Raw genomic sequence first — 67599 nt, 5'->3', positions numbered from 1 at the left:
GGTAGCTAGCACCACCTGGGAAGCCGTCTCCATGTATCCCAGGTTTTAGGTCATAACACATAGTGCCTGGAACTAGAGAATAATTCAGTGAACTCTGATCTATTCCAAAGGGCAAAGCACATTAAGACACTTAAAATTGGGTGCCCCAAAAAATAAACATCACATGCTCTCCGGGAAAAACAAAAGCGATTAAATAGGAGTTCTTCAGGTTAGTCTCAAATGAATGTCTATACCCACGTTGCCTGGCAACAGCCAGGGTCCACCCTTGGGAGCCAGCAGCTCTGCCTGGTAGAGATAACTTTATTCTTCTTTAGACACAGGTTCAGCCCAACCCAAGGTCAAGGAAGACATCTACCTGCCCGAAGTCAGAAAGAGAGAAGGAGCATCAAGCTTGGTGCTTTAGTTTCAGTGAGTCTCAACCTTTTCAGAACAACAAGATTATATTATTAAAACATGGTAGAGGGTGGTGCAGTGGATGAGAATGCAGGGGACATAAGTTCAGTCCCTGGTTCAGGAATATTCCATATCCCATGGAGCAACTAAATCCATATGCTATAACTACTGAGGCTCAGAGCTGCAACTACTGAAACAGACATACCTTTGGCCTGTGGTCTGCAACAAGAGAAACCACCGCAATGAGAAGCCAGCACGCCACAACTAGAGAAAGCCCACACAAACCAACAAAGACCCAGTGCAGCCTAAATAAATAAATAAGTAAATAATTTTTAAAACATGGTAGACAGAATAATGGTTCCCCAAATATACTCAGGTCCTACTCCACAACCCTGTGAATATATTATCTTACATGACAAAAGGGACTTTGCAAGTGTGATTAAATTAAACCTCTTGAGAGAGGGAGGTTATCCCTGGATTGTCCAGTTGGCCCAGTGAAGTCATAAGAATCCTTATAAGAGGGAGTTGGGGGATGGTCAATGTCAGGTGGAAATGTAACAATGGAAGCAAGAAGATCAGAGTCAGAGAGACGTTTGAAGATGCTATATGGTTGGCTTTGAAGTAGGAGGAAGGAGCTATGAGCAAAGAAATGTAGGTGCCCTCTATAAACTGGAAAAGGCAGGGGTATAGCTGCTCCTCCAAGAGCCCCCCAGAGGAGCATGGCCCTGATGACGCTTTGATTTAAACCCAGTGAACCCTCCGGTTCTGGCTTCTGATAACTGAATTCTAATATGATAAGTTTATGTTATTTTAAATCACTAAGTAATTTGTTACTTGAACTTCCAGATGTTCAAGCTGGTTTTAGAAAAGGCAGAGAAACAAGAGATCAATTTGCCAACATCTGCTGGATCATGGAAAAAGCAAGAGAGTTCCAGAAATACATCTATTTCTGCTTTATTGACTATGCCAAAGCCTTTGACTGTGTGGATCACAATAAACTATGGAAAATTCTGAAAGAGATGGGAATACCAGACCATCTGACCTGCCTCTTGAGAAACCTATATGCAGGTCAGGAAGCAACAGTTAGAACTGGACATGGAACAACAGACTGCTTCCAAATAGGAAAAGGAGTACGTCAAGCCTGTATACTGTCACCCTGCTTATTTAACTTATATGCAGAGTACATCATGAGAAACGCTGGGCTGGAAGAAGCACAAGCTGGAATCAAGATTGCTGGGAGAAATATCAATAACCTCAGATATGCAGATGGCACCACCCTTATGGCAGAAAGTGAGAGGAACCAAAAAGCCTCTTGATGAAAGTGAAAGAGGAGAGTGAAAAAGTTGGCTTAAAGCTCAACATTCAGAAAACGAAGATCATGGCATCTGGTCCCATCACTTCATGGGAAATAGATGAGGAAACAGTGGAAACAGTGTCAGACTTTATTTTCTTGGGCTCCAAAATCACTGCAGATAGTGACTGCAGTCATGAAATTAAAAGACGCTTACTCCTTGGAAGAAAAGTTATGACCAACCTAGATAGCATATTGAAAAGCAGAGACATTACTTTGCCAACAAAGGTCTTTCTAGTCACGGCTATGATGTTTCCAGTGGTCATGTATGGATGTGAGAGTTGGACTGTGAAGAAAGTGTGCCGAAGAACTGATGCTTTTGAATTGTGGTTTGGAGAAGACTCTTGAGAGTCCATTGGACTGCAAGGAGATCCAACCAATCCATTCTGAAGGAGATCAGCCCTGGGATTTCTTGGAAGGAATGATGCTAAAGCTGAAACTCCAGTACTTTGGCCAACTCATGCGAAGAGTTGACTCATTGGAAAAGACTCTGATGCTGGGAGGGATTGGGGGCAGGAGGAGAAGGGGACGACAGAGGATGAGATGGCTGGATGGCATCGCTGACTCGATGGACGTGGGTTTGGGTGGACTCCAGGAGTTGGTGATGGACAGGGAGGCCTGGCGGGCTGCGATTCATGGGGTTGCAAAGAGTCGGACACAACTGAGTGACTGAACTGAACTGAATTTGTTAAAAAGCAGCAATAGGAAACTAACACATACAGTATTATACTTTGTTTTACATTGGAGTAAATATTATATAAAATCCTTTTGATGTATGAAATTAAATTTATAGAGAATATAATGTGTTAGTTCTTGAACATAAAAAACATAGATTACTAACTCCTCTGGGGCTTCCCTGGTGGCTCAGATGATAAAGAATCTGCCTGCAGTGCAGGAGACCCAGGTTCAATCCCTGGGTCAGGAAAATCCCCTAGAGAAGGGTATGGCAACCCACTCCAGTATTGTTGCCTGGAGAATTCCATGGACAGAGAAGCCTGGCAGGCTACAGTCCATGGGGTCAAAAGAGTCAGAAATGACTGAATGGCTGTGATCCAAAAGTCTACAAGCAATAAATGCTGGAGAGGGTGTGGAGAAAAGGGAACCCTCTTACACTCTTGGTGGGAATGCAAACTAGTACAGCCACTATGGAGAACAGTGTGGAGATTCCTTAAAAAATTGCAAATAGAACTGCCTTATGACCCAGCAATCCCACTGCTGGGCATACACACTGAGGAAACCAGAATTGAAAGAGACACATGTACCCCAATGTTCATCGCAGCACTGTTTATAATAGCCAGGACATGGAAACAACCTAGATGTCCATCAGCAGATGAATGGATAAGAAAGCTGTGGTATATATACACAATGGAGTATTACTCAGCCATTAAAAAGAATACATTTGAATCAGTTCTAATGAGATGAATGAAACAGGAGCCGATTATACAGAGTGAAGTAAGCTAGAAAGAAAAACACCAATACAGTATACTGACACATATATATGGAATTTAGAAAGATGGTAATGATGACTCTGTATGCAAGACAGCAAAAGAGACACAGATGTATAGAGCGGACTTTTGGACTCTGAGGGAGAGGGAGAGGGTGGGAGGATTTGGGAGAATGGCATTGAAACATGTATACTATCATGTAAGAAACGAATCGCCAGTCTATGTTCGATACAAGATACAGGATGCTTGGGGCTGGTGCACGGGGATGATCCAGAGAGATGATATGGGGTGGGAGGTGGGAGGGGGATTCAGGATTGGGAGCTGGTATACACCTGTGGCGGATTCATGTCAATGTATGGCAAAACCAATACAGTATTGTAAAGTAAAATAAAGTAAAAATAAAATTTAAAAAAAAAAAGAAATGACTGAGCAACTAACAGTTTCACTTCACAAAGTCTGAATATTTGTCCCCTCCACCTCCAAATTCATAAATAGAAATCCCCACCCTCAAAGGTGATGGTATTAATCTATGGGGGCTTGGGTAGATCCTTAAATCATGAAGGTGAAATCCTCAGGAATGAGATTCATGCCTTATATATAGAAGAGGCTCCAGAGATTGCCTCGGCCCTTCTCTTCTGCCATGTGAGGATACAAGGAGAATTCTGTGACTTCAAAAGGAGCCTTCATCCGAACATGCTGGCACCCTGATCTAGGACTCCAAGCTTCCATAACTGTAAGAAATAAATTTCTGGTGTTTATAAACTACCCAGGCTTTGGTATTTTGTTATTGCAACTCAAATGGACTAAGACTCTGATCTAACCTAGTAAGGGAAAAGGGAAAATGACAGTTAAATTATAATAAAATAACATATATTCATTGTAAACTCTAGGAGATATTGAAGGACAGGGAACTCTGGCATGCTGCAGTCCATGGGGTCTCAAAGAGTTGGACATAACTTGGCAACTGAACAATAACATTAAAAAAAAAAACCTAGCTTATATAATGTTACTACTATTTAAAAAATAAAAGGACCCAGCTTTTTAAAAAAATTTACAGAAACCGATCTATGATTACATAAGACAGTGTTCTAGACTTAGATAATTATAAATACGATTTTACATAAGTGAAATGAATATCCAGATATTTGAAGTACAAGGCTGTTGCTTACTTCCCGGGACACCCGGCATCTCTGGCCAGCACCGTGAGACAGGGGATGTTGACTCTAGTTATCAGGCTGGTGATGGAGAAGGGAGCACAGGGCCCTGTGGCGTCAAACACCAACACAAATCTTATGCAAAGGCTTTTTGCCCATCTGCCGACTTCCAGTTCATTTTTTTCCCACTGGGATCCCAACCTTTCTTGCTGGCCCTAGCCCTACTTCTGCCCACAGTATGCCAGTGCTTGCATGTGTGTGCTTAGTTGTGTGACTCTTTGCTACCCCATGGACTGTAGTCCGCCAGGCTCCTCTGCCCATGGGATTTAACAGGCAAGAATACTGGATCGAGCTGCCATTTCTTCCTCCAGAGGATTTTCCCAACCCAGGAATCAAACCCATGTCTCCTGCCTTGGCAAGTGGATTTTTTACCACTGCACCACCTGGGAAGCCCACATTATGTCAGTTGCACTCCACAATCATCATAACAACCAAAACACCCCCCCACATACACATTTCTAAGATGGCCCCTAACTAGTGGAACTGCCTCCATTGAAAAGTGCTGGTCTTCACCATCAGAAAAAGCACATCTAGGGTTTTTAGTGGATTTCTTATTGCTCTACTGGAGATGTTTAGCCAGAAGAGATTCAAGAAGGACATGAGAGCTTTCTTCAGTGTCATTCATCAAAGCATGGAAGAAGCAGTAGATTCATTCCACATTTCTTAAGAGAGCAAACGAGGGTCCAGAGTGGGCATAACCATTTGGTGATGTGGTATCGAGGTTAAGATCCTAAACTTGAGCTTCACAGACCCTCACAATCCTATCTCTCTTGAGCACTTTTCTGCTCTAAGAAGATGGAAACTTTCCCATTGTTAATGATTTTAATAGCCATCCAGTCTCTTTCTTTGATGTATCTATTAACAGATAAAGAAGGGTGGTAAGAAAGAAAGAAAAATGAGACTGTGCAAGTCAGAGGACCCCTGGTCCCACAAGTACCGGCTGAGTTAGGAGACTGCAGACAAGGGGATGATGAGAATGAGTACAGTGGTTCTGTAACTGAAAGTGGGCTCCAGCTGCTCGCCACTCAAAAACCATTAAAGAGGCCAGGCTGGTGGAAAGAAAAGTTTGCGTTATTTTGGTTGCTGGCAACCAGGGGTCAGGAAGGCGGATGCTTGTCCAAAGGTCAACTACTCCCCAGCCCATGACAATTAGGGCACAAGAGCTTGTATAGACAGAGAGAGGGGCTGCATGCAGAACCAACAGAAACACCAGTCAGCTCTGACGGTCATCTTGAACTTGGTCATCGGTGATCTGACCAGCGTCATCTTGATTAAGTACAGTTACTCTTCAGTTCCAGGGTGGGTTTATTCCCATTTCCTTGAGGCCAGTTCTTGGAATTGTGGCAGCTGATGTCATGGCTACAGTCTGATCATTATATAGTTAAATTCTCCCCCTGGTCGGGGGTTTGGTATCTGTAAGAGAGCTCACAGGATATGGCTCAGATTTTTTATCTATGGCTCTGGAGAAGGAACTAAAGGTCCTTAGCTGTGCTTAATGACTACATTATTGTTATTTGGTCTCCTTTGACTGGTTTTCTTTGTTTCTGCATTTTCTTACTTCTCTGACTAGATTTATTCTTTTTTAAGAAAAATTATTATTTTATTTATTTATTTTTGGCTGCATTGATCCTCCTTGCTGCACTCAGGCTTTTTTCTTTGGTTGAGGAGAGCTGGGCTACTCTCTAATAGCGGTGCACAGACTTATCTTTGCAGCGGCTTCTCGCTGCATGGACTCCAAGGCGAGAGGGCTTCTATGGCATGTGGAATCTTCCCAGACCAGAAACGGTCCCTTGCGTTGGTGGGTGGATTCTTAACCAATAGACCTTCAGGGAAGCCCCTGGATGTATTATTTGGCTGAAGTTTTTCCACAGACAAAAGGTCAGCAGAGAACATGGGTGGGATGATGGAGGGGAAGAAGGTGGTAAGGACCGTAGGGTCCTGCTCCATTTCGGTTCCATTTACCTCGATTTTAGCTGAACTCCCCTCCCCACTCAGGCCATACACACATACCAAGGACATTACTATGGCTATTGAGTACCCAGTACCCTAAAGAAGTAAGGGCAACCATTGCTGGGTCCCCAGTCTTGCACCTCAATGGTAGAAGAAGCTAACATGAAGTGGCCAAGACTGGGGCCTATTTTGGAAAGAATTCAAACACAAGCCTAAACATGGGCTTCAAGTAACCACTACTATAAGCTCCACTGGTTAACTTTTTTTTTTTTAATTTATGTATTTTTGGTGGGGGGGCTTCCCTGGTGGCTCAGATGGTAAATAATCCGCTTGCAATGTGGGAGACCCAGGTTCAATCCACGGGTTGGGAACATCTCCTGGAGAAGAGAATGGCTTCCCACTCCAATATTCTTGAGACTTTCTCTCTTTTTATTTTTTTCCTAATTTATGTATGTATGTATTTATTTATGGTATAGAGTCTCAGATTCTTATTTTATTCAATAAGTTGTAAGACATTGTTATTGTTTTTTCTTTTTCATTTTTTATTTACCCCTGTATTTTACTTTATTTTTTTCAGCTTTATTGAGATATAATGACATACACCATTGTATAAGTTTAAGGTGTGCAATATGATAATTTGCCACTGGTTAACTTTCATCTCGGATAGAATCTGTTCCCAGATTCCACATAGCAGCCCCCAAATCTCTTTTTTAGCCCCAAAATCTTTAACCATATTCTGTTTTCATATTATTATCCTGAATTTTTGATCAAATAATCTCAGAGGCCTTGAGAGAGTGATTGCATTCCCTTCAGTTGGATAAGCTGCAATTCAAGGAATATGTAGAAATAAGTGTGCAAGTGGAGATGTCAGTGAAACCCAGAGTAACGATTTTGAACCACTGAGACAGTTTGTGTGCCAGTGTTAATATCATCGTGGTAGCTGATTGACCACACTCAATCCTTCCTTTTGGTGAGATTCACACACCTGCAGGGACCACCACCTAGTGGCAAATCAAGAGAGCTGCAAGATTTTAAATCTTTTTTGAAGACCTTTTTTTTTTCCAGGCAAGGCAAAGGGCAGAACAAGAATAAACAACAGGTTCCCTTGCTTGCTTGCTCCCCTAGGGAGGGGACAAGCTTGTTCCTTATTTGGGGTGAGGGTAAGGATGTGTCCAAAGGTTGGCTGGAGGGGTGGCTTAGGTGATTTGCCCAGAAGTTGGGCTAGAGGGATGGCTTAGGTGTTGTGGGCAGAGGGCATGCTCTGTACCCTGCTTTTGTTCCTGACACCCAGTTTTTGCTCCTGGCTCTTCAAAAGTGGCAGTTGGGTTTTTTGGTCTCTCTATATCTTTTGTCCAGAGTTCACCCTAACTGCGCATGCAGGCAGTTAATTTTAGTCCTATATAGTTTCTCTGTATTTTGCTGTTCGGAGGAAAGGTGTGTCCAGGCACAAGCATTTTAGCAAAGGTTCTCTGGTCTCCCAACCTGTCTCATTCCCCACTGTGAAATTCTGTGCTCAGTCGCTCAGTCATATCTGACTCCTTGCGACCCCATGGACTGTACCCTACCAGGCTCCTCTGTCCATGGGATTTTTCAGGCAAGGGTACTGGAGTGGGTTGCATTTCCTACTCCAGGGGAGAAACTCTACACCCTTATTATTTTAGTAAAAGTACAGCACTTTATCATTGGATTTGACCTTCCTTTGTACCCAGAGCTAAGATTCATTAGGCCAGGGGTCGAAAGTGTTCCTTTAGGCCTGTGAATTAAGAACAGTTTGTACATTCTTTAATGATTGGCACTGGGGTAGAGTGGGGGAAATCAAAAGAAGAATATTTTGTGACACTTGAAAATTATTTGAAACTCAAATTTCAGTAATGATAAATCATATTAAAGAAACAGCCATACTCATATGTTTACATATTTTCTATGGCTTCTTCCACACTATAGCCCCAGAGTTGAATATCTGCAACAAAGACCACATGGCCCACAAAGTCATAAATATTTACTGTCTGGCCTTTTACAGAAAATGTTTGCCAATCCTGCTTTAGACTAATAGTAGCTAACGCCTAGCAGTGTTAAATAAGCCAGGGGTTGCTCACTGTTTTCAAGTGCATTCACTGGCTGATTCATTATCATTTCATAATCACAGGATCAGAGAGGTTTGTGGACACACCTAGCCCTCACCTTCCAGAATGAGAGGAGCAGGTTCCCTCCTGAATAGTCCATTATATCCTGTGTAATCGGGGTTCCCAGGTGGCACAGCGGTAAAAAATACAGGAGACCCAGGAGACATCGGTTGGATCCCTGGGCTGGGAGGATCCCCTGGGGAAGGAAATGGCAACCCACTCCAGTGTTCTTGCCTGGGGAAGCCTATGGACAGAGGAGCCTGGCGGGCTACAGTCCATGGGGTTCCAATAGAGGGCTACAGTCCATGGGGTTCCACTCGGACATGACCGAGTGACTATACAACAACAACAACAATGCTATAAAATTACATCACTGACAAAACTTCACACTCTCTCTGGTCCCTGCATTCTTACTAAAGTAGCACTCCTGCTTCCATCTTTCTTCCTTCAGCTTCTAAAATTCTCACCTCAAATTGCTTTCCTCTCAAGAGTTCCTAAAGGCACTCATTCCACATGCATTCATCAGCACTTTTACCAGGCACTATACTCAGTGCCCCCATACAAAGATGATTAAAATGTAGGCCCTTAGGATATATAAAATAGATAACTAATGAGAACCCACTGTGTTTCACAGGGAATTCTACTCAGTGCTTTCTGGTGATCTAAATGGGAAGGAAATACAAAATACAGTGGATATATGTATGCATGCTAAATCACTTCAGTCATGTCCGACTCTTTGTGATCCCATGGACTGTAGCCCACCAGAATCCTCTGTCCATGGAATTCTCCAGGCAAGAATACTGATGTGGGTTGCTGTGCCCTCCTGCAGGGGATCTTCCCCACCCAGGGATCCAACCCGAGTCTCATATCTAACCTGCATTAGCAAGCAGTTCTTTACCACTAGTGCCACCTGAGAAGCCTAGATGGAGAAGCTCTATAGAGTCAACAAAAACAAGACCAGGAGCTGACTGTGGCTCAGATCATGAACTCCTTATTGCCAAATTCAGACTTAAATTGAAGAAAGTAGGGAAAACCGCTAAACCATTCAGGTATGACCTAAATCAAATCCCTTATGATTATACAGTGGAAGTGAGAAATAGATTTATGGGCCTAGATCTGATAGATAGCGTGCCTGATGAACTATGGAATGAGGTTCGTGACACTGTACAGGAGATAGGGATCAAGACCATCCCCATGGAAAAGAAATGCAAAAAAGCAAAATGGCTGTCTGGGGAGGCCTTACAAATAGCTGCGAAAAGAAGAGAAGCGAAAAGCAAAGGAGAAAAGGAAGGATATAAGCATCTGAATGCAGAGTTCCAAAGAATAGCAAGAAGAGATAAGAAAGCCTTCTTGAGCGATCAGTGCAAAGAAATAAAGGAAAAGAACAGATTGGGAAAAACTAGAGCTCTCTTCAAGAAAATTAGAGATACCAAGGGAACATTTCATGCAAAGATGGGCTCGATAAAGGACCCTGTTAGGTATGGACCTAACAGAAGCAGAAGATATTAAGAAGAGGTGACAAGAATACACAGAAGAACTGTACAAAAAAGATCTTCACGACCCAGATAATCACGATGGTGTGATCACTCATCTAGAGCCAGACATCCTGGAATGTGAAGTCAAGTGGGTCTTAGAAACCATCACTATGAATAAAGCTAGTGGAGGTGATGGCATTCCAGTTGAGCTGTTTCAAATCCTGAAAGATGATGCTGTGAAAGTGCTGCACTCAATATGCCAGCAAATTTGGAAAACTCAGCAGTGGCCACAGGACTGGAAAAGGTCAGTTTTCATTCCAATCCCAAAGAAAGGCAATGCCAAACAATGCTCAAACTACCGCACAATTGCACTCATCTCACATGCTAGTAAAGTAATGCTCAAAATTCTCCAAGCCAGGCTTCAGCAATATGTGAACCATGAACTTCCTAATGTTCAAGCTGATTTTAGAAAAGGCAGAGGAACCAGAGATCAATTTGCCAACATCCGCTGGATCATGGAAAAAGCAAGAGAGTTCCAGAAAAACATCTATTTCTGCTTTATTGACTATGCCAAAGCCTTTGACTGTGTGGATCTCAATCAACTGTGGAAAATTCTGAAAGAGATGGGAATCCCAGACCACCTGACCTGCCTCTTGAGAAATCTGGATGCAGGTCAGGAAGCAACGGTTAGAACTGGACATGGAACAACAGACTGGTTCCAAATAGGAAAAGGAGGCTGTATATTGTCATCCTGCTTATTTAACTTATATGCAGAGTACATCATGAGAAACGCTGGACTGGAAGAAACACAAGCTGGAATCAAGATTGCCGGGAGAAATATCAATAACCTCAGAAATGCAGATGACACCACCCTTATGGCAGAAAGTGAAGAAGAACTAAAAAGCCTCTTGATGAGAGTGAAAGAGGAGAGTGAACAAGTTGGCTTAAAGCTCAACATTCAGAAAATGAAGATCATGGCATCCGGTCCCATCACTTCATGGGAAATAGATGGGGAAACAGTGGAAACAGTGTCAGTCTTTATTTTGGGGGGCTCCAAAATCACTGTAGTTGGTGACTGCAGCCATGAAATTAAAAGATGCTTACTCCTTGGAAGAAAAGTTATGACCAAACTAGATAGCATATTGAAAAGCAGAGACATTACTTTGCCGACTAAGTTCCATCTAGTCAAGGCTATGGTGTTTCCAGTAGTCATGTATGGATGTGAGAGTTGGACTGTGAAGAAAGCTGAGTGCTGAAGAATTGATGTTTTTGAACTGTGGTGTTGGAGAAGACTCTTGAGAGTCTGTTTCACTACAAAGAGATCCAACCAGTCCATTCTGAAGGAGATCAGCTCTGGGATTTCTTGGAAGGAATGATGCTAAAGCTGAAACTCCAGTACTTTGGCCACTTCTTGTGAAGAGTTGACTCACTGGAAAAGACTTTGATGCTGGGAGGGATAGGGGGCAGGAGGAGAAGGGGACGACAGAGGATGAGATGGCTGGATGGCATCACTGACTCGATGGACGTGAATCTGAGTGAACTCTGCGTGTTGGTGATGAACAGGGAGGCCTGGTGTGCTGCGATTCATGGGGTCGCAAAGAGTCAGACACGACTGAGCATCTGAACTGAACTGAACTGATAGCTGTTTCACTTTGCTGTACAGTGGAAACTAATGCAACATTGTAAAGCAACTCTACTCCAACGAAAACTTTTTGAAATACAGGCCTGGTATCTAAGACATTGACCATTTAGGGAGCATTCTAGGAAATGGCAGCTTCCCTGGTTGCTCAGTGATAAAGAATCTGCCTGAAATGCAGGAACCAAAGGAGACAAGGGTTCAATCCCTGGGTTGGGAAGATCCACGGGAGCAGGGCATGGCAACCCACTCCAGTATTCTTGCCTGGAGAATCCCATGGACAGAAGAGCCTGGAGGGCTACAGTCCATGGAGTTGCAAGGAGTCAGACACTGAAATGACTTAGCACACACGTATGCATATAGAGATGTACAAGGCAAAGGGGAAAGGGTAGTAATGGCAGCCTAGGAAATTAGGGAAGGCTTCAGAGAAATAGCAGACAAAGAGAAGTGTGGGGGTGGGGGGAACCATTTCAGGCCCAAGAACGGAGCAGTATGAGCAGAGATATGGAGGTAAAGAAACAACATGATATTGTATAGACAATCAGTTGGTATTCTGGGAGCTAAAGAAGCGCACATATTACACTTCACTTTATCCTCTGTCACCAGACTATGTCTCCCTTTATGTCCCAGTGTTTCATATACAGCAAAAATAAGTGTTTGAATGCTTGAAACTGTGCTTTATTTGCATTACTTCATATTGCTTTCACAATATCCTTTGAGGTGGGTATTACTGAGACTTCCTAGTTAGAAAGTAGATCCTTCTCCTAAGTATAACCCCCAAGAGAAACTCTCACATGTGTGCATAAGGAGACTGAACAAGAAAGATAAAGCAGCATCGTCTACAAAATTAGAAATGGGAAATAAGCCCAAAGTCTTAAGACAGGAGAATGGACAGCTCATGTGTATTCATACAATGGATGTTATAGAGCTATGAAAGGGAATCAGTTATAACCTCACAACTCAACAGAGGTTAATATCAAAAAATAGTATAGTAGGCAAAATAACGTTTATGTAAAGTTTTAAATTATGCAAAGTACTATGTCATGTTACTTAGAGATACATATCTATGTAGTAAAAATATAAAGAACCAGGCTGCCTCTCCCCTTGCTGGCATTCAAATAAAAGAAAACTTTCCTTTCCACCAACCTGGCCTCTTTATTGACTTTTGAGCATGAGAATAAGAAATGCTGAATTCAGGATAGTGCTTATTTCTGAGGAAAAAAGGAATTCATTCGGAAGTAGGGAGAGGGTGTTCAGGAAGAAGTGGGCAGATGCAATAAACTGAGTTATGCATGGTGTTTATGGGAATCAGTAAAGGTTTAATGTTGCTGAATCATAAAGCGAAAGCAGGGTGGGGAGGTGAGAACAGTGGGAAGATAATGAGATCATCGAGGTGCACAGAAGCCCAGTAGTACAGCATTCATTTGACTGAATGAAGAGCCAGTAATGACTTCCAGGTAGTACCCTTTGGCAGGACCGAGAGTAGGCTGGAGGGTGAAATTGAAATGTAGCAGTACTTTATGGTCCTTCCCATCCCCCACCCCACTATGTCCTCAGCCTGCCTTTTGTCTGTGGAATAACTCTTTTTCTTCAGCCACTCAGTCCTATCCAACTCTTTTTGACTCCATGGACTGCAGCACACCAGGCTTCCCTGTCCTTCACTATGTCCTGGAGTTTGCTCAAACTCATGTCCATTGAGTCAGTGATGCCACCCAACCATCTCGTCCTGTCGTCCCCTTCTCCTCCTGGCTTCAATCTTCCCCAGCAGGGTCTTTTCCAATGAGCTGGCTCTTCGCATTAGGTGGCCAAAGTACTAGTTTCAGCTTCAGCATCAGTCCTTCCAAAGAATATTCAGAATTAATTTCCTTTAGGATTGACTGGTTTGATCTTCTTGCAATCCAAGGGACTCTCAAGAGTCTTCTTCAGCACCAAAGTTTAAAAGCATCAATTCTTCTTTGAAAGAAAGCACTCAGCTTTCTTTATGATCCAGCTCTCACATCCATACATGACTACTGGGAAAACCATAGCTTTAACTACACGGACCTTTGTGGGCAAAATAATGGAACAACTTTAGCCGAAGAATAAATTTAATCAGAGAGGTGAAAAAATGCATAAACAAAGGAAAACAGTCAAAGGAGACCAAATGATAATAATGCAGTCATTAAGCAAAGTCACGGGCCTTTAGTTCCTCCCCAAGAGTATAGATAATATTCTGAGCTGTATCCTGTGAGCTGTCTTATAGATACTTCTCCCCACAGATGAAGTTAACCACATGATGACCAGACTGTAGGCCATGACATAAGCTGCCCCAGTTCCGAGAACTGGCCTCAAGGAAATGGGAATAAACCCACCCTGAAGATTAACTGTACCTAAAACAATCAGGGGCTTCCCTGGTAGCTCAGCTGGTAAAGAATCTGCCTACAATGCAGGAAACCCTGGTTCAATTCCTGGATCAGAAAGATCCCCTGCAGAAGAAGTAGGTTACCCACTCTAATATTCACGGGCTTCCCTGGTGGCTCAGATGGTAAAGAATCCACCTGCAAAGCGGGAGACCTGGGTTCGATCCTTGGGTTGGGAAGATCCCCTGGAGAAGGGCATGGCAACACACTCCAGTATTTTTGCCTAGAGAATCCCCATGGACAGAGGAGCCTGGCTACAGTCCATGGGATCGCAAAGAGTCAGACATGACTGAGCAAACAAACCACAGCACACAAAACAATCAAGATGACACTGGTCAGACCACTGATGACCAATTTCAAGGTGACTGTCAGAGCTGACTGTGCTGTTTCTGCATGGAGCCACTCCCTCTGTCTATAAAAGCTCTTGTCCACTGATTGTCAAGGATAGGAGTTAGTCTTTCCACAGATTCCACCCTATCTCCCCCTTGCTGGCATCTGAAATAAAGAAAACTTTCCTTCCCACTGAACTGGACTTTTTATTGACTTTTGAGCACCGAGCAGCCCAGAATCCACTTTTGGTAACAAAATCAGGAATGATGATAAGTAAGGCAGATATTGCCCTGGCTCTAACAAAAGATAATGAGAACTTGAAATTAGGCAATGCTAGTTTGACAGGAAAGGAGAACATACAGAAGAGAAACTTTTGCACAGTGCACCAGGGGGCGTGCCCATCAACTGGGAGATGGGTGGAATATTGTACAGCAACGAAAGGAGGAAATTACACGTATATGCAACAGCTTGGATGTACCTTAAAACAGCAAGTGAAACAAGTCCCAGAATACTGCTAAAGACGTAAATCTTATGAAATTCAAAAATAATTGAAACTTTTTTCCGCAGTCACACATATATTCCTTTCAAATGAGTATATCTTTATCACATGATCACATGAATATATATTATATTCATATGAAAGGAAATGACCACAAACAGGGTATTAATTTCCTTGGGAGACAGGGAATTAGAGGATGAAATGAACCGGTGTGTATGTATACTTGCATACACTGAGGGTGTCAGGAGAGAGAAAGAAGTCATTTACGGAGCAATGATGACAGCATATCAAGACCAAGGATTTTTCACCCTGTATTAAAGGCTCTAACAAAGAAAACCAGCACGGGAGGAAGGCATGTATTTTTCTGATTTTTTAAAAATTTTATTTATTTGGCCATTTCTGGTCTTAGTTGCAGCACTCAGGGTCTGTGTTGTGTCATGCAGGATCTTTCCTTGTTGCACATGGACTCTCTGCAACAAGGGCAGGCTTAGTTGCTCCTCAGCATGTGGGATCTTAGATTGAACCCAAGTCCCCTGCTTTGCAAAGTGGGTTCTTAACTACAGAACCAGGAAAATTCTAGGGTTTTTTGTTTTTTTTTCTATTAATTGGATGATAATTACAATATTGTGATGGTTTTTGCCATACAGCAACATGAATCGGCCACAAGTATACGTGCCCCTCCACATCCTAAATCTTCCTCCCACCTCCTTCCTCACCCTATCCCTCTGGGCTGTCCCAGAGCACCAGCTTTGGGTGCCCTGACTCATGTATTGAACTTGCACTGGTACAAGAGCATATGGTAATGCACATGATTACCATATGGTAAATGCACATGTTTTAGGGCTATTCTCTCAAAACCTCGCCTTCTCCTACTGAGTCCAAAAGTCTGTTCTTTACATCTGTGTCTCCTTTGCTGCCCTGAATGTAGGATCGTCGGGTACCGGCTTCCTAATTGGTTTCAGACTCTCCCAAAGTGAGCTGCCCCAGGAGTTTTTCCTCTCTTCCAATGGTGGGTGCGTGCTAAGTCGCTTCAGTCCTGTCCGACTCTTTGTGACTCCATGGACTGTAGCCCACCAGGCTCCTCGGTCCATGGGATTCTCCAGGCAAGAATACTAGAGTGGGTTGCCATTGCCTCCTCCAGATCTTCCTGACCCAGGGATCGAACTCAGGTCTCCCATATTGCAGGCAGACTCTCTACCGACTGAGCCACCAGGGAAATCACCAAAGAACAGAAAAGACCAAGTAACAGCAAGGAACACCAAGGTACACCAAGCAACAGCAGAAGAAAGGCTAATGCAAGCCACGGTAGAAGAGAACTCGCGAAGTGGCGCACTGAGCGGGTAGGGCAACCGGGAGGGCGGGGCTTCCTAGAGGCGGGAGACTGCGCAAGCGCGGTAGTGCGCCTCGCCGCCATGGTCCCCGGTTCCGTCCAGTCAGCCGCTGGTGGTGGCGGCGACTTCCCCTCAGGAAGTCCGGTCTCCGCCTCCTCCTCCTCCTCTTACCCCGCCTGTTCGGCAGCGGCGGAGGCGGCGGTGCGGCAGCGGTTGTCCCTGCCTCTCCGCCACCTCCACCTCGGCCTATCCCCGGGCTGGCGGCGCTGGCGGGGAGGGGGACAGTAGTTGTAGACGCTGCCCCTGCCTCAGAGAAGGTGAGTTCCCGCCCCGGCGGCGGGGGCGGCCCGGGCCTTCAGCCCCTCCATCCTGCGACCCGGTAAAGGCCCGGCGCGCCCGGAGAATGCGAAATGGCGGACCGGACAGGACCTGAGGCTCTCCGCTCCCCTCCCCACCCGTCACCCCTGGGAAACGGGCGCCGGGCTCCCACGTGGATCGCGGAGGGAGAAGGGACGTCTCCGCTGCCGGGGGCGCTGAGGTTGGAGCGGGCGAGAGGCGACCCGGCCGAGGCAGTAGACAGTGTCAGGGCGAGGGAAGGGGAGGATGTGATGGGGACAGAGGCAAGGAGAGAAAAGGCCCCAGACGCGGAAGGGCGTAGACCTGCGCTGGGTGAAATTCAACATCCCGGAAAGTAGCGACCTCACTCACAACGTAGGAAGAAGTGGAGTCGGAGTTTGGGGAGAATAGGAAGTAAACACGCGAGCCCAAGGTTCCTGGGGCCCTTGAGGAAGAGAAGAGGGGGTGAAGTTTTTGAGGGATCACTTTGCAGAGTTTCTCCGGGTTTTTTGAGGATAACACCCTTTAAAACAAGCCTCCAAGATGTACAAGCTCATCTTGTTAGTGGTGTGGGTTTTCATAGGTACCACCTGCCAGTGTCAAAGCAGGACTTCAGTTAGGGCGGCGAAAACAACTTTTATTCAGTAACTACTGATAGTAGGAAAAATACTGAGCTCCATTCCGACTTTTCGCAGAAGTGACTGGGGGTCTTAAGGAATGGGGAAGGGTGGGGTTCAAGTAGAGTCGGGGAAGTGCAGAATTACAAAGGGTTGGGCAGTGTCAGCTTGCTGGCAATTACGGAAGTGAGAATTCTGTTTTCCCACAGGAACTGGGAGACAGGCTCTGAAAATACATGATCATCACATTTCAAAGGAATGACTTTTAGATCCGTGAGACTCAGACACTCCCGAGCTGTAGGAGACACAAATACATTTCAGAGACTGAGGAAGAGATCGCAATTGTAAACCCTTTAGTAAGAACTATGAAAGAGAGGCCAGGAACCTCATCAGGTGTTGGCTAGAACAAACAGTAAATATTTGACAGCCGTGAGCGTTTCCAGACCTGAGCTCAACGATGGGGCTGGTTCATTCAAACTTGACCATGTTAAAATTTGGTCAGGTCTCTGCAAAAGTTTGAAAGGAGTATACCTGCCTAGAGTTTTTACAGTTTTCACCAATTCATTTTCCCTAAAACAAAGAGCTACTTCTTGACCATTTCGGTCTAAGAGGTGTTTGGATTCTTATAAGTACTATAAGAACTTACAAGTACAAACAAACTGCTGGTTCCAAACTGAGTTTAGGCTTTAAGGCAGTTTTGAAATGATTTTGCATGGTGGCGCTTGATCCCACTGCAGAAGATTCTAGTAGAACATTCAGCCATCTTCAGTTTAATAGTTAATTTTTAGTATTTGCAGTGTTGCCTCGTGTTGCTTTTTGTCTCCAGAGAGACAAAATGAGAACATTATTTTTGGTGGAAGGCAGAACATTGTTGGATAATTTTCTTTTTTCCTGAGGGACAGCAGTAAATATAACTTCATTAAAATAATTTTTATTTTCATCTTCCACAGTATACTATATTTTTGTGTACTCTTAGATAATCTTTTATACCTTTCACTTGAAGGAATGACAAAACAGTAAAATGTAAATTTCTTAGAACATTTTGTAAGTATTTTATATAAATTCCATTCAGTAAAAATGGAAATCAGAATCTGCAAGCAAATGATGTTTCATTAAGTACCTTAGTGATAGCAACTTTTAGAAGACTAGGTTTAGTGTCTTCAATCAACCTGGGTTAGTATTACTGTTCTGAGATTAAAAAAAATAAAATCTGAATTTTCTGCTTTCATACCAAACTTTCTGACTTTCACTAACAAGCCTGAGCTATTATGATGTCAAGACTACAATTCAGTTTAGCTTCCATAGCCACATAACAGAAATTTGGAAACAGTTTCTCATGGGGGAAAAAAAAAAAAAACAGCTTTTTGCCAGAGTGGGGTTTTTTTTTTTTTTTTTTTTGCAGTGACTTGGAATATATGCAGTTACTAAAGACTAAACAAAATCAGTTCAAAACAGTGTTGGCAGACAATTACCTTTCTTTACTGCTTCAAGGTGGTTATGAGGGCATAGGAGTCTGACTAAATAGATTCTAGTGCTAATTTCTCAACTAGCTTTATGACACTAAGTCCCAAACTTTCTGAACTTGTTTTGTCATCTGTGGGGAGGGGAGTTGGACTAGCCCAATTGAGTGACTTTCACAAACAGATGCTTTTGCCCCACCCCTACCTTAGAGGACAGTTGGCAATGTTTGGAGACTTTTTTCTTGGTTTTTGCCACTGGACAAGGAACGGCTTGGTGAGCACAGGTACTGCTGGTATCTGCTAGATGCCAGAGATGCCACACACAACATGAAAAGCACAGGGCACCAACATAGACATACCACAGCCTCCACAAAGGGTTATCCTACATGAGATGTCAGTGTCAAGATTGAGAAAGTCTGCACTAACCAAATAGAGGACCTCGCCAACTTTAAAATTATGAACTGGTTTGTCTTGGCTGTGTACTAGAACAGCAGTTTATAAAATGTGAAACTTTGATTTACAATGGCTATCAAATGACATTCAAAGAGTAGTGAAATATTTTGAGTTACAGCTGAGATTTTGTTAGGATTTGGAAAACAGAATTTACTACCTAAAAATTACCTCTTGTCACTTTTAAGTAAATATATTTATTAATTATTCAGTTAACTGCTACTTAACAAATGGTAAATATTTTATATTCTATTTAAAACACTCCTAGGACCCGGTATATTTTTAGTTTAGATATTTATAAAAGCCTAATGTAATTTCTAATTGTACATGAGCCAGAAGAGAAAAAAATTTTATCTAGTACTTAGCCAGTATCTTTTTTTCTTAAGATTCCTCCAAAAGGTGTCAAAGAATTTTCATCCTTTCAATTATTAAATTCCTCTCTCCTTTTCAAGATCCTGAAAGGACTATTAAAACTCCTGATCCATTTTCACCTATAGCTGTAATACTTAATGAAGGAGCTTCTCTTAAACTAGGCTTGATAATAAAGGTCAGTAAAGATTAAGAATTTGCAAGCAGGGAACATATAGAAGGTATAAATTACAAATAGGAAGTTGAGAAATTAGACTCAATCACAAAAACTCAAATACCACATGACCAGACTTTCATGAAAAGAAATATACATCACATTTATGGTGAAAGTATAGTAAGATTTTACAGGACACTTTGTAATTCATTAAAAGAAGTTTCTCAAATATTTTTGACAGTTAAAAACTTTTTTCAAAACAATAATATCCCTAAGAAATCAATAGAAACAAAACCACAGCAAACAGTTCTTTCTTATCTGGCTTTTTATAAGAAAAGAAAATTAGACTCATTTTGAGAATGAAGAACATTTCCAACTGCTTATTGAATCTAACCCATTTACATAGCAATTGTTGAAGTGTTCCTTTGTTTTTTCGCAGAGATTCGAGACAGATGACAGAAAATCAAGCTAATAAGCCCTTATAGTTATTCAGAAACCATTTAGAGCCCCTCCCATGAACCAAGTTCTTATGTTAGGACATGATCATTCTTACTGACCTATTCACATTTACTGACCTTTGGCAAGGACTGGCACGTATTTGATGACATTCTGATTCAGAATGTCTGCCTTGGCCCAAGTAAAGCTAATTTGTTAGTTGATCTAGTCAAGATCTTTGAGCTAGCTAGCCATAGATTACTTACAGTGGTTGATATTCAAAACATTTGTGTATGCACAGTCACTCAGTCATGTCCAACTCTTTGTGACCCCATGGACTGTAGCCCACCAGGCTCTTCTGTCCATGAAAATTTCCATGCAAGAATACTGGAGTGGGTTGCCATTTCCATCTCCAGGGGTCTTCCCAACCCATGAGTCGAGTCCAGGTCTCCTGAACTGCAGGTGGATTCTTTACCAAAGGCTTAGTTTAAGTAAAGACAGGAAATTCCCTGACCGTCTAATGCTTAGGAATCAGCGCTTTTCCTGCTGGGGTGTAGGTTAGGGAACTAAGATCCTGCAAGCTATACAGCACAACCAATATAAATAGACATAAATTTTATATTACATCTGTAATCAGTAATCCCAATTAATGATTTTGTTAATTCCTTTATGTTTTGTCATAAATGTGCCATAGCAAATCCTGTTACTTTTGTGATTTTATTAGTGTAAAATATAAGTCATCCAGTTCTATGGCAAACTCAGGTCACATACTAATTTCATTTCCTGAAAAGGCAAGGTTAATAACTAACTCAGTTAAGAATATTCATAATGCTAGAACGTATGCACTGCATCTCTCAAAACTTCTTGAATGAAATTTGACCCTCTGGTAAAAAGGAATAAAGCAGCATATTTTGGTTAAGAGAATGGAATCGATTACCTAGTCTAAAATAGCTTTCCCCAACAGTTTTGGCGCCAGGGACCGGTTCCGTGGAAGACAGTTTTTACATGGACTGGGGAATGCAAGTGATGATCAGGTATAAATACAGATAAAGCTTTGCTTGGTCGCCGGCCGCTTATCTTCCACTTTGCAGCCCTGTTCCTAAGAGGCCGCGACAGTTAACTGTCCGTGGCCCAGGGGTTGGGAACCCCTTTCCTGATACATAATGTGCTCTAGTCTTCCTTAAGGTTATAATGGTATTAAAAGATTGCCAATCTCAAGAGCCAGGAGCAAGGCAGGGATGTCAATTCTCACCAGTTCTTTTTGGTATTGTCCTGGACGTCCTAACCAGTATAGTCAGGAAAGGAAAAAAGGTTTGCAGATTGGAGAGGAAGAAATCACACTTTGTTTGCTGATACTAATGATGCGATCATCTATGGGCTCCCTGGTGGCTCCGTGGTAAAGAATCTGCCTGCAGTGCTGGAGAATAAAGTTCAGTCCCTGGGTTGGGAAGATCCCCTGGAGAAGGAAGAGGCAAACCCACTCCAGTGTGAAATTTCATGGACAGAGGAGCCTGGCAGTTCACAGTCCATGGGGTCACAAAACAGTCAGACATGGCTTAGCAACTAAACAACAATAAATGATCATCTATGTAGAAAACCCCAAGGAATTTTGGAAAAGCTACTAGAATAAGTGAGTTTAGCAAGGACACAAAGTACAAGGTTAATATACAAAACCAATACTATCTGTAAATGTTAGTAACAAGTAGACATTGAGATTTTTTAAAAATACTATTAACTATTGCATAAAAAACAATACTTTTGGATAACTTTAACTAAGTACAGTGAATGGTACATAACATTGCTGAGAGAAGATGCAAATGGTGGGGAAAATGTCCTTTAATGCTTCTTAGTGAACTCAATGTAAAAGTGTAGTACCATGTCATTAATTTGATATATTTAAAGAAGAATTTATTAAAGGGAAACTAACCTAAAACTTGCCAAATTAACATTCTAATTTTGCTCAAAAACTTTTTCTTCAGAGATTAAAGATATTTAATAAGTATTTTTAAAAACTTAATGTCATGTCACAACACAAATCAGGTAGTGTCCTGTGGACATGAAAATTTTTAGTAAATTTTTCACTCAGATTGAGTTGATTTACTCATCAAACCTACTAAATCTATTGTGGCATATTAAAAACATATACATTGCAAAAGTTAAATTCAGGTTTTGAGATTTCTAAAAGGGTGATTGTATGCTTGCTTAGTGGTGTCCAACTCTGTGACCCGATGGACTGTAGCCTCCCAGGCTCCTCTGTCCATGGAATTCTCCAAGCAAAAATACTGAAGTAGGTAACCATTCCCTTCTTCAGGAGATCTTCCCCACCCAGGGATCAAACCTGGTCTCCTGCATTGCAGGCAAATTCTTTACCATCTGAGCTGCCAGGGAAGCCCCTGAATTGGGGTGTAACAAATTTTCTGACAAGACTAGAATTAGGAAAAGTGGAGTGGTTCTTAGTATTTTATTAAATACTAAGTCTTTTCAGACAGCTTGAATTGCAAGTAATTCATACTTCTCATTTTTCATATTTGACTCAGTAGTTCATGTGCAGTGTTTTTATTACTTTAGCTTTTGCAATGGCTTTACCTATTAATACTGAAATAAGACCAAGCCTTGTACAGATATTGAATAACAAGGTGCAGTTTCATTTCTCCAAATAAAAGGTTACATTTTCTTTCTATTTGCACTGTATCTTTCCTGGAAGTGAATGGCATTGTAGATAGTCATCTATAACTAGACTTGTGATATACAAATAGGAACATCAAGTTTTCAGAATTTTGCTAGATTTTTTACAAAAATTAACCCCAATCTGAGAAAAATACTCCCAATGAGTTTCAGAAGAAACAAACTATTTCTTGCTTGAGACCTAATATCAACTTGTAAATAGATTGGGTATTTCTGCTTAACATTCGATTATTCTTTTAGACATCAAAGTACATGTAGCAAACATTAACACAGGACATAAACTGAAATCTTATAAGAGTTGGTTTAAGATCAGCAATCAGAAAAGATAGTAAGAATCAAGTTGAAATTTGACCTTTCATTAAAAAAAAAAAAAGGTTAGCTTGAAATGCAAATAATTAGGTACTCCTGTCAGGTGCTCCGGACCTGTATAACCATAATCTTTTCTTCATTTGGCTTTCTGTAGTTACTGGAATGGGCTTTCAGATGGCTCAGTGGGTAAAGAATCTGTCTGCAAAGCAGGAGACGAAGGAGACGCAGGTTCCATCCTTAGGTGGGAAGACCCCTGCAGGGCATGGCAACCCACTCCAGTATTCTTGGCTGGAGAGTCCCATGGACAAAGGAGCCTAGCGGGCTACAGTCCTTAGGGTCCCAAATGGTCAGACACAACAAGCAGCTGAGCACACAGTTACTGGAATAATTGGTTGGAAAAACATTTCAGTTAAATGGATAAAATCCCGAATAACAATAAAAACAGCCCAGTTGTACAGCATTTACTATGTGCCATATAGTCTTCTAAGTACGTTACATTTGTTAATTTCCTTAAGATCCACAATACCTGAAAAACTTAACCAAGTCTATATAATAAGTGCCAGTACTGACTCCAGAGTCCCTATGTCTAGCTCCTAGAAGCAGTGAGAAAATTAACATTGTATGGCAACCAGTAGTTCTGCATAGTTGGCTTAAGCTATGTTAGGTGGATGATCTTCCTAGAAACAAAGCCAACATTTAAAGATCAAGTTTAGGGACTTCCCTAAAGTTCAGTGGTTAAGACTGTGCTTCTGGTGCAGGGGACACAGGTGGGTTCCATCCCTGGTCGGGGAACTAAGATCCCACTTGTTGCTTGGCCAAATATCTGTGTGTGTATATATGTATATGGTGGCTCAAACGGTAAACTGCCTGCAATGCAGGAGACCTGGGTTCACTCATTGGGTCCGAGAGATCCCCTGGAGAAGGGAATGGTAACCCACTCTAGTATTTTTGCCTGGATAATTCCACAGACAGTGGAGCCTGTCAGGCTGCAGTCCATGGGATCACAAAGAGTCAGACACGGCCGAGCGACTAATACACAGTTATGTATCCAGTTTAACAAATTACGGTAGAATTTTTTCCCAAAACATTCAGTTTAGATCTTTAAGCTCCTCTCATACACTTTACTGAGGTTTACTTTACTTATAGCACTCATTAAAAGTGTACAGTGAGTTTTTGGCAGGTATTTGACATGAAACTACTTTCATAAACAAAATGCCAGGTATTTCCACCAGCTTGAACACTTTCCTCCTGCTCCTTTACAGTTTATCCCTCCCTGCATCCTTGTGCCTGGAAACCACTAATCTGCTTTCTATCACTATAGATTAATTTGTGTTTCTAGAACTTTTATAAGTAGACTCATAGTAGGTACTCATGTCTTTTACTCAGCATGATTATTTTGTGATTCATCCATGTTGTATGTATTGCTATTTTGTTCCTTTTCACCGCTGAATAATTCTGTTGTATGGATATACCACACTTTGCTTACCCATTCCTCTGCTGATGGAGTTGTTTCTGTTTTTGGCTATAAGAAATAAAGCTGCTATGAATATTCATGTACAGGTCTTTGCATGGACATGTTTTCATGTCTTTTGGGCAAATACATACGAGTGAAATGACTGGGTCCTATAGTAGGTGTTTAACTTTTAAAGAAATTGTTCAAAACTGTGTACCATTTTAGATTATAACTAGTATTGTAGCAAATGCCAAGATTAAAAGAATCTGAATTTTAAAGATCGTCAGAGATGAGAATGGTGGCCTAAACCTTTAACAGGGTAAAGTGTAAAGTCCTGCATTTAGAAAAGTAAATCAATTACATTAAGTCCCAGATGGGAGAAGTTAGCCAACATGGGGAGAGAGATGCTACCACTGGGATTTTAACAATTACAAAGATCAGAAATCAGAAACATGGCTGCTCTTAGACACAAAGTACTAAGGCTGAATGCCCCAAATCATTTCCCTCAAGTCCAGAGTCCTACTGCAATGTGCCCCAGTAACTTCTCCTTCAGAGCAGTGTTTTCTGAACTAAAAAATACATTACTGTTGTTGTTCAGTAACTAAGTCATATCCAACTCTTTGTGACCCCATGAACTGCAGCACGCCAGGCTTCCCTGCCCTTCACTGTCTCCTGGAGTTTGCTCAAGCTCGTATGCAATATCAGAGGCTTACTAAATGTTTTCATACTGAAATTGCCATTCCAGTGAGCAAAAAGCTAGTACTTTAGCCTTATAAGCAGTCTTAACTTGAGAAGTTAAGATTTGATATGGTATATGAAATGATACAGGGTTGAAGACTGAAAATATTATCGTAAATGTCTTACCTGCCCTTATTTTATTCATAGATACCACGTTGAGTGAGCAAAGACTGAACATTTTACAGATACCTTTTGTAGAAGGCTTATAAGAACTAGTGCCATAATTTGAATCATAATGGATTTCACACTATGAGGTAGGTTGAAAATAAAGGACATCTCAATTTTTAGCATTATTTATACTGAAGCATTATACATGTTTATACTGAATTATTTATATATGTTATACTAATACTTTGACTTGAAAGCAAGTGAAAGTATAACACTCTTTAGTTCAGACTAAATATAGTAAAATTCCTGAGTAAATAATCTAAAACTCACAAGTGCTGTTTTCAAATTCAGAGGTGTAAATTTTGGATCACTTTCTCTAAAATAAACGATATTATTTTTCAAGGGTAAAATACACACTGGGCTTCCCTCTTGGCTCAAAGAGTAAAGAATCCACCTGCAATGCGGGAGACCTGGGTTCGATCCCTGGATTGGGAAGATCCCTTGGAGGAAGGCATGGCAACCCATTCCAGTATTCTTGCCTGGAGAATCCCATGGACAGAGGAGCCTGGGCAGGCTCCAATCCATGGGGTCACACAAAGTCAGACATGACTGAATGATTAAGCATAGCACAAAACACACACTCAAAAAGTTGGCTTTACTTTCAGATTTACAGGAAGCAAAATAAGAAATTGAAGATGCATTTTGTGAGTTTTCAGATGGTTGATCTATGCTGATATAATTCTAAACTTTGAATTATTTAATCATTATAACAAGATTGTGCTTGCAACATTATAGAGCAGTTAACCTTCAATAACTTCAAACCTCAAAGCAAGTTTAATTTTTTTTTTAGAAGAAAGAAAAGATTGCTTGGTTTCAGGTGAAAGGAAGTGGAATATTGGGCAAAAATAGATTTTTTTAATCTCTGCTGTCATGGTTTTTAGCTCCTCGGTTGTTGCACAGTCTCGCTGTTTGGAGAAAGTTCATGCTAAAAAACGGAAGCAATTAATGAGTGAATATGATCAGATTTCTCCACCAAGGTCTCAATCTGATAAGGGTAAGGTTCAGTTCACCTCTTCATTGATCTCTGCACCATCTGTAATCTTTTGGGGTTGGCTTTTTTCACTCTACATGTCTTCAAGTTTCATCCATGTTATACCATTTTGTAGTACCTCATTTCTTTATATTGCTGAATAATATTCCATTGTGTGAATTGCCACATTATGTTTATCCATTCATCAGCTAATGAACATTGATTGATTGTTTCTAATTTTAGCTGTCAGTAATAGTGCTGCTGTGAACATTTTTGTACAAGTTTTTGTGTCGACATAGATTTTAATTTCTCTTGGGTATATATTTAGGAGTGAAATTGCTAGGGTTGTGTGGTGACTCTGTGTTTGACATTTTGAAGAACTGCCAAACTGTTCTCCAAAGTTGCTGTACCATTTTACATTCCCACCAGGAATGAATGAAGTTTCCGGTTTTTCCTCCTCTTTGCCAACACATTATTTATTATCTGTCATTTTGATTATAGCCATCCTGTTAGTATGAAGTAAAATCTTTTTATTATAAAACATTTTTAAACATAAAAATAGAGAAAACAGTATTATGACATCTTCTGTACTTATCATCCAGTTTTGACAATTGTCAACATCTTTTTAATCTTATTAGTGACTTTTTAAAAGCAGCTTTATTGAGGTATAGTTGAGGTATATACAGGAAACTGTACATATTCCAGGTATATAATTTGATAGGCTTAAAACATATGTATTGATGAAATGATCACCACAGTTAAGATAGTAAACATATCCATGCCCCCAGAGATGCCCCTTAAAATGCTGTGCTGAGTCGCTCAGTCATGTCCAACTTTGTGCAACCCCATGGACTGTAGCCAGCCAGGCTCCTCTGTCCATGGGGATTCTTCAGGCAAAAATACTGGAGTCGGTTGTCATGCCCTCCTCCAGAGGATCTCCCCAACCTGGGGATCAAACACAGGTCTCCCACATTACAGGTGGATTCTTTACTGTCTGAGCCACCAGGGAAGCCCAAGAATACTGGCGTGGGTTGCCATTCCCTTCTCCGTTAGATCTTCCTGACCCAGGAATGGAACCAGGGTGTCCAGCATTGAGGGCAGATCCTTTACCAGCTGAGCTCCCTCCTACTTTTTCCTAGGCAACCACTGAACACTATAGGTTAGTTTTCCTATTTCAAGAGCTTTATGGACATGGAATCATGTATTATGTACTCTTTTCTCAGGCTTCTTTGAGTCACCTTGATTATTTTGAGATTCATCCATTTTGTCAAGTGTATCAATAGTCTGATCCTTTTTATCATTGATTCCATTATATGGATATACCACTGTTTGATTTATGCATTTATCTGTTGATCAATATTTGGGCTTTTTTTTTTTCCTTTCTGGGGCTATTACACATAAAACTGTTGTGAATATTCATGTATAAGTCTTTCTGTGGACATATACTTCCTTCTCTTTATGATAAATGTCTAGGAGTGAAATAACTGGATCATATGGTAGGTGTATGTCTAACTTCCTTAAAAACTACCAGACTATTTTCCAAGTAGTCATACCATTTTACATCCTACCAGCAACATTTGAGAATTCCAGTTACTCTACATCCTCACCAATCTCTTTAATTTCAGTCATTCTAGTAAGTACATGGTGGTATTGCTTTGTGATCTTAATTAACATCTACTTGATGATGAATAATATTGAGCATCTTTCATGTGCTTATTGTCCATTTGTGTATATTCTTTTCTGAAGTGTCTGGTCAAATTTTTTTGCCCATGTTTAATAATTATGTTACATTTTGCTCTAGTCAAATTTTTCTGCTATTTAAGTTGAATAGGAACTAAATTTTCTGGCTCACCAAATTAGGCTTCATTTAAACTTCCTTTTTAATCTCAAATTGCCAGTAAAACTAGCTGATCATTGATGACTCTAGATTGCTGTCAGACTTGTTTCTGTTAAAGGAAGGAACTACATGGGTTATACTGCCTCATAATTTTTGGAAATAAAGCAGATCACCAAAAATATTATCTTCTCATACTAAGTACATTTTCTGCTATATTTGTAATGCAGGATTTGAGGTAGGGTACAGAAAGAGAAATAGTAGTTGTACTGCCCCATCCCCCAAAAAGCAAGCAAAGATTAGCATATCTGCTTGAAATTTCTTCTGAAACTTTTCTCTAAGCTTTCACCTCCATTTCCCTCTTAACCCTCCCACCAGCTCTTTAATAGAGAACAAACCAGAAGGCATTCTAGAATGTCTTTTTCACCAATCAGAAGTAACGGAATGAAATCCAATTCCCTATGCGGAAGATACAGAACTCTGTTCCCTCATCTTTTCTCATGCCCTGTAGCTAAGAGTAGTTTTGTCTCATACCTGGATTTCTAATTTCCAGCATTCCCAAACCATTTTACAATTTTATTGTTAAGTCTTACAATACTGTTGTCTGGTGAGTATGTATGTTTATTTTATTTTGAGTGAACAGAAGATTTTAAAAATTACCTCTCTATGGTTTGTTACTTTTCTTAGACAACAGTGTTTAAGAGTCTGAACTTTCGAAATTATTTAAACACTCAGATCAGGCCACTCATCATGGATGTGTAAGTCCTTCTATCCATACATCCCTACAAGCCTTAGATTTTTAGCCCTACAAAAGAATTATACATGTCAGCTCCTTTCTGCCTCCTTCATCTCACTTCTGAGAAGGATAAAATTACTTGTGAGTGGCATAGGCAATATTTGACTTCCTTATGCTCCTTTTTGGCATATAATGTCATGACATTTAACTTTTATACCAAAGTAGATTTTAATTTTGGGATGGGGAAGGGGCTTCTTTATTTTGTCTTTTGAGACTCTTCAAGAATAAAGGAAATATTTAGAATTAAATAATCTAATAAGAAGAATTTCCTCTCATTTTTTCTACCTACAGAGAATCCCTTGTCAAGCTAATGAAGCATTCAAAGACGTACGACTCTTTTCAAGATGAACTTGAAGATTATATCAAAGTGCAGAAAGCCAGAGGCTTAGAGCCGAAGACTTGTTTCAGGAAGATGAGAGAGGATTATTTGGAAACCTATGGGTACAAAGAGGTCGACTCTAGACCCAGGTGTAGAATGTTTGAGCAAAGACTCCCATATGGAACTGTCCAAACCTACCCAAGATCATGCAGTATTTCACAAAGAGTGGAAAAGCAGTTACCTCAGTGGCTACCAGCTCATGACAGCAGGCTGGGACTAGACTCCCTGAGCTACTCTCAGTTCACCAGGGACTGTTTCTCAGGAAAACCTGTACCCCCGAACCTTAGTCAGCATGAGTCTAACTGTAGCTCATACAGTGTAGAATCTAGAGTTTACAGGCACCTCTCCTCAGAAAATAGTACCAGTGCCCACCAGGCTAGTTATAAACACATACATCTGAAGAGGAAAAGGCACACAGAGGAAGGCAGAGAAAAGCCAGAGGAGGAGCGGCCCAAGCATAAGAGGGAAAAAGCTTGTGAGGAAATAGATTTAGACAAATACAAGAGCATCCAAACAAGCAAAACGGAGGCAGAAACAGTCAGAGTCAGTACAGAAAGGCTTAAGAACCGGAAGGAGAAAAAAAGCCGAGATATAGCCTCTAAGAAAGAAGAACGTAAGCGCAGAAAAGAGAAAAAGGAACAAGGCCAAGAAAGGACAGAGGAGGAAATGCTTTGGGACCAGTCTATCCTTGGATTTTGAAGCTCTTGCATTGGTTCTCCCAGGGTTAAACTAATAGTTGAGAAGCTTGGTTTTACAGTGTTCATGTTCAAATCCCTCTTCTCGCATGAGCAGGTACAAAGGCTAAGAGAACAGGAAACAGAGTACGCTTGCTATCCAACATGGAAATATGTTTCCTCATTTTCTAAAATCATTACTACATTTTTCTTTTCCATAATGTAATTTCCCTTAACAAGAGTGGCTCTGCTTTTATTCATCTGGTTGCTGTGATGGTGGAAGTATTTTTCCCTTGGGAGGTCATTTATATTTAAGTAGGATTAATAGGAATAACAGAATCTATTTCTTGATTGGGTTTTAGTTTGGGGTGGGTATTTTTATATTCATTAGTTTTCTCTGTGAAGCAATTTAGATAGATATTTTTCCTGTTAGATCTAACTTGCAGTATATTTTCTAGATTGAAAAGTGGAAAATGACATACATTATAATAAGCTTAATTACATACAGTTTTTAAAAAGTCGATACAAAATCAGTTTATATTCTGGAAATGTTTATAATATAATAAAGTTCTAATTTCTACTTTTTTGTTTTGCTTTGTTTTGTGTCAATGATCTGTTCCTATTCGATGAATATTTTCTTCTGGAAGAGCAATAGCCAAGTAAATTTAAACCCACTTTTTGGATAGAAATCTGTGAATGACCAGTTTTTCCAAATAGTTGAAATTAATAATTGAAATTAAATGGCATTAGATTATTCTTTCCTGACCAGTATTTTCCATTCTGATAATCCCCTTTTTTATGATAAAGATATCAAGTATTCAAGCACTGCTCTTTTGTTATAGAGAGTAGTGACCTGGAAATCTGAATCCCAGAATTCTAGTCTCAGCTATGCCTTCAAGTTGTTACATGACTTTGGGGAAGTCTCTCAACTTTATTTTCCTCACTACTAAATATAACTAGAAGCACTGGCCTCTAAAATGCCTTGGATAACAAGATGCCATGATATGAAAACTCTTTGCATTCTACAATGTTGTGCATATATAATATTAACTTTAACATTATTTTGTTAATATGATTTTTTATTTTATATTTTATTATATATTCCCTTGGGACTTTCTGGTGGCTCAGACAGTAAAGAATCTGCCTGCAGTACAAGAGACCCAGGTTCGATCCCTACCTTAGGAATACCCCCTGGAGAAGGGAATGGCAACCCCCTCCAGTATTCTTGCCTGGAGAATTCCAAGGATAGAGAAGTGCAGCAGGCCACAATCCATGAGGTCACAATGAGGCACAACTGTAGCACGCGCGCGCACGCACACACACACACAACCTTCTCCTCCCTGGTGCCTCCCATACAGGCCCCCTTTCTCTCAGCTGATGGACCGCAAGTACTTATTTAAAAAAGAAAAAAGATCAGAGCTAGCTGAGCTACCCAGTCTATGATAATGTATTTAAAACAACCCAAACTGACAGAGACGGTGACCTCTAAATTTCTGTTTCTAGACTAGATTTCTCCCTGAGTTCTGGACTCATAACCAACTGTATTTGTTGCTATTTCCAACTAGAACACCAAAAGGGCACACACTTCTCAGCAATCATCCTTCCCTCAGTCTTCCCCCATCTCCGCACACAATAACACCATCTTAATTGTTCAAGCCAAAAAATCACTAAAATCACACTTAACTCTCTTCTACATCAGAGCCATCAGTGATTCTTCATGGTTTTACCCCCAAATTATCTCTTCTATTATCCAATTCTATCTTCACTGCCACCACCCTGACCCAAACTAACCCTGGTATTGTTTTGGGTTTATTTGAACCAAACAGGATTAACAGGTCTGAGAAGAGCTGAAGACTGGGAGAAGTCATCACAGGCTCTGAGTTAACGAGTTTAAAACCAGCAACAGGTGTATCAAGAGATCAAATAATATCATGGCCATCTAGCACTATGGACTTCAGAAATGCCCAGCAAATACTTTCTTCCAGAAAGACAAAATCTTACCTGAAAAGAAAGCTGCTAGGTTGAAAAACCAAATTGGGCAGGGAAGTAGCACTGGGGGTAAGGGAAATAAAAGGTTCCAAGAGTAGAGAGCAGGGGAAGGTGCCAGATGAAGATCTCAGAAAATTCAGCAACAGCAAAATACAACATCTGAGGTGAGAATACCACCCTGCCAGGCAAGCCCCACTGGCCTGTAAGAAACAACAGAAAAACTTTTCTGAACCAAGCTCCACTCCGAATGGCAGAGAAATAACCATATCTTGAGCCCTTCACTGTAACAAGAGGAATTCCTCAAGCCATGAAGCCAGAAAAAGTACCCAGGGCATTCCTTCTCCACAGAAATGTCCTCACAGTAGTTCAGGTCAACATATTCCATTTAAATTTTGGAAAGGAGGAGGAGAATATGATCTAGCCATACAGAGTGTTACAAGAGAAAAATGAGCTAAAATACTTTGACAAGAAGACACCAAAAAAAAAAAAAATGCAAACACAAAGCAGATTAAAAACTCTAATGTAATACTTTGAACAAGGCTGAAAGAGATTAAGAAAACAGTTAAAACTTTAAGAGAAGTTAGAATGGACTTCCCTGGAGGTCCAGTGGCCAAGACTCCCTGCTCAAGATGCAGGGAGCCTGGGTTCAATCCCAGGTCAGGGAACTATCCCCACATGCCACAATTAAGACCCTGCACAGTCAAATTAGTTTTTTTAAAAAAGAAAAAAAGGGCACAAAACAGAAAAAGAACTCTGGAATAAAATGGCCAATGATGCAACTGAAAAAGACAGTAGTCAATTTCAAGAAAAATAAAATATAATGCAGTAATGAAAAAGTAATTCTAATTTTTAGTCAGAAGCATTCATTGAGCATTCACTGAGCATCAGATTAGAGCCAGACATGGTTACTAAATAATAACCTTGACAGATAATGGGGCGGGGGGTGGGGGTGGGGGAAATAGTAAAAGAAAACAAAATCAAATCATTAAAAGGAATACAAGAGAATATAGGCACCATAGAAAGAACAGGGTAGGAAGGAGAATAATGAAGATATTTCAACAAAAGTAAATTTACATCTTGCAAGAAGGTGATAAAAGATGAGCAAAGATGATCCAAATATGAAGCAGGGGACTTCCCTGGTGGTCCAGCTGTTAAGAATCTTCCTTCCAAACCAGGAGATGTAGGCTCCATCCTTGGTTAGGCAACGAAGACCCACATGCCTCAACTGACCCCTCACACACGCCCCCAGCAATGGATGCAGGGGCACTCAGCGACTTAGCTGACTCCTCTGGGAGTGTAATGCATGGCCCTCTGCAGACAAGAAACAGGGCGAAGGAAAGGACAACTCTCAAAGGCAGGGTGGATGTCCAAATCAAATCAATATACCACAGATCGCCTGGAGAACAGAGTCCCCAATAACAAGGGACTCCAAATGGTCCCCAGGTCCTGGCAAATATTGAACATCCTTGTATACCTCACGCCCACAACTACCACAAAGAGAGCTGCAATGCTCCCACCATTTTACTTGGAAGAGATTGAAGAAAGCTGAGGCTCTGAGAAACGGATTTGTCCAGGGTTACTCTGGAGCCCAGTCGTCTCTCCTTCCAGGACCGAGGTTTGAAACACCCTTCCCCCCTTTTAGGGAGCTGGAATCCAGGAGAAGCCTACTGGGTGGGGTTGGGAGCATGCGGTACATAGGTGCTGTCTGGAGGGGCCAAGGGTGAGAAACTGCATTTACCATAGATCTTGAAGGGAAGCAGGGAGTCCCAGCCTCAGGGCATATGAGAGAATACGCAGGTGATGGTGGGCACAGGCTTCACTTGAAAAATGAGGTTATTGTCCTGGTCTGATAGGAGAGGGGGTCGTGAGTGGTTTCTAGGCAGAAAAGGAGGGCGTTGAAATGGGTGATCTCAAAGGTTCCCCTCCATTTGGGAGAATGGAGCTCAGCAGCAGGCTCTGCCGCAAGGGGGCCTCATCTCTCATCTGGAGCAGCCTGAACCCAGCACCTGTGAGCTCCTGCGCAGGCCTGCTTGTCTTGCCCTCCCAGGTCCCCCCACCACACTTCACTCCATTTCACTTCCCGCCCAAGGTTGCTGGTGAGGTGGGAGCAGGAAGTGAGCCTGAACAGCACCCCTCAGCTGGGCGCAGCCCCGCAGCCTTGTTTTCATTGCATTGCTATCTTCCTGCTGGATGCAGGGTGCTGCAAGGCCATCTCCTCCTCCATCAGTAATCCACTTCAGCTACATCCCAGGCAGGCACACTGCCTTCCGATGAGTGATGAGGAGTCTGGCGTGCTATAGTTCATGGGGTTGCAAACAGTCGGACACAACCGAGCAAATAACACACACACCACCCTGCTTTGTATAATGTAACATTAAGCGGAGTTTTGAGGTTAAGAGAAAGATAGGCATACCAGACCACATGACCTGCCTCTTGAGAAACCTGTATGCAGGTCAGGAAGCAACAGTTAGAACTGGACAGGGAACAACAGACTGGTTCCAAATAGGAAAAGGAGTACATCAAGGCTGTATATTGTCACCCTGCTTATTTAACTTCTATGCAGAGTACATCATGAGAAACACTGGACTGGAAGAAGCACAAGCTGGAATCAAGATTTCCAGGAGAAATAGCAATAACCTCAGATATGCAGATGACACCACCCTTATGGCAGAGAGTGAAGAAGAACTAAAAAGCCTCTTGATGAAAGTGAAAGAGGAGAGTGAAAAAGTTAGCTTAAAGCTCAACATTCAGAAAACGAAGATCATGGCATCTGGTCCCATCACTTCATGGGAAATAGATGGGGAAACAGTGGAAACAGTGGCTGACTTTATTTTTCTGGGCTCCAAAATCATTGCAGATGGTGACTGCAGCCATGAAATTAAAAGACCCTTACTCCTTGGAAGGAAAGTTACAGCCAACCTAGACAGCATATTAAAAAGCAGAGACATTACTTTTCCAACAAAGGTCTTTCTAGTCAAGGCTATGTTTTTTCCAGTGGTCATGTATGGATGTGAGAGTTGGACTCTAAAGAAAGCTGAGCGCCGAAGAATTGATGCTTTTGAACTGTGGTGTTGGAGAAGACTCTTGAGAGTCCCTTGGACTGCAAGGAGATCCAACCAGTCCATCCTAAAGGAGACCAGTCCTGGGTGTTCATTGGAAAGACTGATGTTGAAGCTGAAACTCCAATACTTTGGCCACCTGATACGAAGAGCTGACTCATTTGAAAAGATCCTGATGCTGGGAAAGATTGAGGGCAGGAGGAGAAGGGGATGACAGAAGATGAGATGGTTGTATGGCATCACCAACTCGAAGGACATGGGTTTGGGTGAACTCCAGGAGTTGGTGATGGACAGGGAGGCCTGGAGTGCTGCAGTTTATGGGGTTGCAAAGAGTTCGACATGACTGAGTGACTGAACTGAACTGAACTTGAGGTTAAGAAATGGAAGGAAGCCCACTTGTATGCTTATTAGACTGCATTGAGGAACATAGTGTATCCATATCCAGTCATTATGACCTTCCCTGAGTTCCAAAGGGCAGATGCGAACAGTTGCTAATAGAGTGAAGAGCAGCCAAGAACCCAAAAGAGGCAAGATTAAAGGGACCAGATAAACTCATCAAAAGTAGGAGACCGCCCACCTGAGATGAGATTAAGGGAGTGCAAGCCCACCCCCCGCCACCCACACACACTAACCTTGTCAGACCCCAACAGTATAAAAACCCTCAAGTTCTAGGTTCTCAAGGCAGAAGCCTTGGTGCATCTCTCTTTGCGTGGCAAAGTGGTAGAGCTATTCTTTTCTTCTTCACCCAAAACTCTTGTCTCCGGGATTTGATTCGACACAGATGTACAGAGGAGCTGAGCTTTCGGTGACAGGAGTCAGTCTCTGAGAAGAGTGTGCTAGCCTAGCTCTAGGAAAAGACTGAACACTTTCCTAGGCAATTTCCAGTCTGAAGGTTTTGGTTCACCAGGAAGAAAGTGAACATCATGGATCCAAATGATGGCCTCTCTCCGTTTGACCAGTATCTGGCCTCCCCTCAAGGGAGTCCTGGAACCCCTGTCTTCAGTCCAATGATGCATTATGGCACAGGACTGACTCCGCAGCCAGTTCAGAGCACCGACAGTCTGTCTACTTTGGAGGAGGAGCAGCAGCAGGCGACGGTGGCAACAGGTCAGCTTTCGAAGACGTCCCAGCAGGCAGCCCAGGAGGCCTCGGACCAGACACCACAGCCCTTCGACTCACAGCCTCTTACGACCGCACCCTTGCTGGGTACCACTCCCCTGTATCCATCCCCCATGACCCCCATGACCCCCATGACCCCTGCCATGCCAGCCTCAGAGATCGCTGAGTTGGTACCACAGCTGCACAATATTGTATGCACTGTGAATCTCGGTTGTAAACTTGACCTAAAGAGCATTGCCCTTCTTGCTCGAAATGCTGAATATAATCCCAAGAGGTTTGCTGCTGTAATCATGAGAATAAGAGAGCCCCGGACCACTGCACTTTTCTTCAGTTCTGGGAAGATGGTGTGCACAGGAGGCAAAAGTGAAGAACAGGCCAGACTAGCATCAAGAAAATATGCCAGAATCATACAGAAGTTGGGTTTTCCAGCTAAGTTCTTAGACTTCAAGATTCAGAACATGGTGGGGAGCTGTGATGTGAAGTTCCCCATAAGGTTAGAAGCCCTTGTGCTTAGCCACCAACAGTTTGCTAGTTATGAGCCAGAGTTATTTCCTGGTTTAGTCTACAGAATGATCAAACCGAGACTTGTTCTCCTTATTTTTGTTTCTGGAAAAGTTGTGTTAACAGGTGCTAAAGTCAGAAGTGAAATTTATGAAGCCTTTAATAACATCTACTCTATTCTAAAGGGTTTCAGGAGGACATTGTAATGGCTGTCGTGTGCTCCTGCCTCCCCCACCCACTTTTTTTTTTAACCAATTGGTTTTAGTGTATTTGTCGTGTTGTGGACGGCCCCATGTAGTGAGAGGTTGGACTTGAGGTTGTGAATCACAGTTCCAATTGAAGCTCTCCTGCACGTGTACCCCATAAGGGTGCCAAGAACGGGTATTATTTCTGCAGGAAGAACACCAAAAGTGTTACCGTAAGTTGTTGAAACTGTGTTACTAATCGGGCGGTAATGTCTGTTTATTTATATTTAGATTTCAAACATTTCATGCTTTTTTTAAAAAGTTTTTAAAAATCCTTTCATGTTATTGATTGATTTTGGCTGTGCTGGGTCTTTGTTGCTGTGCACAGGTTTGCTTGAGTTGTGGTGTGCGGGCTTCTCCTTGCTGTGGCTTCTCTTGTTTCAGAGCATGGACTCTTAGGTCACTCAGGCTCTATAGTTTTGACTCCCAAGCTTAGTTGCCCTGAGACCTATGTGGAATCTTCCTGAATCACTGATCAACTCCTGTGCCTTGGCAGATTCTTAATCACTGCACCACCAGAGAAGTCCACTTACTACTTTGGACAAGTTGGTTTAAGGGACAAAACTTTGTGTTAAGGCACCTCAACAGCTGATTAGACTTTGTTTAATTTCTTCCCCATAATCCAGAGTTTTGTTTTGTTTTCTACCAGGAAAAGAAAAATCTGTTTTGAAAGGTGTTGTTTTCTAATTGGTAACTCTTAAGGAATATGTTTCTACCAGATACATTCGCCTTTTCAGTATTTCAGGACAAAAAAGAACATTTGCATTCATATTAATGAATTCAAATGGCTGCACATATCTTTCTTCCTTCAGAGTACTATGTAGAACAAATGCTGTTTATAAGAGTGTTAAACAAACCAAAAAAAAAAAAAAAAAGCCCAAAATTGAGTCCCTTGGGCTAAGCCCCATTATGATTAGTTTAGGCCCCTCCCAGGAGTAGAATTTTAAACCAATCAATCTAGAATTACCCAGTCAACTCCTGCGATGTAATCTGCCTAAAGCCCCCCTGCCTTTCTCTAAGGGAGGTGACTTTGCCTAAAATAATCCAATCTTAACTTCCTCTTCCCATCTTCCTTCTGTCTATGAAAGCCTTTTATTTTGTTCAGGTCCTCAGAGTTCTTTTCTATTTGTTAGAAGGGATAACTGCCAGACTATCAAATAAAGCCAATTAGATCTTCCAGTTTACTCAGTTGAATTTTGTTTTTTAATGTTACAAAAGCAGCACCACAGAACAGTGAGGAAGATAGATTTTTTAATAAGTGGTGTTCAAAAAATATGATATCTGCAAGGGAGAACTAATGACATAGAATGCCTGCCTCAGAGCTTGGACAAAAACCAATTCCAACTGAATCATGTATCCATGGAGCTCTTTACAAGACATCCTGTGAGAATATACCTTTATGATCTATGGCAATGGTTTTCAGTCTGGGCCAATATTGCTCCCCAGGAGATATTTGACAATGTCTGGAGACTCTTTTTGGTTGTTAAAACTGGGGGCGGGGGGGTGGCGGTGGCAGGTAGGGACTTCCTGGTGGTCCAGGGAAGTTAGTTACATAGAACTGAGTAAACTGGTAAATATGGTTATAATTTTTATGGCTTCTATCTAAAAAATTACTGGTTTAAATCTGTGTTTTCCAAGAGTAAGGAAAATCTCCCCCTTAAGCTAATTATGACTTACAATAATTTGGTAAATTATACCTTTATAAGAAGAATTGAAACATTTATCTTTTTCTCTCTATTTGGTTGATCCTGCAAGCAACATTTGCCTGTCTCAAAGGTTAAGCCATGTGTAAGTTGTGTACAGCCTGGACAATGAAACTATGGATAGCTCATTAAATCAGTTATGACTCCTTTGGTTGCTTGACTGTTGCAACTGGATTTCAACTAGTTATACTAATCACTGTTTTAATTTGTTCTTTGTTTTCAAACTGTTTGTGCTTCGTGCCTCCCTGCTGCACTTTGTCAATGGTACTGGCCGCATTACTTATATCTTGTCTAATTTGTAAGACTGTTGTCTCATGTAATACCCAGTGTGTAACCAGGCTTCCAACAAAACTTAAATGACTAAAAATATAACATAAAATAAATGCAACAGTTTCATTCTAGGTATGGGAAGAAGTAACAAGGGAAAATGTCTGCTGGATCGTAATTAGGCAGAAGATACAGAGGATCTTTCATTACGCCTGGGGTCTAATCCAAAATTTAGCACCTGGAGTGGCATAATCAAGAGCTTTCACCCAATCTGGGATGAGCCTCCCAGCACCGTGAGACAAAATTTGATCATGAACTGTCTCCCAAATATTGATCAAATTTCCACCCAAGAGGGGAGAAACTGAGAAATGGAATACTTCCTGCCTTGTCAATCATCAGCAATTTCAGCCCTCCAGTGGGAGTGGATGAGCCCTGAGAAAACAGAAGAAGGAGAATACCTGCCACCAGGCAGTCATCAGATTGCAGCCACTACCTATGGTGAACCCTGAGGAAATTCAGGATATGAAAATACAGGATTACAGGCCCCAGACAGCTAAGGTACATATCAAGGAAATAATTTCAATGAGCCCTGACTCTTGCATCTTCCCATACATAGAAAAGCACATAATTCCTTAACGTGAGAGGCTGCCTCCTGGCTTATATGTCCAATATTTCTAAGTCTACAGGGTAGACACATTCCAAATAGGAACAGAAGAAGACAAATATCAACAACTGGAACACCGATAGCAGACACTCTTGGACGGATCCATCTGATAAAGCAGTTAGAACAGTCATCACTCCCGTTTTCCAAGACTATGGAATGGACCTTGACAATGGGGAACTGCAGCAGGGAAGAGCCAATTCTGACTTCTGACTCCCCGATGGATCTGTTTCTTTGACTTTAACCTTTGTTTTTGCTGCTTTTGTTATTATAATCATACATAATGGCCTGTGTCAGGGAATCCTGCCCCTCTACTGGGCTGTTAAAGTGCCTTTGTTAGAATCTGACCCAGCCCACCTGTGAAACTGGCACCCAGACCTGGGTAAGATGGCTAATTTGAGACATTAGTCTGCTATCCTCTCAGTCAGCTGGCTTTCTGAATAAAGTTGTATTATTTGCCTAAACACCTCGTCTCTCAGTTAACTGACCTGTCATGCAATGAGCAGGCTTAAACTCTGTAACATGAAGAGTTCCCAGGTTTGGAGAGCCTTTCTATCCCCCATTTCTTGTAGGCAAGTCTCCAGCCTCCATGGCCTTGCTTGAGTTCCAAAAGGTGGATTTGAACAGTAGATAAATTAAAAGACGCTTGCTCCTTGGAAGAAAAGCTATGACAAACCTAGTTCAGACAAACCTAGACAGCATGTTAAAAAGAAGAGACATTACTTTGCCGACAAAGGTCCATCTACTCAAAGCTATGGTTTTTCCAGTAGTCATGTATAGATGTGAGAATTGGACCATAAAGAAAGCTAAGCACCAAAAAATTGATGCTTTTGAACCATCAATTGTGGTGTTGAAGAAGACTGTTGAGAGTCCTTTGGACTGCAAGGAGATCCAACTAGTCAATCCTAAAGGAAATCAGTCCTGAATATTCACTAGAAGGACTGATGTTGAAGCTGAAACTCCAATACTTTGGCCACCTGATGCAAAGAACTGACTCACTGGAAAAGACTCTGATGCTGGGAAAGATTGAAGGCGGGAGGAGAAGGGGGCGACAGAGGGTGAGATGGTTGGATGGCATCACCAACTCGATGGACATGAGTTTGAGCAAGCTCCAGGAGTTGGTGATGGACAGGGAGGCCTGGTGCGCTGCAGTCCATGGGGTTATGAAGAGCTGGACACAACTGAGTGACTGAACTGAACAGAATCAAGGGAAAGAAAGTCAAAGTGAAAGTCACTCAGTCCTGTCTGACTCTTTCCGACCCCATGGATTATACAGTCCATAGAATTCTATAGGCCAGAATGCTGGAGTGGGTAGCCTTTCCCTTCTCCAGGGGATCTTCCCAACCCAGGGATCAAACTCAGGTCTTCCACATTTCAGGTGGATTATTTACCAACTGAGCCACAAGGGAAGCCCAAGAATACTGGAGTGGATATCCTACCCCTTCTCCAGCAGATCTTCCAGACTCGGGAATTTACCAGGGGTCTCCTGTGTAACAGGCAGATTCTTTATCAACAGAGCTATCAGGGAAACTTCAGCTTCAACTTCAGGTTGAAGTTGAATGGTTCTATGAAGACGTACAAGACCTTCTAGAACTAACACCCAAAAAAGATGTCCTTTTCACTATAGGGGACTGGAATGCAAAAGTAGGAAGTCAAGAAATACCTGGAGTAACAGGCAAATTCAGCCTTGGAGTACAGAATGAAGCAGGGAAAAGGCTAATACAGTCTTGCCAAGAGAACACACTGATCATAGCAAACACACTCTTCCAACAATACAAGAGAAGACTCTACACATGGACATCACCAGATGGTCAACACCGAAATCAGATTGATTATATTCTTTGCAGCCAAAGATGGAGAAGCTCTATACAGTCAACAAAAACAAGACCAGGAGCTGACTGTGGCTCAGATCATGAACTCCTTATTGCCAAATTCAGACATAAATTGAAGAAACTAGGGAAAATCACTAGGCCATTCCAAGTATGACCTAAATCAAATCCCTTATGATTATACAGTGGAAGTGAGAAATAGATTTAAGGGACTAGATCTGATAGAGTGCCTGATGAACTATGGATAGAGGTTCATGACACTGGGCAGGAGACAGGGAGCAAGACCATCCCCATGGAAAGAAATGCAAAAAAGCAAAATGGTTGTCTGGGGAGGCCTTACAAATAGCTGTGAAAAGAAGACAAGCAAAAAGCAAAGGAGAAAAGAAAACATATACGCATCTGAATGCAGAGTTCCAAAGAATAGCAAGGAGAGACAAGAAAGCCTTCCTCAGTGATCAATGCAAAGAAATAGAGGAAAACAACAGAATGGGAAAGACTAAGAATCTCTTCAAGAAAATTAGAGATACCAAGGGAAAATTTCATGCAAAGATGGGGTCACTAAAGAACAGAAATGGTATGGACATAACAGAAGGAGAAAATTTTAAGAAGAGGTGTCAAGAATACACAGAAGAACTGTACAAAAAAGATCTTCACGACCAAGATAATCATGATGATGTGATCACTCACCTAGAGCCAAACATCCTGGAATGAGAAGTCATGTGGGCCTTGGGAAGCATCACTATGAACAAAGCTAGTGGAGGTGATGGAATTCCAGTTGAGCTCTTTCAAATCCTAAAACATGATGCTGTGAAAGTATCATGCCAGCAAGTTTGAAAAACTCAGCAGTGGCCACAGGACTAGAACAGGTTAGTTTTCATTCCAATCCCAAAGAAAGGCAATGCCAAAGAATGCTCATACTACTGCACAATTGCACTCATCTCACATGCTAGTAAAGTAATGCTCAAAATCCTCCAAGCCAGGCTTCAGCAATACGTGAACCATGAACTTCCAGATGTTCAAGCTGGTTTTAGAAAAGGCAGCAGAACCAGGGTTAATTTGCCAACATCCACTGGATCACGGAAAAAGCAAGAGAGTTCCAGAAAAAAAACATCTATTTCTGCTTTATTGACTATGCCAAAGCCTTTGTGTGGATCACAGCAAACTGTGAAAAATTCTTAAAGAGATGGGAATCCCAGACCACCTGACCTGCCTCTTGAGAAACCTGTATGCAGGTCAGGAAGCAACAGTTAGAACTGGACATGGAACAACAGACTGGTTCCAAATAGGAAACGGAGTACATCAAGGCTGTGTATTGTCACCCTGCTTATTTAACCTCTATGCAGAGTACATCATGAGAAATGCTGGGCTGGAAGAAGCACAAGCTGGAATCAAGATTGCTGGGAGAAATATCAACAGCCTCAGAGATGCAGATGACACCACCCTTATGGCAGAAAGTGAAGGAGAACTAAAGAGCCTCTTGATGAAAATGAAAGAGGAGAGTGAAAAAGTTAGCTTAAAGCTCAACATTCAAAAAACGAAGATCATGGCATCTGGTCCCATCACTTCATGGGAAATAGATGGGGAAACAGTGGAAACAGTGGCTGACTTTACTTTTTGGGGCTCCAAAATCACTGCAGATGGTGATTGCAGCCATGAAATTAAAAGACACTTACTCCTTGGGAGGAAAGTTAAACCAACCTAGACAGAATATTAAAAAGCAGAGACATTACTTTGCCAACAAAGGTCCATCTAGTCAAGGCTATGGTTTTTCCAGTGGTCATGCATGGATGTGAGAGTTGGACTATAAAGAAAGCTGAGCACTGAAGAATTGATGCTTTTGAACTGTGGTGTTGGAGAAGACTCTTGAGAGTCCTTTGGACTACCAGGAGATCCAACGAATCAATCCTAAAGGAAATAAGTCCTGAATATTCATTGGAAGGACTGATACTGAAGTTGAAACTCCAATACTTTGGCCACCTGATACGAAGAACTGACTCATTGGAAAAGACTCTGATGCTGGGAGGGATTGGGGGCAGGAGGAGAAGAAGACTACAGATGACGAGATGGCTGGATGGCATCACCAACTCAATGGACATGAGTTTGGGTGAACTCCGGCAGTTGGTGATGGACAGGGAGGCCTGGTGTGCTGCGGTCTATGGAGTCACAAAGAGGACTGAGTGACTGAACTGAACTGACCATTTTTCACTCAGTCATGTCTGACTCTTTGCGACCCCATGAATTTAGCCTCTCTGTCCACCACCAACTCCCGGAGATCACTCAGACTCATGTCTCGAGTTGGTAATGCTATCCAGCCATCTCATCCTCTGTCATCCCCTTCTTCCTCCTGCCCCCAATCCCTCCCAGCATCAGAGTCTTTTCCAATAAGTCAACTCTTCGCATGAGGTGCCCAAAGTATTGGAGTTTCACCTTTAGCATCAGTCCTTCCAAAGAACACCCAGGCCTGATCTCCTTTAGAATGGACTGGTTGGATCTCCTTGCAGTCCAAGGGACTCCCAAGAGTCTTCGCCAGCACCACAGTTCAAAAGCATCAATTCTTCAGCATTCAGCCTTCTTCACAGTCCAACTCTCACATCCATACATGACCACAGGAAAAACCATAGCCTTGACTAGATGGACCTTTGTTGGAAAAATAATGTCTCTGCTTTTGAATATGCTGTCTAGATTGGTCATAACTTTCCTTCCAAGGAGTAAGCGTCTTTTAATTTCATGACTGCAGTCACCATCTGCAGTGATTTTGGAGCCCCCCAAAATAAAGTCTGACACTGTTTCCACTGTTTCCCCATCTATTTCCCATGAAGTGATGGGACCAGATGCCATGATCTTCGTTTTCTGAATGTTGAGCTTTAAGCTAACTTGTTCACTCTCCTCTTTCACTTTCATCAAGAGGCTTTTTAGCTCCTCTTCACTTTCTGCCATAAGGGTGGTGTCATCTGCATCTCTGAGGCTGTTGATATTTCTCCCGGCAATCTTGATTCCAGCTTGTGCTTCTTCCAGCCCAGCATTTCTCATGATGTACTCTGCATAGAGGTTAAATAAGCAGGGTGACAATACACAGCCTTGATGTACTCCGTTTCCTATTTGGAACCAGTCTGTTGTTCCATGTCCAGTTCTAACTGTTGCTTCCTGACCTGCATCCAGATTTCTCAAGAGGCAGGTCAGGTGGTCTGGGATTCCCATCTCTTTAAGAATTTTCCACAGTTTATTGTGATCCACACAGTCAAAGGCTTTGGCATAGTCAATAAAGCAGAAATAGATGTTTTTCTGGAACTCTCTTGCTTTTTCCGTGATCCAGTGGATGTTGGCAATTTGATCTCTGGTTCTGCTGCCTTTTCTAAAACCAGCTTGAACATCTGGAAGTTCACGTTTCACGTATTGCTGAAGCCTGGCTTGGAGAATTTTGAGCATTACTTTACTAGCATGTGAGATGAGTGCAATTGTGCAGTAGTATGAGCATTCTTTGGCATTGCCTTTCTTTGGGATTGGAATGAAAACTAACCTGTTCTAGTCCTGTGGCCACTGCTGAGTTTTTCAAACTTGCTGGCATGATACTTTCACAGCATCATGTTTTAGGATTTGAAAGAGCTCAACTGGAATTCCATCACCTCCACTAGCTTTGTTCATAGTGATGCTTCCCAAGGCCCACATGACTTCTCATTCCAGGATGTTTGGCTCTAGGTGAGTGATCACATCATCATGATTATCTTGGTCGTGAAGATCTTTTTTGTACAGTTCTTCTGTGTATTCTTGACACCTCTTCTTAAAATTTTCTCCTTCTGTTATGTCCATACCATTTCTGTTCTTTAGTGACCCCATCTTTGCATGAAATTTTCCCTTGGTATCTCTAATTTTCTTGAAGAGATTCTTAGTCTTTCCCATTCTGTTGTTTTCCTCTATTTCTTTGCATTGATCACTGAGGAAGGCTTTCTTGTCTCTCCTTGCTATTCTTTGGAACTCTGCATTCAGATGCGTATATGTTTTCTTTTCTCCTTTGCTTTTTGCTTGTCTTCTTTTCACAGCTATTTGTAAGGCCTCCCCAGACAACCATTTTGCTTTTTTGCATTTCTTTCCATGGGGATGGTCTTGCTCCCTGTCTCCTGCCCAGTGTCATGAACCTCCATCCATAGTTCATCAGGCACTCTATCTCAGATCTAGTCCCTTAAATCTATTTCTCACTTCCACTGTATAATCATAAGGGATTTGATTTAGGTCATACCTGAATGGTCTAGTGGTTTTCCCTAGTTTATTCAATTAAATCTGAATTTGGCAATAAGGAGTTCATGATCTGAGCCACAGTCAGCTCCTGGTCTTGTTTTTGTTGACTATATAGAGCTTCTCCATCTTTGGCTGCAAAGAATATAATCAATCTGATTTCAGTCAGGGAAATCCATAATCAAGGGAGGAATAGCCAAAAAAACACCCGAGGCAAGATTAAAGGAACCACAGAAACACATCAAGTTAGGAAACCACCCACCTGAGATGAGATTAAGGGAGTACAAGCCCTGCTCACACCCTATTCTCAGAGACCCCAGCTTTGACCTGATGTTATAAAACCTTCAAGTTCTCTGGCACATAATTTTTCAAAGCATAAGCCTGATGTATCTCCCTTTGCCTGTCAAAGCAATAACACTATCTTTACCTTACCAAAACTCTGTGTCTGGGATTTGATTTGGTGTGTGTGCTCAATTGTTCAGTTGTGTCCAACTCCTTGAGACTCCGTGCTCTGTAACCTGCCCGGCTCCTCTATCCATGGAATTTTCCAGGCAAGAGTGCTGGAGTGGGTTGCCATTTCCTACTCCAGGGGATCTTGCCAACACATTTTTTATCTCTTGCATCTCCTGCATTGGCAGGCAGGTTCTTTACCACTGAGCCACCAGGAAAACACCAGTGTACTCGAGGCCAAGCTTAAAGATCCCGCATGTTACAACGAACACCCAATGAAGATCCATGTGCTGCAATTCAGATAGCCAAAGATTAATTAATTTGAAAAACTTGGGGTAGATGTTGCTATTGTCATCTAGCTGGTAAAGAACAGGGATGCTGTCCAACGTTGTATAATGCACAGGACAAAGTGTACATCAAAAAGTTACCTAAACTGAAATGTCAATAGTGCTGAGGTAGAGAAACTCTGGTCTAAGGTTAGGAAATTACATCTTAAATATGACACAAAAAAGTGCTGTTTAATTATTAACTTTAACAATGTTACAATTAAGAACTTCTGTCCATCAAAAGATACTTCCAAGAGAATGAAGATGCCAGGCACAGAATAGGAGATCTCATACACACAGACCCAGCGAAGAACTCAGTTGAGAACTCGAGAAAATCCAAGAGGTGGAAAATTCAAGAGGTCAATAGATATTAGGAAAGGTACTCAGTATCATTGTGAACATGGAAATACTATTGATTCTAATTGTTGCAATTTAATACAGAATTTAGAGCCAGACAATTCCAAGTATTAGAAAGAATGTGAAGCACTCAAATGATTCTGGGAGGATTTAACCTCTTGATAGAACCGCTTGAAAAACAGTGTCTGATAAAAAACAGTGTCCCACAGTGTGGGACTGTGTCTGATAAAACTAAATGTGCCCACCGTGTAGACTGTAACTGCAGATATTCCTCTACTGGGTATACAGCCGACAGGAATGCAGGCTGAAGTGTATCTAGAGATGTATGTAAAAATATGCATGACAGTGTTGTTTAAAAATGGCCCTGGACTGGAAACCCTCATGATGGCCATGAATGGATAAATGAACTGTGGTTGTGTATGTACGTATGTATATTTTTTTCATAGAATGGAATTCCATATCGCCATGAAAATGAGTGCACTGTGGTGAAATTCAGAACAAAAGAACTGTCTGTGATATGATTCCATTTATATAAAGTTATAACCAAGAAAAAGTAAAACTATCATAGCTTGAGATTTATACTTGAGTGATAAGCTATAAAGAGCAAGGATGGGATGACCATAAAAATCACACAGTTGGGGAGTTAAGATTAAGAAAGAAAGGAGCCAGGACATGGCAGTGTTTTATACCAACCAAAACTGTAGTTTAATTAACTTCTCCTTTGTAATCATCATGCTGTAGGTTTTTGATGGTGCACATTTCTGTTTGTGTGCTATATTTTACGATTTGAGAATGGCTTGCTTTATTTTTAAAATATTTCAAACTAAACTCTTCAAACAGGATAGAATAATAAGGTTTAGATTTGAGACTGTGTCCCAAGGTGATGAGCTTAAGTGTTCCTGAAAGAAAGAAAAAGTGAAAGTCCTGTCCGACTCTGCAAAATTCTTCAGGCCAGAATACTGGAATGGGTAGCCTTTCCCTTCTCCAGGGGATACTCTCAAACCAAGGATCAAACCCAGGTCTCCCACATTGCAGGCAGATTCTTTCCCAGACTTTCCCACAAGGGAAGCCCTAAGTGTTCCTAAATCTCCTTAAATGCTATGATTGGATTTCTTTCTCCTAATAGCCTGGAGCTGTGAAATGGTAAGATTCTAAAACCTGAAATCCCCAGACAAAGAGGCGTGGCTTCCTGCTTCCCAGCTTCCCTGCTCCCAGGGGATCTGGCAGAGAAGTTTGAGCTGCGAAGAAGCTGAGATTCTTCTCCTGGAGCTGAGTAAAACCTACCCCTGGCTAGGGATCCCTTACTGCCTCCCTCCCTTCCTTCCTTCTTTCCTTTTGAGGTACTAGGCAGGTGAAATTCTGCTCTCTGTAGGCCCACAGGTCTACTTACATGACCCCAAAGACTTGCAGGCTTGAGAAATAAGGGTTCCACCCGTGGAAATTTCTCTCAGTAAACTAGTGCATGCATGGTGGTGATTCCAGGTAAAAGGTGAGCCAAATATGTTGCTTTTTCTTTTTTTTTTTTTTCTGCACTCCTGTTTGATGGCTGTGGGCGTGCTAGCTGGGAGAGGTGGTGGCTTGAGAGGCAAACTGGAGGATGCTGGGTGGGAAGCACGGCTGAGGCAGGTAGGACTCCTTGGATCTGAGCTTCTCAGGGCACCTGGACTTGTGGGGCCGAAGTGTGGAGAGAGGTCAAGGCCCTTCTTCACTCCCATATTCATTCAGCAAGTGTGGGATTAGGCATCTACCTTGGCCCAGGTGGCATGGTGGTAAAGAATCTGCCTGCCAGTGCAGGAGAGACAAAAGACGTGGCTTCAATCACTGGGTCAGAAAAATCCCATGGAGGAGAAAATGGCAACCTGCTCCAGTATTCTTGCCTGGGAGAGTCCCCAGATAGGGGAGCCTGGAGGGCAACAGTCTATGTGGTCACGAAATTCAAAGTTGGACACGACTGAGCATGCACGCACTTAGGTCAGCAAAATTCGATGTGAGACAGCAGCGAATGAGGAATCTCTGCTTGCTGAAATATTTCTTTTTCTTTTCAAATTTTTGTTGTTGGTAGCTGCACTGGGTCTTCGTTACTCTGCCCAGGGTTTCTTTAGTTGCGGTGAGGAGGGGCTACTTTTCCTGCAGTTCATGGGCTTCTCGTTTGGGGGACTTCTCTCATTGCAGAGCACAGACTCTAGGGCTCAGTGGTTGTTGCTTTCGGCCTTAGCTGCTCCATGGTATGCAAAATTTTCCTGAACCAGGGATGGAACTCTGTCCCCTGCATTGGCAAGTAGATTCTCATCCACTGTGCTACTAGGGAAACCCTTTTTAATTTTAAAAAGGGTTTGTTTTTTTTTAATTTTTGGCCACTTTGCACTGTATGTGGGATCTTGGTTCCCGAACAAGGGATCCAACCCGCACCCCCTGCAGTGGGAGCATGTAAGCTCGACTACTGGATGGCCAGGAAATTCCCTTGGTGAGGGGTTTCCATTGGAGGGTAAAGAAATGAAGTCGCTCAAAGAGTTGGACATGACTTCTCCTAGGATCCGTAGTCCAAGAGCTTGACCTAGAGGGTGCCCACGCATCTTCTCTGGCAGGGAGAACGAAGGCTTGAAAGGAGGAACAAGGGGAGGGTTGTCAGAAAGAAACCGGAAACTTCAGATAAGTAAGACGACCAATAGTGGCTGGGCTTTGTAGGCACCTTTGGGGGTTTGGGCTCCCTGGTGGCTCAGACAGTAAAGCATCTGTCTACAATGCGGGAGGCCTGGGTTTGATCCCTGGGTCAGGAAGATCCCCTGGAGAAGGAGATGGCAATCCACTTCAGTACTATTGCCTGGAAAATCCCATGGACAGAGGAGCCTGGAAGGCTATAGTCCATGGAATCGCAAAGAGTTGGACACAACTGAGCGACTTCACTTCACTTCAATGGGTCTGTCTGCAATGTAGGAGACCTGGGTTCAATCCCTGGGTTGGGAAGATCCCCTGGAGAAGGAAATGGCAACCCACTCCAGTACTATTGCCTGGAAAATCCCATGGATGGAGGAGCCTGGTAGGCTACAGTCCATGGGGTCACAAAGAGTCAGACACGACTGAGTGACTTCACTTTTATCATTTTATCACTTAGGAAAGAAGCATACCCACAGGATTTTAGGCAGAGGAGTGATGGTCTGACCAGGATTGCATACATTCAAAGAATTATTTTGCAAGTATTCTGCAAGATAACACATTTGCAGGAGACTTAGAAAATACAGAACAAGGTTCCATATAGTTTACAATTTTTTTATAAGTAGATAAGGTTTTTAGTTGGAGTTTCAATATCAAACTCAAAAATTAAGATAATGAATATACAGAGACGTAGAAGGATATAGCAATCATATTTTCATAATTTAAAAAATAACAAGTTTAGACAAACAAAGGTAATTATTCTGGCTGCTGGTTTGGAAACAGACTCATCAAGCAGAAGCTAGAAGGCCAATCAAGAAGGGACAGTGAGAAGGAAATGGTAAACCACTCTAGTATTCTTCCCTGGAAAATCCCATGGACAGAGGAGCCTAGTGGGCTACAGTCCATAGGGTCGCAAAGAGTCAGGCATGACTTAGCAACTAACACTTGGACGCTCAGGATGGATTTTCTAGCTCCAAGTCACCCTTTGAGGAACTGCCTCATTTTGTACTGCTTTGTGTAAACATAAAGACTATTGTTTAAGACAACATCAACAAAGCTGTGATACAGCAGAAATGTGGTCCCGCCCCCTACAGGACAAGCTTCCATGCGAAGAAATGCTCCCCTCCTGGATGCTTTTTGTGTGTGTGTGGCTCCAAGGGGCACCTCAGGCATGTGTGATCTTAGTTCCCTGACCAGGGATCGAACCCAGGCCCCCCGCATTAGAAGCAGGGGAGCCTTAACCACTGAACTACCGAGGAAGTCCCCAATCCTGCAGAGCAAGCAGGACTTGTAAAGGTGCTGCCTGGTGAGGTAGGGAGCAGCAAATGTCTCCTAGGGTTCTGGTCTGAACCATGGAAGGAAGGGCAGGAGTGGAGGGAGATGGAGAGCCTGGAGGCAATTCGAACTCCCCAAACTCCCTACAAGTTCCCTGGGAGAAAAGTGGACTGGAATCTCCAACTCTGAGGGTGAGAGCAATGGGAGGGGAGAGGAAATGATGTGAGCTCTGAGCAGAAGGAAATGTCTTTGAGGGCTTGGTTTTAACCAGATGTGGTATTATTATTATTTATTTAACAAATTTTGCTTCCTACTCTATGGTATAGCCAAGTTTATCTTAATATAGAGCATCCCAACTAAAAACAAAGCCAGAGGACCAGAGATGAGGCAGAGAAGTAGGCTGGAAAGGGATAACCTAGCAGACCATGAAGAAAGGGAGAAGCTGATGGGGGCTGGGGGAGAGACCAGACGGAGTATGGATTCTATAAAGGCTGTGGGGGTGGGGTGCAGAAAGGGAAAGGCAGGCAGCAGTTGCAGCTGGTACTTGAGACTGAGGAGTAGGTAGAAGTCAGACGTGGGTGGCCTGAGGACTTGTGTGTGTGTGTGCGTGTGCGTGGCGTGCATGCTCGCTCGGTCAGTCCTGAGTGACTCTTTGTGACCCTGTGGACTGTAGCCCACCAGGCTCCTCTGTCCATGGAGTTTTCCAGGCAAGAATTCTGGAGTGAGTTGCCACTTTCTTCTCCAGGGGACCTTGCTGACCCAGGGATCCAACTGTGTCTCTTACATCTCCTGCATGGGCAGGCAGGTTGTTTACCAGCTGAGCCATGGGACAAAGGACAATTTTAGAGCAGTAAGAAACAGAGGGCCTTGGCTGGAGGAGACATCCAGCTGTATTTTGGTCTGTGGGAATTGGGCCCAGGATGCCCCTGCCCCCATGCTCAGGTCTCTTATATAATGAATGTGACTCAGGCTATGAATACAGTCTGGCTCTGGTATTCGTGATTTCACGTTCGTAGATACAGAGCACAGCAGAGAGTGCTGGCTGTAATCAGATTGACTTTAAAAAGATTTCTCTGGCTGCTTTTTCCTGGAGAAGGATTCAAGGGTTGGTGAAAAGGGATGGAGGCTCATATGTGGCACTGGTGAAGAGACCAGGGTTAGACTGGGTAGGTGGTAGCCAGGAAGGACTCTAGGTAGCTTCCAGGGGTCTGTAGTAGGTAAACTAGGCCAGGCTTGGCAGATGTCACAGTGCACACATTTTCTGTGTATGACTATATCCAAGCCCTACGTAAGCAGGGCCTGCTTTCCCCAGCCCTGTCCCCTCCCACTCACCTCCCAGTGGACAGGTCTGGACCACATCCCTCTCTTACCAGTGCTTGTTAAGACTGTTTATGTTGCATATTTAGGGGGTGTGGTGGGTGATGGTTTCGTCGCTAAGTCATCTGACTGTTTTGTGACCCCATAGACTGCAGCCCACCAGGCTTCCTTGTCCCTCACTATTGACATAAGTCAACAGCACGAATAAGTGGCAGCCCGACTGCAGATCCACACCAGCCCAGAGCTGTAACCTGCCTAAAGGCTCTCATATCCCACCTGTGCCCTGGGGGTGTGTGTGGGGGGGTGGGGGGAGTGAATCCTTTCAGGGACTTTGCATTCCACCCTCCTTGTGGCTCAGGCAATAAAGAATGCAGGCAACTTGGGTTTCTACAATTTCCTACAATGCAGGAGATCTCGATTCAATCTCTGGGTTGGGTAGGTCCCCTGGAGAAGGGCATGGCAACCCACTCCAGTATTCTTGCCTGGAGAATCCCATAAACAGAAGAGCCTGGAGGGCTGCAGTCCCTGGAACTGCAGAGTTGGAAATAACTGAGCGACCAACACTTTCACTTTCATCCTTCCACAGTGAGGAAGTGACTGGATGCCTCTCTGAAATCACCTCACCAGAATCCAGAATCAGTTTGAACCCCCCACAAAAAAAACTGAACCCCTCTCCTACAAATTCAAACCCCTCTCAGGTTCTATTTAGGGAAGGAAGTTTTCTTCCGACCAAGAATGTTTCAGGAGCAGTTCCTTCCCAAGGAGGAACTTCCTTAGCCTGGCAGCCCACCTCTGGGCCAGCACCCTACTGCTGCTGCTGCTCAGTCATGTCTGACTCTGTGCGACCCTAGGGACCGTAGCCTGCCAGGCTCCTCTGTCCATGGGATTCTCCAGGCAAGAATACTGGAGTGGGTTGCCATGCCCTTCTCCAGGGGATCTTCCTGGCAAAGGGATTGAACCTGCAGTCTCTTACATCTCCTGCATGGGCAGGCAGGTTCTTTACCACTACCACCCTACAGTGCCCCACAGACCCAGGTCGCTCAGTCAGTGTCTGCAAAATACTGCTACTTTGTTGACCATAGCTAAAAATTAGGAGGACCTAAATTTTCAGGGATCTGATTTTTTAAAAGTAAATTATATATATATATATTATATATATATAATATATATATGTATATATCGGAGAAGGCAATGGCACCCCACTCCAGTACTCCTGCCTGGAGAATCCCAGGGATGGGGGAGCCTGGTGGGCTGCCATCTATGGGGTCACACAGAGTTGGACACGACTGAAGTGACTTAGCAGTAGCATACATATATATATATATATATATATATGTATATATATTTTAGCATAAGTGTATATATATATATATATATATATATATTTTAGCCTTGCTGGGTCTTGCTGTGCACAGGCTTCTCTCTAGTTGCTGCTGGAGGGCTCTCTAGTTGTAGGGTGTGGGCTTAGTTGCTGCTTGGCATGTGCGATCATAGTTCCACCACCAGGAATCAAACCTGCATTGGAAGGCAGGTTCTTAACCACTGGGCGACCAGGGAAATCTCTGTCTTTTTAAAGAATCATGGTCCATGTCTGTTCTGTCACACCAAGAAGATCCCATAAAGATAAGGTACAAACTTTGTGCACTGAAGTAGAAAATGAGTCTGAATACATTGTTTGGGAAGAAAAGCTGAATTGCAAACCAGAATGCACAGTCTGACTTCCCGCCTGTTTGATCAGAGTTTTAGCCCTCAGGAACACAGTAATATAGAGCATTCCTGATGGCTCACACAGTGAAGAATCTGCCTGCAATGTGGGAGACCCAGGTTCAACCCCTGGGTTGAGAAGATCTCCTGAAGAAGAAAATGGCAACCCACTCCAGTATTCTTGCCTGGGAAATCTCATGGACAGAGGAGTCTGGCGAGCCTCAGTCCATGAACACCCCAAAATAGTAATATGTCCAGTAGTTACCTCTGGAGAGAGAAATCAGCTCAGGCTTTTTTTTTTTAAAGGAATTTTATTCATTTTTATTTATACTGCCAGGAGTCTGCATTGCTGTTCTCGGGCTTTCTCTGCTTGCGGTAAGTGGGGGCTGCACTTTGCTGCAGTGCGCCGGCACCTCATTTGCAGTGGCTTCTCTTGTTGCAGAGCACGGGCTCTAGAGCTCTAGTTTAGTAGTTGTAGCACACAGGTTCAGTTGCCCTTAGTTACCCTGAGGCATGTGGAGTCTTCCCAGACCAGGGATCGATTCTTTACCACTGAGCCACCTGGGAAGCCTGAAATCCACTATTTGATTTTACAGTGTATATTGCTGCTGTGACTTTTTTTTTTTTTAAACTTTTAGAACAAATAGGTGTTTATTTTAATTAACTAGAAAGGCAAAACACTAACGTAAAACAGAGACAAAGTTCTCAGAATAGACCACCAGTAACACATCAAATGCTGCTAGCCATCATTCCAGCTTCCTAATGAGAATATTAATAGCTGATGGGCACTGACCAGTGTCTCTGCACCCATCACTCTTCCAGTCCTCATAACACCTAGAAGGTTGGTACCAATATTGGAGTAGTGAAGTGAGCAGGCTCTGGATCCTCTGCCTCGGTTCAGTTTTTGGCTCTTCCACTTTCTGGCTGTGTGACCTTAAGTAAGTTATTTAAACTCTAACTCAGTTTCTCATTTGTTAAAAAAAGAAGAAGAAGAATAGGTCTAGACTTTATCACAATAAGTAGAATCTTTCTCTGTTCTTTTACCCCACCTATGAGATTAAAACACACACGTGTGTGTGAGAGAGAGAGAGAAAATGTTTGAGGATCTCTTTTATTTCTTTCTTGGCACATAACACAAGGACTAGCCAGTTCTGTTTTTGTAGAGTTTATGAATAATTTGTTTGCCTGATGTTCTCTCTGCTTTCTTCAAATGACTTGACTTTCTATATATTCCCAGGGCTTCCCTGGGGGCTCAGTGGTAAAGAATCCACCTGTCAATGCAGGAGATATGGGTTCAATCCCTGGTCTGAGAAGGTCTCACATGCCTCAGAGCAACTAAGCCTGTGTACCACAACTACTGAGCCTGTGCTCTAGAGCCCGGGAGCTGCAAATACTGAGCCCAAGTGCCTCCATTATAAAGCTCGAGCACCCCGAGAGCCCTCGCTCCACAACAAGAGAAGCCACTGCGGTGAGAAGCCCATGCACCACAGCGAATAGTAGCCCCCGCTCGCTGCAACTAGAGAAAGCCCGTACAGTAACAAAGACCCAGCACAGCCAGGAATAAATACGTGATCTTTTTAATGATATATTCCCAGATCCTCAAATTTACACAGTGTTTTAGGACACATTTTCTTAGTCCATTATATTTTATGATTCTCAGTCTATGTCAAAACCACATGTGTTTTTATTGATGTATAAGTGATTGCCAATGTTGTGACAGTCTCTGCTATACAGCAAAGTGACTCAGTTTTACACATATATACATTTCATTTTTTAATACTCATTTCCATTATGGTTTATCTCAGGAGACTGGGTATAGTTCCTCAGGCTGTACAGTAGGAGTTTGTTGGTTATTCATTCTAAATGTAGTAGTTTGCATCTACCAACCCCAAACTCCCAGTCCATCCCTCTCCCTCCCCACCTCGCCTTGGCAACCGCAAGACTGATCTCTATGTCTGTAGGTCCGTTTCTGTTTTGCATCTAGGCTCATTTGTGCCATATTTTAGATTTCACATATAAGTGATGTCATACAGTATTTGTCTTTCTCTTTCATGACTTACTTCACTTACTATGATAATTTCTAGCTGCATCTATATTGCTGCAAATGGCATAATGTTGTTCTTTTTAATGGATGAGCAGTGTTTCGTCGTATATATGTAGACAGCTTCTTTTTCCACTCATCTGCTGATGGACAGCTAAGTTGTTTCCATGTCTTGGCTATTGCAAATAGTGCTGCTATGAACATAGGGATACCTGCATCTTTTTGAATGACAGCTTTGTTTACTATATGACCAGGAGTGGGATTACTGGATCATATGGTAATTCTACTTTTAGTTTTCTGAGGACCCTCCATACTGCATTGCCTAGTGGCTGCATCAACTACACTCTCACCAACAGTGTCAGAGGATTTCCTTTTCTTCACACCCTCTTCAGCATTTGTTATCCGTAAACTTCTAAATGATGGTCATTCTGACCAGTGTGATGTCTTCTTTGGAGAAATGTCCATTAAGTTCTTCTATCCATTTTTTGATTGGGGTGTTTGTCTGGAAATCAAGAGCTACATGGTATTGACAGCTACATATATTTTTTAAATCAACATTTTCAATATATATATATATATATAATACATAAATATTTTCAATATACATATATTTTCAAAACCAATAGCTACATGGTATTTATAGTACATGATTAAAATAATATTATCTCCACTAGAAATTTGACAACCTGATCTTTTCAAAGAAAAAGCATACATTTGTAGCAAAACAATTAACAGAAAGTTTCTCTTCATCTTCCTTGGCAGAGATTCATCCATAGTCAGTATAATGGAAAATTCTAAGACTTGTGACTCTTTTCAACATGAACTTCAGGATTACATCAGAAAGCAGAGAGCCAGAGGATTAAAGCCAGAGGTTTGCTTTAGAAGGGGGACAGAAGACTCTGCATACAGAGAAAGTGACCACACAGCACCCAGACCTCCAGTTCTGGAGCAGGGCTTCCCCTTCAGGCAGCCCCACAGGTCCTGTGGTTCCTACAAAAGGCCAAAAACAGTGGAGAGCCACTCGTCCCCACTGTCCAATAGTCATCACTTGAGACAAAGACTGGAACCTGTAAGTCACTGTCAGAAAAAACACGACCATTTTTTCAATAACTGGTGGTTTCCAAGGCCTCCTGTACAAGGAATGACCACTGGTCCCCACGCCACACAACACAAAGATGAGGCTAGCTGCATCTCAGAGTACCTCACCAGCATCCATCAAGACAGAGATCAAAACAAAGGCTGGAAGAGAAGATCCAGGGAAAAGGAAGGAGGACACGGTGGCGAGGAGCAGGCAGAGTGGAAGAGGAAGAACCACGAGGACGGAGATTGCAAAGAGAACAGGAGGAAGGCCAAGGTGGAGCCAGGCAGCACAGAGAAGTCCAAACACAGAAAGAAGAGCACCCATGACTGGGACATCAGGAAGGAGAGGAGACGGTCCAGTAGAGAGAAGAAGCATCCTGGCAAACACAGCGCCCAAGAGTGGGACTTGTGGGATGAAGCTATCCTTGGCGGTTGTTACTGATGCTGGGGATTTGGGCCCTGGATATTAAATGATTTGGATCCATTGGAAAGACTGGATTACATGGCATTGAAGCAATTCATTGGCCATACTGTTAGAGGAGACACTAACTGAAACACCCATCCCTGGTCAGGCAAGATAGCAGTCACTTACGTGAGCTATTTTATAACAGGAGGTCCCAGTAAGAAACCTGGAACTAACAAGCTACCACCAACCGGAAGAACTCGGGAAAGGTCAGAGGACAGAGGAGACTCCAGTCCATGTATTTTACCATCCTCCCTCCAGAGGATCCTTCTCTCTGGATTCCATCTTGGCTGAGTGAACCACATGCTACCAGGAAGTCCCCTGAGGAAGTGATTGGCCAGAGACAATTCAGAAACTCATCCCATCACCGCAGAAGCCCGAGACTGTGAAGCATGTGGCAGAGCAGTCCTCCTGGGTTTCCTGACCTTCCTGCTCACCAGCCAGGTGCCCCTTCCCAATAAAGTCTCTTGCTTTGTCAGCTCAGACAATTTATTTCTGAGTGTTATTCAAGAGCCCAACCTCAGGCCCTAGAAGAAGTCCCATTCCTGCAACAACACTTCAAAGAACATAAAATTAGATCCCCACCTCTGACTCTGTTCAAATATATCAAATATAAAACCCGGTTGGTTTCAAGATATAGATGTAAGCCAGCAAGATGATACCATCCATGCTGCTGTGTCCCTTTCTCAAAGCTGAGACCCAGCGAGGCACCTGAGTCAGCAGGGTCTACATCTGGGAGTCTCCACATGGCAGACCTGATTGGCTGAAAGTTGGATCGATCTCAGGCACCTCTGTTTTCTTGTGGATCTATCTCATCAAACAACATAATGAAGATGTTTTAGAGTACAAAAGAAGTGGGTTGGAATAAACTTTTGAAAGACTGGTATACTATGTTAAGAATATAGATTTGAAGAAATCAATGCTGAAGGATGTACTCCTTATATCAACTTTAAGTTTCTAATCAAAATATTTATTCTTTAGTGATCAGGGTGCTAGAACTAACTAATCCTAGTCTATCATTAAAAGTAAAAAAGGATCCAAATACCATTTTCTTCCAGAGAAGGAAGTAAAAGTGAATCCTCTTGCCAGAGTTTCTTCTGACTTCATTTCCTTAAGCGTGAAAGATTATCATTTGGGTCACTGGTTTGTTGTTGTTGTTTTTAACAGATCAATCTTTTTTTAAAATTTTTATTTATTTGTGTCAACTACAAATTGACACTTGTCATGGGCACTTGCCATCTACCTCTATAAGAAGTAAATCCTGTTTTGCTGCAGCTGCTGACCTTGAATACTCTCTGAAAGGAGTTCAGAGTGGAGAGCAGAAATGAGGCACTCTGTGCTGGTGTAGGGGTGGGGAAACTACCAGGATAGGTCTTCAGATAGTTAGATATTATCAGGAGCCGAATCTTGCATTTTTCCATATCTAGAAAAGTACTTAAATCCTTCATGGTGATGATTGTTTCTCTTGACTAGCAAAAGCTTCATGAGACTAGTGGAAACATTCTGGAAAAATATGTGCTTGATTGCATGTATTCCCCCTTCAGCAAAAATCATATATACACTCACCTTTTCCTCCTGCCTCTTTGGAGCAGTTTCTCAGAGCTATCCGAGATGCTGTCTCCCGGGCTGCAATCCTCATTTTGCCCCAAATAAAACTTAACCTGCAACTCTGACATTGTGCATTTTTAAAGTCGACATTTGGCTGCACCTGGTCTTAGTTGCACCACTTGGGATCTCTGATCTTTGTTGTGGCATGTGGGGTCTTTAGTTGTATCCAAGAACTCTTAGTTGTGGCAGGTGGGATCTAGTTCCAAATCAGGGATCAAACCCAGGCCCCTTGCATTGGGAGCAAGGAGTCTTAGCCACTGGACCACCAGGGAAGTCCTTACCTTTGAAACAACAACAATAAAAAATACTTTTAAAGGTAAGAAACAGATTGGGGAAAAAACTATGTGCAACACTATTACTATCTCTTGTGCCCGTATCAAATAACTGCCTCTTAGCTCCAAGCATCTTTGCTCTTTGAAAACTGACCCTTTGCCAGCTGTCTTGTTAGTCTCTGCCAGTAGAAGGCGCTGGAGGGACACCATAAACTGGGAGCTGGAGGGACTTTTCCCAGCTTTGCATTTTTCGTGGTAGCAACTCCCTGACTTTGTGTGTGTGATCTAGCGGCAGCCCATGCACCCTGATATATTTCTTTGTTACTGAAAGACTGTGGGCATTTATGTTCTTTCTGCAGAGGTCTGAACCTGGGTCACAGGAGCCCCTCTTCAGTTTTTCAGTCCCTCCTACCTTCTTCCTCCCTCAGGGAGCAAGGGTGGGCAAACTTAAGCCTGCAGGTTAAATCCAGCCCTCTCGTATTTGCACACCCCTCCGTCTAAGGACGATTTTCACATTTGAACCCCAAAGTAGCAGAATGTTATCCCAAAGCAGTGGACCCTATTCTTCTCATTAAAGAACTTTATTAGCAAAGCTTGTACTCAGTTATTACAAAGATGGTGGAAATTTGTTTTCTGTGTTGTTTTATAAGCAGCTACGTAATATCCTTGACTGTGCCTCTTCCTCCACAAAGCCTAAACTAAACTGAAACTTGCCTGTCCCTGCCTCGGTTTTTTTATACCTCTTTTAGTTGTGCTTAGTCACTCAGCTGTGTCCAACTCTTTGCGACCCCAGGGACTAACCCACCAGGCTCCTCTGTCCATGGGGATCTCCAGGCAAGAATACTGGAGTGGTTGCCATACCCTCCTCCAGGGGATCTTCTCAACCCAGGGATCGAACCCAGTGAGAATTCTTGTTAACCACCTCTTATTAGTTAAAAATTCTTTATATCTAATTTTCTCTATTCAAATTAGTGGTACGGTTTGTCTCTTGATTTGGCCCTGAATGATATAACCCTAAAAGACAAATATCTTCTACCATTTTATTTTTTAAAAAATATGTAAAAACCTAATAGGAAAATCAGCATTTATCTATTCACTTAGTGAAAAAAATATTGAATTCTTGTCGTTGTTCTAGGCCTTAAGATAAAGCAGAGGATGAAATACAAGTGAAATACAAAGAAGAAAAGTGAGAAGGAAGCCTCTGCTGATGTATAAAACAGAGCTCATTTCTGGGATGGGGTCATGATGAGCAGGTAGATCACCTGGAAGTGGATCTGTATGCACCCTTGAGAGTCTTGCAGGCTGTGGGAGCATCCATTTTTTGTTGTTTGGTGAGTGAAAGTCGTTCAGTCCCGTCCAACTCTGCGACCCCGTGGACTATATCCATGGAATTCTCCAGGCCAGAATACTGCAGTGGGTAGCCTTTCCCTTCTCCAGGGGATATTCTCAATCCAGGGACCTTACCCAGATCTCCCTCGTTGCAGGCAGATTCTTTACCAGCTGAGCCACAGGGGAAACTCAAGAATACTGGAGTGGGTAGCCTACCCCTTCTCCAGCGGATCTTCCTGACCCAGGAATGGAACCTGGGTCTCCTGCATTGTGGGTGGATTCTTTACCAGCTGAGCTATCAGGGAAGTACATCTGGTATCCTTCATTCCCAACTGCTTAAAACCAGTAGGCTTCCCACGTGGCACAGTGGTAAAGAATCCAACTGCCAATGCAGGAGACTCAAGAGATACGGGTTTGAACCTTGGGTCAGGAAAATCCACTAGAGAAGGGAATGGCAACCCTCTCCAGTATTCTTGCCTGGAGAATCCCATGGACAGAGGAGCCTGTCGGACCACAGTCCATAAGGTCACAAAGAGACATGACTGAGCGCACATGCACAGCACACACAAATGCCAGTACCCCAAACACTTCTCCCTACCCGAAACACTGAGATGATCATAGGCCCCTTGTGTCTACAGAACATGCCCCCTCCCGGAGGTTTCCGTTCCCTCCGAGAATGCCTGACTTAGCCTCCGAGTTCAGTTGAACAAGCAATTAAAAATTAAGTCCCTGATTTCCTTTGTCCCTGAAGACAACCTGGTGAGACATGTAAGGTTGTTTTGTTTTGTTTTTTTTAATAAGTTGAATATATTTTAACAGTTTTGTTGTGCTGTAACTGACATATACATATTTAAATTGTACAATTTGATGTCTTTTAAAATATTTAGTTACTTATTTGACTGCATCACGTCTTAGTTGTGTCACTCGGGACCTTCCTCTGCAGCATATGGTCTCTCATGCTGTAGTGTGTAGGCTTAGCTGCATTGCTCCACAGCACGTGGGTTCTTCGTTCCCCGACCAGGGATCAAACACAGGTCTCCTGCATTGCAAGGCGGATTCTTAACCAGTGGGCCACCAGGTAAATCCCCAAGGCTGGTATCTCAACCTCCACTTATCAGAGGAGGAAATCAAGACCTCATGGGGTGGAAGATCCTAGTATTGATTCCAACCTAGGTTTTCTGAGACCCGACCCAGTGCTCTTCCCACCCTTGCTTCCAAATGCTACCTTAAGGGATGCACGAATACAGCCTCAAACTACATTAAGTGACACAGGGAGAAGGTGGTTCACTGTTGAGTTCTCGTCCTCTCTTTTTGCTCAGCAAGGAGAAAGGCTCTGTTCAGTGCTGGTGTGTCTTTACACCCCTCTCCAGGACTGTTAACCTCCCCTGCCGACTTCAGCTTTTGTTTGCATGGTATATGCAGCAGTTACCTTCCATTTATGGCCCTTGTTAGTAGAATTTTTTTTTAATAAATTTAAGAAATAGTCACAGATATAGAAAACAATGTTATGGTTACCAGTGCGGAAAGCAGGGCGGGATAAACTGGGAGACTGGGATTGACATATACAAACTACTATATATCAGTTCAGTTCAGTCACTCAGCCGTGTCCGACTCTTTGCGACCCCATGAATCGCAGCACGCCAGGCCTCCCTGCCCATCACCAACTCCCGGAGTTTACTTATAAATAGATACTAATAAGAAACTACTGTACTGCACAGGGAACTCGTCCCAATACTTTGAAATGACCTATATGGAAAAAGAATCTAAAAAAGAGTGGATATATGTATATGTATGGGCTTCCCAGCACTAGTAGTAAAGAATCCATCTGCCAATGCAGGAGACACAAGAGATGTGGGTTCAATCCCTGGGTCAGGAAGACCCCCTGGAGAAGGAAATGGAAACCCACTCCAGTATTCTTGCCTGGAGAAGCCCATGGACAATGGAGCCTGGTGGGCTACAGTCCATAGGGTCACAAAGAGTCAGACATGCCTGAGTGAGGACACACACATGTATGTGTATAACTGATACACTTTTCAGTATAGCAGAAACTAACACAACACTGTAAATCCACTATGTTCCAAGAAACATTTAAAAATTAAAAAACTTACTCAAGCTTTTCTTTTAAAAGTCAATTTAAAGAAAATGCAACCCTGGAAGACATAATCTGGAAAAATAAAAGTGAGAGGTGAGTAACAAATGGTTGGGAAACACCAGCCTAAACCACACCTTGTAGAGTTTACAGGCTGACATGTGGTATTAGATAAGATTAAGATTCAAATAAGGAATAACTGGCAATCTGGGAAGAATTTATGAATAGTTATATCTAAAGCTGTGTCTGGAGGCTGGGAAAGGTTTTTCTTTTTTAAATATATTTTATTTATTTGGCAGCATCATATTTTAATTTTGGCATGTGGGATCTAGTTCTTTGACCAAGGATAGAACCCAGGTCCCCCACATTGGGCATGTGGAGTCTTAGCCACTGGACCTCCTGGGAAGTCCCTGGGAAAAGATTTAGGCTGAATGGTGAGGGCTTTCTAGGGGGATCCAAGCTAGTTTTGCTTCATCGGGAGGCAATAACCACTGAGCTGTTTCAAATGTATTTTGCATCATCTCGAGCTCCTTAACTTGAAAGTTCTTGACTAGAAAGCTCAGGAGTCTACATCATCATCCCCCACGATGAAATCGTATGTCATTTCCAGCATACGCTTGAGAAAACTACTTGTTTGCTGAATGGAAGGCATGAGGGCAAGAAAGCTTTTCTAGATCAGCACAGCCTGCAGAGGCTGGAGAGAAACTGGAAACGTGGCTCAGCTTTGATGATTCAGTCATTAATACCTTTGCTGCACTGACTACAGCACAGGAATGGCTTCAGTTCTAAAAGCTTTCACAAGCCAAAGCAGCTCAGTGGCTGAACTGGCACAAAGCCTCACACTAGACACCAATGTCCCTTATGAATATAGATGCAGAAATTCTTGACAAAATCTTAGCAAGCTAAACCCAGGCTTCTTGGGTGGCTCAGCAGTAAAGAATCCGGCTTCTAATGCAGACACAGGTTTGATCCTTGGGTCAGAAAGATCCCCTGGAGAAGGAAATGGCAACCCACTCCAGTATTTTTGCCTGGAGAATTCCACGGACAGAGGAGTCAGGCGGCCTATAGTCCATGGGGCTGCAAAAGACTAGGACATGACTTAGCAACTAAACAACAACAAACCCAACTACATATTAAAAAGATTACACATCATGACCAAGTGGTATTTATCCTGGAAATGCAGGGGTTCAACAAAAGAAAATTAATCTATGTAATACACCACATTAATAGGACAAAGGGAAAAAGAGCCACATGATCATCTCAATGAAAGCAGAAAAAGCATTTGACAAAATTCAAAACCCTTTCATGGTAAGAACACTCAGAAAACTAGCAATAGATGGGAACTTCATCAACACGTATATGGCAAAACCATAGCCAACATTATACTCAACGGTGAAAGTCTTTCTCCTAAGATCAAAAATGAAACAAGGTTATCTGCTTTCACCCATTGCTATTCAATATTAAACTGGTAGTTTTGCCAGCACAATTAGATAAGAAAAATAAATAAAAGACACCCAAATTGAAAAGGAAACTATCTCTGTTCTCATACGGCATGATCCTGTATATAGAAAATCTCCAAGAATCCACACACAAAAAAGCTATTCCAGCTAATAAACATTAAGCAAAGTTGTAGGGTACAAGATCAACACACAAAAATCATTGTTTCTATACACCAACAATGAGCAATCTAAAAAGGAAATGAAAATAATTCAACTTACAATAGCATCTAAAAAACTATAATACCAAAGAATAACTTTAACCAAAAAAGTGAAGTACTTGTACACTGAAATAAAAAATAAAATGCTAAAGGAAAATAAAGAAAACCTTAATAAATGAAAAAATATTCTGTGTTCATGGAATGGAAAATGTAATATTGTTTAAATGGCAATTCTACCCAAAGCAATCTACAAATTCAAGGCAAATCCCATTAAAATTTCAACATCTTTTTTTTTTTTTTTGGCAGAAAGGGAAAGGCTGATTCTTAAATTCATGTGGAAATATAAGGGGTCCCAAATATTTAAAAAGAACAGTGCTAGGCAACTCACATGTCTCCGTTTTAAAACTTACTACACAACTACATGTATTGGGTTTTGTCGTTCAAAGAAAGGCCTGAGAACCAGAAGGCCAATGGTATAGATTTCAGTTCTAGTCCAAAGGCCTGAGAACCAGGAGTGCTAAGGGCAGGAAAAGATCAATGTTCAGCACAGGTGGACAAGCAGAAAGAGGGCAAATCCAACTTCCCTCCACCTTTTTGTTCTACTCAGCCTTTCAACACATTGGATGTTACTCGCTCACACTAGGTTGGAGCACCTACTTTACTCAGCCCACTAATTCACATGCTACTCTCTTCCAGAAACAATTTCATAGACACTCCCAGAAGTAACATTTAATCAGGTATCTGGGTATCTGTGGTCTGGTCAAGTTGACATAAAATTGGCCATTACACTACAGTAATCAAAACGACGTGTTGCTGGCATGATGGTAGACATATACATCAATGCAACAAAACTGAGAGTCTAGAAATAATCCCATACCTTTGGTCAACTGATTTTCAACAAGCATACTAAAATTTTTCAATGGGAGAAGAACAGTCTTTTCAACAAATAACACCATAACAACTAGATATCCACTTGCAAAAAAAATGAAGTTAGACCCCTATTTCACACTGTATATAAAAGTGAACTCAAAATGGATCAATAACTGAATTATAAGAACTAAAACTATAAAACTCTTAGAAGAAAATTTCAGGGTAAATCTTCATGATCTTGTATTCAGCAATTGATTCCAAATACAAGACCAAAAGAAAAATAGAAATATTGGACTTCATCAAAATTTGAAACTTTTATGCATTAAAATACATTATTAACTAAGTGAAAAGACAACTAGCAGTATGGGAGGTAATAGTTGCAAATCATATATCAGAGAAGAGTCTAGTATCCAGAACATATAAAGAGCTCTTAAAATTCAACAACAAAAAGAAAACCTAAAATTTTAAATGGGCAAAAGATTTGAATAGACATATAAATAAGAAATACAAATGGCCAAGAAACATATGAAAAGATATCTAACATCATTAGTCATTAAGAAAATGCAAATCAAAACCACAATAAGATACTACCTCACAGCCACTAGAATGGATATATTAAAAAAAAAAAAAAAAGAATAGAAAGTAACAGGTGTTTGTGAGGATGTGGGGAAACTGGAACCCTCATACATTGTTGGTAGAAATGTAAAATGGCGTAGCTGCTATAAAAATAGCTGTAAAAACTCCTCAAAAAGTTAAATACAGAATTACTACATAACATAGCAATTATAATCCTAGGTATAGTGGTGGTGGTTTAGTCACTAAGTTGTGTTTGACTCTTACAATCCCATGGGCTATAGCCCACCAAGCTCCTCTGTCCATGGGATTTCCCTAGCAAGAATACTGAAGTGGGTTGCCATATTCTTCTCCATGGTATCTTCCTGACCCAGGGATCGAACCTGGGCCACCAGGGAAGCTTTGTTGATCGGCAGCTGACTTTCCATTTCAGTGTTATTTTAACAGGAATTGCACGTGTGAGAAAGGTAGAGAGAGCATGATAATTTTCTCAGCTCTTCCGGACTCTGAAGGTCAAGGTCTGGATGTGCCCCTGGCCCAGCCCAGCGCCCCAGCTCACCTTTCTCAGCATCAGACTCTGTGTCACTGTTAGTTAGCTTTCTTTCACCCTCTCAAGTGTGTGCTCTTGAGGGCAGGGCCTGGGTCTTGGTCACTCCGGGCCCTGCTGGCCCAGGGGCACCCAGAAGGCTCTCTCGGTTAAGTAACGACTCAAAAAGGAAGGAACTGACCGGAGTTAGGGTCATACTCCATCAGCACTCTCGAGGGACCCTCCTGAGCACCCTGACTTCTCTGAGCCTCAGCTGCTTCATCTGGAGTCACATAGAGTCATGACCCTGTTCTGACCTCTCAAGGCAGAAGGCGATCCCACACGCGCGATCGCTTGGAGCGGGAAACGGCGTAGCCTCCCTACTGGAGGAAACGCAGCCAAGACCTTTGAAATGCGTGGAGGATGAGGGCGGAGACCTCTCCACCCTCACACCAGACTCCCGCCCTCTCCCCGGCCAGGGCCCTCCCTCCCCGCTCCCCGCTCCCTCCTCCACCCCCACCCCGCCCCCGACTGCCCCGCCCGGACCTTCTCAGCCGAGCTCCGCTGGGACCGGGAGTCCCGGGCACGCCAAGATGCAGGCGCGGCGGTGGCTCCTCCTCGCCGCGCAGCTGGCAGGTAAGGCGGGGATACCCTGGGGGCGCGGGGCTGGATGCGAGGGCTCTGCGCTGGGCGCGGGAGGGGCCTGAGGCGTGAAGTTTAGGCAAAGCTGTCCCCGCAGGATGCCGTACCCAGGCCCCCGATCTGCGGGGGCACCCGGGAGGCAGCCTTGGTCCCTGGGGGTGGAAAACCTCCCAGGGAGCCCATTACCCCCAGGAGTCCCCAGAGCCTCTGCACTGAGGCCACCTCTGCCCCCAAAGCCTGAACCTAGGAAAACAGAGACGGGAAGAGAGGAGGGAGAGTTGAAGGAGATGGAAAAGAAGAAAAGAGATGGGGAGGTCCGGAGAGGAAAGACATATGCCAGGGCCCCAGTTCTGGCTTTGGTGCCCATCTCTTGGCCCAGGGTTCCATAGACACATTTTGATTACTTCCGGGGAAGTATCTGTAGGACAGTTCGCCAAATACCAGGCTGTTGCCAGTTTTCAGACAGGTGTGGCAGGGTGCCCCCCCAGGGTGACTTGGTTCCTGAATATTCCCCGGGGGTGGGTACTGTGGGCAGTGTAGCTTCCAGAACAAGCAGCGATGGAGTTGGAATGTTGGAACAAGAACAGAGCAGGGAGTCTGTCCCTCTGGCCAGCCCAGTCAGTCTGTCTTGTAGAAGAAATCCCTCCCCACTCCAAACTGCCCACTAACTTGTGGTTGATTTGCTCTCTAATCCAAAAATTCCCAAACTGGTCCTCCTGCCAAGGTGGCACGGCCTGCCAGCCTGGCTCTGACCTAGTGAACTCAATGGCATCTCTAGCAGAAGCCAGCCTA

General features: G+C 42.6%; 2 protein-coding genes and 1 pseudogene across 2 annotated transcripts in view; all 3 read left to right on the top strand.

Moving 5' to 3' along the window:
- Window positions 1-16338: 16338 nt before the first annotated feature.
- On the top strand, window positions 16339-30538 carry KRCC1 (lysine rich coiled-coil 1). Its single transcript, XM_068976238.1, has 4 exons — window positions 16339-16463; window positions 25300-25406; window positions 26202-26314; window positions 29212-30538. The coding sequence occupies exon 4, from the start codon at window positions 29231-29233 to the stop codon at window positions 29996-29998; it is 768 nt and encodes a 255-aa protein (XP_068832339.1). The 5' UTR covers window positions 16339-16463; window positions 25300-25406; window positions 26202-26314; window positions 29212-29230; the 3' UTR covers window positions 29999-30538.
- Window positions 30539-35944: 5406 nt separating this feature from the next.
- On the top strand, window positions 35945-36847 carry LOC138075004 (TATA-box-binding protein pseudogene; annotated as a pseudogene).
- Window positions 36848-66758: 29911 nt separating this feature from the next.
- The window catches only part of CD8B (CD8 subunit beta), an 18028-nt gene continuing 17187 nt past the window's right edge, over window positions 66759-67599 (top strand). The window contains exon 1 of the mRNA XM_068983960.1: window positions 66759-66801. Coding sequence (XP_068840061.1) covers window positions 66759-66801 — 43 coding nt within the window. The remainder of the gene's footprint in view (window positions 66802-67599) is intronic.

This window comes from Capricornis sumatraensis, chromosome 1 (assembly GCF_032405125.1).
Source record: "Capricornis sumatraensis isolate serow.1 chromosome 1, serow.2, whole genome shotgun sequence".
NCBI lineage: Eukaryota > Metazoa > Chordata > Mammalia > Artiodactyla > Bovidae > Capricornis > Capricornis sumatraensis.
The sequence above is the reverse complement of the archived record's forward strand: the minus strand, read 5'-3'. Positions and strand labels throughout refer to the sequence as shown.

Excerpts from the sequence above, each read along its gene's own strand:
- KRCC1 (XM_068976238.1), top strand. The coding sequence starts at position 29,231 with ATGAAGCATTCAAAGACGTACGACTCTTTTCAAGATGAACTTGAAGAT.